General features: G+C 43.0%; 3 protein-coding genes across 5 annotated transcripts; 2 read left to right on the forward strand and 1 right to left on the reverse strand.

Annotated features, from left to right (window-relative positions):
• The first annotated feature begins 36,046 nt into the window (after positions 1-36,046).
• Positions 36,047-39,759, forward strand: LOC124682809 (sulfite exporter TauE/SafE family protein 3-like). 3 transcript variants are annotated; one of them, XM_047217418.1, is made up of 13 exons: positions 36,047-36,270; positions 36,406-36,601; positions 36,820-36,979; positions 37,240-37,440; positions 37,532-37,596; positions 37,684-37,711; positions 37,807-37,922; positions 38,014-38,100; positions 38,470-38,520; positions 38,844-39,143; positions 39,215-39,308; positions 39,384-39,524; positions 39,606-39,759. In XM_047217418.1, exons 2-13 carry the CDS (start codon positions 36,416-36,418, stop codon positions 39,689-39,691), a joined length of 1,515 nt encoding a protein of 504 aa, XP_047073374.1. In that variant the 5' UTR covers positions 36,047-36,270; positions 36,406-36,415; the 3' UTR covers positions 39,692-39,759. The 3 variants fall into 3 exon arrangements, with proteins under 3 accessions (XP_047073374.1, XP_047073376.1, XP_047073375.1); XM_047217420.1 differs by having other exon boundaries at positions 38,844-39,065; XM_047217419.1 differs by having other exon boundaries at positions 36,047-36,601.
• Positions 39,760-40,618: 859 nt separating this feature from the next.
• LOC124682812 (protein unc-13 homolog) lies at positions 40,619-45,284 on the reverse strand. The gene is made up of 5 exons (XM_047217421.1): positions 44,775-45,284; positions 43,372-44,235; positions 42,673-43,116; positions 42,013-42,202; positions 40,619-41,936 (listed from the first exon to the last, which is right to left on the reverse strand). The coding sequence occupies exons 1-5, from the start codon at positions 45,282-45,284 to the stop codon at positions 41,008-41,010; spliced, it is 2,937 nt and encodes a 978-aa protein (XP_047073377.1). The 3' UTR covers positions 40,619-41,007.
• Positions 45,285-66,353: 21,069 nt separating this feature from the next.
• LOC124682813 lies at positions 66,354-69,205 on the forward strand. The gene is made up of 6 exons (XM_047217422.1): positions 66,354-66,455; positions 67,415-67,542; positions 67,629-67,734; positions 67,817-67,896; positions 68,262-68,327; positions 68,885-69,205. Exons 2-6 carry the CDS (start codon positions 67,473-67,475, stop codon positions 68,917-68,919), a joined length of 357 nt encoding a protein of 118 aa, XP_047073378.1. The 5' UTR covers positions 66,354-66,455; positions 67,415-67,472; the 3' UTR covers positions 68,920-69,205.
• The last annotated feature ends 2,884 nt before the right edge of the window (positions 69,206-72,089 follow it).

Raw genomic sequence — 72,089 nt, forward strand, 5'->3', positions numbered from 1 at the left:
CACAGATCTGAATGTGGCAGATCCGTTGACTAAAGCTCTCCCTAGGGCAAAGCATGACCAACACCAGAATACCATGGGTGTTAGGTACCTTACAATGTAATCTAGATTATTGACTCTAGTGCAAGTGGGAGACTCGTTGGAGATATGCCCAAGAGGCAATAATAAAGTGGTTATTATATATCTTTGTGTTTATGATAAATGTTTGCATACCATGCTATAATTGTATTAACCGAAACATTGATACATGTGTGTTATGTAAACAACAAGGAGTCCCTAGTAAGCCTCTTGTATAACTAGCTTGTTGATTAATAGATGATCATGGTTTCGCGATCATGAACATTGGATGTTATTAATAACAAGTAAAATATCGATGATCAAACCACGGACAAGTAAAATATCGCGTGACAAAGGGAATCGGTATCGTATGTAAATGGTTCAATCGATCACTAAGTTATCGTTGAATGTGTGGGAGCCATTCTGGATCTCCAAATCCCGCTATTGGTTATTGGCCGGAGAGAAGTCTCGACCATGTCTACATAGTTCACGAACCGTAGGGTGACACACTTAAGGTTTGATGTTGTTTTAAGTAGATATGGAATATGGAATGGAGTTCGAATTTTGTTCGGAGTCCCGGATGGGATCCAGGATATCACGAGGAGGTCCGGAATGGTCCGGAGAATAAGATTCATATATAGGAAGTCACTTTCCAAGTTTGGAAATGATCCGGTGCATTTATGGAAGGCGCTAGAATGTTCTAGAACCTTCCGGAAGAAATCACCATGGAAGGAACCATCCAACCAAGTGGGAGGGTGGAGTCCATGGTGGAGTCCACCTCCTTGGCCGGCCAACAAAGGGGGAAAGGGAGAGTCCATGTCCCTCTAGGTTTCGTCCATATGGCAGTTTTTGAATTGGGGCCTTATTCGAACACTTTGGGCAAACCCTTGGGGTTCCACCTATATAATGAGGGAGAGAGGGAGTGGGCCAGCCACCACCTTGGCCGCACCAACCAGAGGCACCAAGGCCGGCGCCCCAGCTGCTCCCTCTCCCCAAACCCTTGCCTCCCCTCCTCATACTCCTCCCGTACCGCTTAGGCAAAGCCCTGCCGGAGATCTCCACCACCACCGCCACCACGCCGTCGTGCTGTCGGGATTCCGAGGAGGATCTACTACTTCCGCTGCCCGCTGGAACAGGGAGAAGGACGTCGTCATCAACACCGTACGTGTGACCGAGTACGGAGGTGCTGCCCGACTGTGGCACTGTCAAGATCTTCTACGCGCTTTTGAAAGCGGCGAGTGATCATCTTCTGCAACAACGAGATCTAATCTCGTAGGCTTTGGAAATCTTCGAGGGTTAGTAGCATGATCTTCTCGTTGCTCCCATCTTCTTGATTGGATCTTGGCTTGTTATTTGTTCTTGCGGTAGGAAATTTTTTGTTTTCTATGCTACGAATCCCATCACCCAGATTATAATCATTGGCCTAGTTTAATCAAAAAACAACACATGTAGCAAGTTTCAAATTGAGTACATTACGAGTGGTACTTAGGGTACATTAAAAATTGTACTTAGGCCACATTACAAATTCTCGTACAGTACATCTACATCACATTCATCACCCGTCACAAGTAGCCCTGATCCTCTTGAGCTTGTCCTTGATTGCAAAGTTCATTTGAAGCATATCATATATGTGATACTCTAGCTTTCTCTTCTCAACCTCCAAAGCCTTTGTTTTTCTGCCTCTCATTCCTGTTTCTTAGCCCTCATCACTTGTGCTTGTGTTCTCTGCATATTCTTGAGCATCAAGTCCTCCCACTCCTCTTGCGTCTGAACAAACTAGCGCGACTCAGTTTAATCTTTCGCACAACAATCACAACATGCTAAACCCGAACACAAAAAAACCTTCCCCTCTATGCATGCACAGTACAATCTGCCAGTTTCACCAATCCAAAGCCTGGTCTATGAAGGATCTACCGCAATCCGATATTAGAGCAACAAATCTAAGCAAATTGAGACCGTGAAAAGCAAGAAATGGACCAGAACAACAAGAAATGGGGATGAACACCGGGCAAACATCAATCTGAATGCTATCTTAATGGAAACCCTAGCAGATCTAATGTGCATGTCGTCGCAAATGCCCGAGAATGGCCTGTTCTGCCAGAACGAGTACGAAGGTGAGAAGGAGTGGTCGTTACCGCCATTGTTCCGGTCGAGAAAGAGCTCGAGGTCGCGAGCGAAGTCGAGATGCCGATGAAGACCGCGAAGTAGATTTAGGCCGATGTCGCGGTGCTGCTCACCGAGGTCTCCTTCTCCGTTACCGGTGCTCCTCCGTGCGGCAGTCCGGTGGATTGGTCGGCAGAAGGGGAACCGCCGGGTGATGTGACAGTTTGGGGGAGGTGAGAGTGCTGTCGCGAGTGAGAGGAAGGATAGGGGAGCGGTGAGGCTAATTATGGCGCGTATTCCTGAAGGGACGCGGCGTTTCCGCCTCCCTTCCCCACGCGTGTAGGCTTCTAGCCGCAACGGGCCTGGCCCCGGAGAAACTGCAATTCCGGGCGGTCCTCCAGGGCCTATCCCAGAGGTGCTTTGAGAACCATGCGATGCAACAACGCGGCTCGGTCCAGGCATCCAGACGGGAAAATTGCTGGACCGATGCGAGCCAAGGGGCATGCAGCCTACCAAACGTGCCCATAAAGAACGGTACTCGCCTCTTTGTGATGACTCGACCCTCGGGGACTAGGAATATGCCATACTCTCTCAAGATTCACTTAGCTTATGAAGATCGCCAATCGTGGTGTGCAGCTCCGCGTAAGTAAGACACGGCATCGGGTGTGCCGCGGCCCGACACACCTCCTCCCCCGCAGCGGTAGCATGAACAACCGCCTCAGTCGACGCGTCCCTTCCAGCGCCTCTAGTCTTGCCCAAGTGGGACAGCGCTTTCTCCTTGGAGAGTGCGGGGTCGGCAACCCTCTTCGACCACCTCTCCTTCATTGGCGCTGCTCCGACCGGCGTCGCAGAAGGCCCAGTCGCCGCAGCGGCCTCCTTGCCGTCAGCTCCCACATCTCGCTCGAGAGGGGTGGACTTGCTCCCTGCGTCTTCTCTGGTCGCCACCTCCTTCTCCTTCGTCGCAGCCTTCTTGCTGTCCGCGGCCTTCTCCAGCTCCACCGCCGCTGCCTTTGCCGCCTCCACGGCCTTCTTGGCGTCTGCAGCCTTCGCCGCCTCCGCCTCCGCGACCTTCTTGTCATATGCCGCCCCCGTGCCGGGGCTGACTTCTTCAGCACCTTCGTCTTGCCCCTGCCAAAACGGTTATAAGCTATTACTCGACTCGCCCGATAGCCTAGAGGAGAAGCGAGTGGAAATACTTACTTGATGACTGGGATGCTCTTCACACCGGGCTCGACCCGCTTAGCCACTTTGAGCACGTCGCCCAGAGGCCTCTGGAGACTAAAGTGCATCTCCCGGAGGGTCGATTGGCGGGCTCTCTCGGCCCGCTGCTCGTCTGGAACTTCAAGAGGCCCCTTCCCCTTCGGCGAGGAAGTCGCCTCCTCTTCTTCGTCTCCTTCTTCCTCCACGGCTTCCTCACGCGATGGTTCTGAAAGGACGCCTCTCCCCTCTTCGTCCCGCGGGTGCGACCTGCGGATTCCTGTCCCGTACGTTGCCTCGGAGTCCGACTCCATAACCAGATATGCATGGCTTCTCTAAAAAAAACTAATGTGACTTATTTTTGAACTTGAGAGAAAAAAAATGTGATATGGTTCTTGGCCTGAAAGGATATAAGCGGAAAACATAGGAAGCAAAGAAGAAGTAAGGAAGACACTCACGTTCGTAGCTGTCAAAAACTATACGGGCTTAACTTGCGGGCACCTCAGCAGCTCCCGATCACACTTGAGCAAATTTTTTGAAATTTTCAAAACGGCATTTCCAGGTTTTAAAATAATTCCGAAAATAAATATGCGCATGCATATACATATTTTGAAGACACAGTAGTATTTCGAGAGAATGCATTGTATTTTGGACTACAAAAAATACAAATTTGTGACAGAAATAAGACAATGTACTTTTTACCCAAACTTTGCACAAATACACAGACCATGTATACCTAGTCACACACACAAAAAAATTAATTTTTAATTTTTTTTCCAAACCCCAGCGCTAGTGAGCTCGGGTGCTGCAAGTCCGCTCTCCTTGATTTGAGCATGTTTCCTAGATAGTAGAACAATCGCTACAAGAAAATCTTGGTGTTAAACCTAACTCCCGCTAAGGAAACGAACCTTTTCTTCCCAAAATTACTCCCTAGAATCACGCTGAGATGATTTGATCCTATTTTTCTACATTCCTAGGTGTGTTACATTGGAATGTGAAAACATAAACCCAGCCACCACCGACGAACAAGATAGAATCCCGTCACCGTGAGTAACCTATTGGTTTTCGACCTCCGACGGCAATGGCTGCCACCACCGCCCAGCAACGAGCAAGCGTGTTCACCTTCCTGAAGCACGGGATCCTTCTGCCGGCGTCCAGATGCGGTCTCTTCCTCCAGCTCGTCGCCGTTAGCGCCGTCCTCTCCACGGCGCTCCACCACTTCAAGTCCCACGCCCTGCAGCCCCTCTCCCCCGCCGCTGCAAATCTCTGGGCCAATTTTTGCCGACGCGATGTCGAAGCTGAAGCCTTGGCCACCCTCGCCGAGAACTTCCTCGCCGACCAAGGGTGGCTCCTGCTCGTTGGCGCCGCTTACTTCGTAGCGGATGTCGCTCTTGCATTCGCGATCCAGATTGCCACCGTCTCCGCGGCCGTGGCGACGTTCTCTGGCGAGCGCCACACTTTCCTCCCCTTTCTGCGCAAGGCCAAGGGAAACGCCACGGGACCCTTCGTGACCGTGGCCCTCGGCTGCCTCCTGAAGGCGGCCTTCGTCGGCGCCATCATCCTGTACTACGCCGCCGCCGTGTTCTCGCACCAGCACTCGCCTCGGGTGCTCTCGCGTCACGCGATACTCGGTATCATCGCGGTGCTTTTCTACCTCTTCCTCGACGTCGTCTGCGCGGTGGCCGTCGTCGCCTCGGTGGCGGAGCCCGGGCTCCGTGGCACCGGCGCGATGGGGCGCGCGTGGCGGCTCGTAAGGGACGGGGAAGTGCAGGCCGCGCTTTATGTCACCGGGACATTGTTGGTTGGCAGAGCAGTCTCGGAGGTGTGCATCCTTGCCGTGGCGTTGTTGCCACGGACAGCAGCAACCGTCATCGCGTACTATGTGCTGCTCGGTGCAGCGCAGGTATTCTCCGCGGCCGCCGTCACGGCGTACTACTTCGAGTGCTCAAAGCGCAATGTGGAGGATCCGAAGGCACGCCATACAGAATAATAGCTTCTCTCGTTTTTTTTTTTATCTATTACCTCTATGCATAGAAAGATATTTTAGATTTGTCAAGTTGAGGCTCAGTTTGGCTGTGAAGTATTCAAAAACCAAAGTATACTAAAACTGCAGTATTTCGTCACCTGGGCATTGGATACCGCAGTTTTGACAAATCAAAGTATTTTGAAGTTTTTAGAATACTGTGGGTTGTTTGCCTAGTGTTGTAATTGTCTATGTAAACTGGACCTTGAAAGCAAGCGCCTGAATCTGGCTGCTCCGCTCCATATGCCCGCAAACCGTGCCGCCGTAGTCCGGCTGCTCCGCCTCACTGCGCTTGCGAACGTCGCCGACGTGAAACTGACCAAAGTACGAGACCTAGCCACACGAAGAGATCAAGCTCATCCTCGTTGGACCGGGCAGTTGGCGTCATACTCGCACCAGTAGCTATTCGCCTGCTCCCCAAGTCCATTCATGGGCGGCAGCTTCTTCATAAACCTGCAGTATCCGATTCTTTGGAGATGGTGCAGGCCACTGTTAAAATTTTTTTTGAAACGGAAGGCCACTGTTAAATCATCTTGGCCTCGACGCTGACTGGGACACATATGGGATTGTTGTTGCAGAACGATCTCAAGATATACGACGGCTCACATGAACCAGAAATAAGCAAGAGGATGAAGGATAAAGGCAGACAGGCAGTATTCTTTTAAATACTTAGATGACATCCTTTCCTATGTCCATGGCTGCGGATGATCCAATATCGTGAGAAAACATGGCGGCTGCTGCTCAAGGATGAGGTCGTAGCGAGCCAAGAGTCAGTCGTTTTTCTGGCTTCCTCAGTTTTACAAAAAAGAGGTCTGGGGTTGATTTTTAAATACTTCAAAAATACCACAGTTTATGGGATACTGAAGTATTAATGCTACAGTGTTTGGTCGCATCAAAGTATCTTTCTCAATTGGACCTGCCGGGTTTCGGTGGAAACCCTATGTGTGGGCTGAATTGGGCCGTTTGCCGTGTGCCTAACCTTTGAACACGACAAAGCCACTTTCGATGTATGTATCAAATTTGGAGCACGACAAAGGTACCATTATTGCCATGTGCTCTTGTCAAACCCACACGGACAAAGGGGTGTTCCTCAAAAAAAAAATTGGGTTTTCCTTGTTTCCTTATTGAAATTTTGTTAAGGTTTATATTTTACAAATGTTTATTTTTGTATCATTCTCACTTTCTTTATTTATTCATTTATGTTAATTTCTACTAAACCCATCCGAAACCAGTGCCCAGTGCCCTGGGCTGAAGACCCACAAGAGGGCGACATTCCGCCAGAACTCACGTTGGGGTTCACCGGGTGGGGAACGTGCGAAACCGAAAGAAAATACATATTAAATGACGCATCCCGCTTCTAAAAAAGTTTTATGCAAAAGATCTAGGGCGGTAGAAAGTGGACGCTTAGTTCAAATCCGGCATGTTTCCAGCGGAATTGGCAGGACACCGCGGGGGAGCCGGAGCGATTTCCAGAAAGCTAACTCGCGCTGCACACATGTGAATCATGGTTTTCCGTGGCACATAAAGGGAAACATGTATACCTATCCGAAGGGCAATTTCTACCTCATTTGCCGTAAATGCCATATAACTCCGTACGTGATAGCTCTTTTCGTGAAGGATTTTTCAGAATAACAGCCGTATCGCATATCTGTCTTTTATTCTAGCTACTAGGTCACATAAAACGACGCCTAGTGACGTCTCACATTTATCTAACTTTGTTTCAATATGTTTCTGCCCAATATGGAATCCACATGAAGTGACGTGTCACTAGAACTGGCGCCGGGGTTCACCGGGTGGGAGGCGTGAAAACAGAAGAAAATCACAATTAAATGAAGCATCCTGGTCTTTAAAATGATTTTTGCAAAAAATCTAGGTCGGCAGAAAGTGGACGCTTTTTTCTAGCGAAATCGGCAGGACACCGTAGGGAGCCGTAGCGATTCCCAGAAGGCTAACGTGCGCAGCATGCATGTTAACCACGATGTATGTGTGGTCCTCTATCGATTGGCAGAGGTCCCGCTGAATTGTTGAATGCACCATATGTAGCTGCTTCACAAAAATAATCTGTTTTGGCAAACGGAAAATGGAAAATGGGTTTTACGTGGTCCGACAAGGGAAATACTTTATACGGCGTTGCTTCCCGTCCCAATGCACACGCACATGCCCAATATACTCTCGTTCCGACAAACTATGCATGTCCGAAGGGTAATTCCTAACTCATTTGCCGTAAAATTCATATAATTACAGATGTGATAGCTCTTTTCTTGAAGGGTTTATTCAGAATAATAGCCATACCATAGATTCGTCTTTTGTTCTGGATACTAGATTACATAAAATGACGCCTCGCGATATCTCACATTTTTCTGACTTTGTTTCGATACATTTCTACCCAAAATGGGACCCACATGAGACGACGTGTTGCCAAAACTAGCGCCGGGGTTCACCGGGTGAGGAACGCGAAAGCGGAAGAAAATAACAGATTAAACAACACGTCCTGGTCCTAAAAATGATTTTTGCAAAAAATTTGGAACGGCAAAAAGTATCCGATCCGTTTCGAACGAAAATGTCAGTACACTGCAGGGAGCCGTAGCGATTCCCAAAAAGCTAACGCGCGCAGGACGCATGTGTGATGGGATTCGTAGCATAGAAAACAAAAAATTTCCTACCGCAAGAACGAATAACAAGCCAAGATCTAATCTAGTAGATGGTAACAACGAGATGTATGTGAGACTAACCCTCGAAGATTCTAAAGCCTACGAGATTAGATCTCGTGGTTGATGTAGTCGATCACTTGCCGCTTTTAAAAGCGCGTAGAAGATCTTGACGGTGCCACAGTCGGGCAACACCTCCGCACTCGGTCACACGTTCGGTGTTGATGATAACGTCCTTCTCCCCATTCCAGCGGGCAGCGGATGTAGTAGATCCTCCTCGGAATCCCGCCAGCACGACGGCGTGGTGACGGTGGTGGTGGAGATCTCCGGCAGGGCTTCGCCGTAAGCGCTGCGGGAGAAGAAGGAGGAGGGAGTAGCTAGGGTTTGGGAGAGAGGGGGGCTTGGGGCGCCGGCCAGGGAGCCCCTTGGTGGTGCGTCCAAGTGTAGCCAGCCCTCTCCCTCTCCCTCTCTTTATATAGGTGAAACCCCCAATGGTTTTCCCAAAATCCAAATAAGAGTCCAACTCAAAAACTTCCATATGGGTGAAACCTAGGGGAAGTGAGATTGCTCCCTTTCCTTCCCCTATGGCCGGCCATGGAGGTGGAGTCCACCATGGAATCCACCTTCCCCTTTGGCTGGCCGGCTAGGGTTGGTGGAGTCCACCATGGAGTCCACCTTCCATCGTGATTTCTTCCGGAAGGTTCTAGAACATTCTAGCACCTTCTATAAATGCACCGGATCATTTCCAAACTTGGAAAGTGACTTCCTATATATGAATATTATTCTCCGGACCATTCCGGAACTCCTCGTGATGTCCTGGATCCCATCCGAGACTCCGAACAACATTCGAACCGCAGGGTGACACACTTAAGGTTTGATGTCGTTATAAGTAGATATGGAATATGGACCATATTCCATATCTACTTATAACGACATCAAACCTTAAGTGTGTCACCCTGCGGTTCGAGAACTATGCGGACATGATCGAGACTCCTCTCCGATCAATAACTAATAGCGGGACCTGGAGATCCATAATAGCTCCCACATATTCAACAATGACTTCGTGATCGAAAGAACCATTCACATACGATACCGTTTCTCTTTGTCACGCGATAATTTACTTGTCCGAGGTTCGATCATCGGTATCTCCATACCTAGTTCAACCTCGTTACCGACAAGTACTCTTTACTCGTACCGTGGTATGTCATCTCTTGTGACCTAGTCACTGATGCGTGCAGTCGACACGTCCGTTGGGAACCCCAAGAGGAAGGTGTGATGCGTACAGTAGCAAGTTTTCCCTCAGAAAGAAACCAAGGTTTATCGAACCAGGAGGAGCCAAGAAGCACGTTGAAGGATGATGGCGGAGGAGTGTAGTGTGGCGCAACACCAGGGATTCCGGTGCCAACGTGGAACCTGCACAACACAATCACAGAACTTTGCCCCAACGTAACAGCGAGGTTGTCAATCTCACCGGCTTGCTGTAAACAAAGGATTAGATGTATTGTGTGGATGATGATGGTTGTTTGCGAAGAATAGTAAAGAACAATTGCAGCAGATTGTATTTCAGATGTAAAGAATAGGACCGGGGTCCACAGTTCACTAGCGGTGTCTCTCCCATAAGATAGCAGATGTTGGGTGAACAAATTACAGCTTGGGCAATTGACAAATAAAGAAGGCATAACAATGCACATACATATATCATGATGAGTACTATGAGATTTAATCAGTGGCATTACGACAAAGTACATAGACCGCTATCCAAGCATGCATCTATGCCTAAAAAGTCCACCATCAAGGTTATCATCCGAACCCCTCCAAGCATTAAGTTGTAAACAACGTACAATTGCATTAAGTATGGTGCGTAATGTAATCAACACAAATATCCTTAGACAAAGCATCGATGTTTTATCCCTAGTGGCAACAAGACATCCACAACCTTAGAACTTTCCGTCACTCGTCCTGCATTTAATGGAGGCATGAACCCACTATCGAGCATAAATACTCCCTCTTGGAGTCACAAGTATCAACTTGGCCGCAGCCTCTACTAGCAACGGAGAGCATGCAAGAACATAAATAACATATATGATAGATTGATAATCAACTTGACATAGTATTCAATATTCATCGGATCCCAACAAACACAACATGTAGGATTACAAATAGATGATCTTGATCATGATAGGCAGCTCACAAGATCTAACATGATAGCACAATGAGGAGAAGACGACCATCTAGCTACTGCTATGGACCCATAGTCCAGGGGTGAACTACTCACACATCGATCCGGAGGCGATCATGGCGATGAAGAGACCTCCGGGAGATGGTTCCCCTCTCCGGCAGGGTGCCGGAGGCGATCTCCTGAATCCCCCGATATGGGATTGGCGGCGGCGTCTCTGGAAGGTTTTCCGTATCGTGGCTCTCGGTACTGGGGGGTTCGCGACGGAGGCTTTAAGTAGGCGGAAGGGCGGAGTCGGGAGAGTCACGGGGGCCCCACACGCTAGGGCCGCGCCGCCCTAGTGTGGCGGCGCCCCGTGGCCCTACTTCGTCTCCCCCTCGGACTTCTGGAAGCTTCGTGCAAAAATAGGACCCTGGGCGTTGATTTCGTCCAATTCCGAGAATATTTCCTTACTAGGATTTCTGAAACCAAAAACAGCAGAAAACAACAATCGGCTCTTCGGCATCTCGTCAATAGGTTAGTGCCGGAAAATGCATAATAATGACATATAATGTGTATAAAACATGTGAGTATCATCATAAAAGTAGCATGGAACATAAGAAATTATAGATACGTTTGAGACGTATCAAGCATCCCCAAGCTTAGTTCCTACTCGCCCTCGAGTAGGTAAACGATAACAAAGATAATTTCTGAAGTGACATGCTATCATAATCTTGATCATACTATTGTAAAGCATATGAGATGAATGCAGCGATTCGAAGCAATGATGAAGATAATGAGTAAACTAATGAATCATATAACAAAGACTTTTCATGAATAATACTCTCAAGACAAGCATCAATAAGACTTGCATAAGAGTTACTCATAAAGCAATAAATTCGAAGTAAAAGCATTGAAGCAACACAAAGGAAGATAAAGTTTCAGCGGTTGCTTTCAACTTCAACATATATATCTCATGGATAATTGTCAACACAAAGTAATATAACAAGTGCAATAAGTAAACATGTAAGAATCAATGCACACAGTTGATACAAGTGTTTGCTTCTAAGATAGAAAGAATGGGTAAACTGACTCAACAATAAAGTAGAAGATAGGCCCTTCGCAGAGGGAAGCATTGATTACTATATTTGTGCTAGAGCTTTTCATTTTGAAAACAAGAAACAATTTTGTCAACGGTAGTAATAAAGCATATGAGTTATGTATAAGACATCTTATAAGTTGCAAGCCTCATGCATAGTATACTAATAGTGCTCGCACCTTGTCCTAATTAGCTTGGGTTAACACGGATTATTATTGCATAGCATATGTTTCAACCAAGTGTCACAAAGGGGTACCTCTATGCCGCCTGTACAAAGGTCTAAGGAGAAAGCTCGCATTGCATTTCTCGCTTTTGATTATTCTCAACTTAGACATCCATACCGGGACAACATAGACAACGAGATAATGGACTCCTCTTTAATGCATAAGCATTCAACAATAGTTAAAATTCTCATAAGAGATTGAGGATTAATTGTCCAAACCGAAACTTCCACCATGAATCATGGCTTTAGTTAGCGGCCCAATGTTCTTCTCTAACAAGTATGCATACTCAAACCATTTGATTGTGAAAACCGCCCTTACTTCGTACAAGAGGAACATGCATAGCAAATCACATGATATTCGACAAAGGTAAAAGAGTTGATGGCGTCCCCAGAAAACATGGTTATCGCTCAACAAGCAATTTACTAAGAAATAAGACACATAAGTACATATTCTTCACCACAATAGTTTTTAAGCTATTTGTCCCATGAGCTATATATTGCAAAGGTAAAGAATAGAAATTTTAAAGGTAGCACTCAAGTAATGTACCTTGGAATGGCGGAGAAATACCATGTGGTAGGTAGGTATGGTGGACACAAATGGCATAGTAATTGGCTCAAGGATTTGGATGCACGAGAAGAATTCCTCTCAATACAAGGCTAGGCTAGCAAGGTTGTTTGAAGCAAACTCAAGTATAAAAGGTGCAGCAAAGCTCACATATGAACATATTGTAACTATTATAAGACTTTACATTGTCTCCTTGTTGTTCAAACACCTCAACCGTAAAATATCTAGACTCTAGAGATCAATCATGCAAACCAAATTTTAACAAGCTCTATGTAGTTATTCATTAATGAGTACAAGGTACATGATGCAAGAGCTTAAACATGATCTATATGAGCACAACAATTGCCAAGTATCACATTATTCAAGACATTAAACCATTTACCACATGCGGATTTTCCGTTTCCAACCATATAACAATGAATGAAATAGTTCAAATTTCGCAATGAACATTAAAGATAAAGCTAAGAACATATGTGTTCATACGAAACAGCGGAGTGTGTCTCTCTCCCAAACAAAGAATGCTAGGATCCGATTTATTCAAACAAAAACAAAAATAAAAACAAACAGACGCTCCAAGTAAACCACATAAGATGTGACGGAATAAAAATATAGTTTCACTAGAGGAACCTGATAAGTTGTCGATGAAGAAGGGATGCCTTGGGCATCCCCAAGCTTAGACGCTTGAGTCTTCTTAAAATATGCAGGGATGAACCACGGGGGCATCCCCAAGCTTTGACTTTTCACTCTTCTTGATCATATTGTATCATCCTCCTCTCTTGACCCTTGAAAAGTTCCTCCACACCAAACTCGAAACAAACTCATTAGAGGGTCAGTGCATAATTCATATATTCAGAGGTGACATAATCATTCTTAACACTTCTGGACATTGCACAAAGCTACTAAAAGTTAATGGAACAAAGAAATCCATCTAACATAGCAAAACAGGCAATGCGAAATAAAAGGCAGAATCTGTCAAAACAGAACAGTTCGTAAAGACGAATTTTAAAGTGGCACCAGACTTGCTCAGATGAAAATGCCCAAATTGAATGAAAGTTGCGTACATATCTGAGGATCACGCACGTAAATTGTCAGATTTTTTTGATTTTTCTACAGGGACTACTGCTCAAATTCGTGACAGCAAGAAATCTGTTCCTGCGCAGTAATCCAAATCTAGTATTGGCTTTACTATCAAAGACTTTACTTGGCACAACTATGAAATAAAATAAAGATAAGGAGAGGTTGATACAGTAGTAAACAACTTCCAAGACTCAAATATAAAATAAAGTGCAGAAGTAAAATAATGGGTTGTCTCCCATAAGCGCTTTTCTTTAACGCCTTTCAGCTAGGCGCAGAAAGTGTGTATCAAGTGTTATCGAGAGATGAAGCATCGACATAGGTGTTGGGAGTTTTCTCAACTATGCATTTTATATTATCTATGTGAGTTTCAGAGGCTCCCTTTTCATTATTCTTAGGTTTGGTATCCTCGTCAAACAAATTTTCAGGGACAAGCCAACCATAGTTATTCTCTAGGGCGTCATTCATTCCCAGGAGCTTACAAGGTATTGTTGTCTTAATTTCCCCACCATCATTAATATTATTAGTGTACTTTACTCTCTCCATGTCCATCTTTTCAAGGATACTAACAAAATTGGTATAAGAGCCAAGCATCTTATATTTAATAAAGACCTTTCGGCCTCTCTTGCTACTCCACCAAATTCTTTAAGAAGGGTTTCTAAAACAAAATCTTTCTTTTCCCCTTCCTCCATATCACCAAGTGTGAGAAACATGTGTTGGATTATAGGATTGAGATTAACAAATTTAGTTTCCAACATGCAAACTAAACAAGCAGCAGCAATTTCATAAGTAGGAGCAAGTTCTACCAAGTGTCTATCTTCAAAATCTTCAGCGGTACTAACATGAGTGAAAAATTCTTATATATTATCTCTCCCAATTATAGACCCACGTCCTACCGGTATGTCTTTCAGAGTGAACTTAGGAGGAAACATGATGAAATAAACTAAAGGTAAATGAAGTAAATGCAAGTAACTAAATTTTTTTTTGTGTTTTAAATATGGAGAACAAGACAGTAAATAAAGTAAAGCTAGCAACTAATTTTTTTGTGTTTTGTTTAAGTGCAGCAAACAAAGTAGTAAATAAAGTAAAGCAAGACAAAAACAAAGTAAAGAGACTGGAAGTGGAGACTCCCCTTGCAGCGTGTCTTGATCTCCCCGGCAACGGCGCCAGAAAAATAGCTTGATGCGTGCAGTCGACACGTCCGTTGGGAACCCCAAGAGGAAGGTGTGATGCGTACAGTAGCAAGTTTTCCCTCAAAGAAACCAAGGTTTATCGAACCAGGAGGAGCCAAGAAGCACGTTGAAGGTTGATGGCGGAGGAGTGTAGTGCGGCGCAACACCAGGGTTTTCGGCGCCAACGTGGAACCTGCACAACACAATCACGTAACTTTGCCCCAACGTAACAGACGAGGTTGTCAATCTCACCGGCTTGTCTGTAAACAAAGGATTAGATGTATTGTGTGGATGATGATGGTTGTTTGCGAAGAACGAGTAAAGAACAATTGCAGCAGATTGTATTTCGGATGTAAAGAATAGGACCGGGGTCCACAGTTCACTAGCGGTGTCTCTCCCATAAGATAGCAGATGTTGGGTGAACAAATTACAGTTGGGCAATTGACAAATAAAGAAGGCATAACAATGCACATACATATATCATGATGAGTACTATGAGATTTAATCAGGGCATTACGACAAAGTACATAGACCGCTATCCAAGCATGCATCTATGCCTAAAAAGTCCACCTTCGGGTTATCATACGAACCCCTCCAGATATTAAGTTGTAAACAACAGACAATTGCATTAAGTATGGTGCGTAATGTAATCAACACAAATATCTTTAGACAAAGCATCGATGTTTTATCCCTAGTGGCAACAAGCACATCCACAACCTTAGAACTTTCTCATCATCGTCCCAGCATTTAATGGAGGCATGAACCCACTATCGAGCATAAATACTCCCTCTTGGAGTCACAAGTATCAACTTGGCCAGAGCCTCTACTAGCAACGGAGAGCATGCAAGAACATAAATAACATATATGATAGATTGATAATCAACTTGACATAGTATTCAATATTCATCGGATCCCAACAAACACAACATGTAGGATTACAAATAGATGATCTTGATCATGATAGGCAGCTCACAAGATCTAACATGATAGCACAATGAGGAGAAGACGACCATCTAGCTACTGCTATGGACCCATAGTCCATGGGTGAACTACTCACACATCGATCCGGAGGCGATCATGGCGATGAAGAGACCTCCGGGAGATGGTTCCCCTCTCCGGCAGGGTGCCGGAGGCAATCTCCTGAATCCCCCGAGATGGGATTGGCGGCGGCGTCTCTGGAAGGTTTTCCGTATCGTGGCTCTCGGTACTGGGGGTTTCGCGACGGAGGCTTTAAGTAGGCGGAAGGGCGGAGTCGGGAGAGTCATGGGGGCCCCACATGCTAGGGCCGCGTGGGCCCCCTCTAGGCCGCGCCGCCCTAGTGTGGCGGCGCCCCGTGGCCCCACTTCGTCTCCCCCTCGGACTTCTGGAAGCTTCGTGCAAAAATAGGACCCTGGGCGTTGATTTCGTCCAATTCCGAGAATATTTCCTTACTAGGATTTCTGAAAGCAAAAACAGCAAAAAACAGCAACTGGCTCTTCGGCATCTCGTCAATAGGTTAGTGCTGGAAAATGCATAATAATGACATATAATGTGTATAAAACATGTGAGTATCATCATAAAAGTAGCATGGAACATAAGAAATTATAGATACGTTTGAGACGTATCGGTCACATGCTTGCAAGCTAATTAGACGACATTCCACCGAGAGGGCCCAGAGTATATCTATCCGTCATCGGGATGGACAAATCCCACTCTTGATCCATATGCCTCAACTCACACTTTCCGAATACTTAATCCCATCTTTAGAACCACCCATTTACGCAATGGTGTTTGATGTAATCAAAGCATCCTTCCGGTGTAAGTGATTTACATGATCTCATGGTCGAAGGACTGGTAACTATGTATCGAAAGCTTATATCAAGTTTGAAATTAATGACTTGATCTCATGCTATGCTTACTATGGGTGTGTGATGTCTACGGGTGCTTCTATTCTTGTAGACAGTGTTGGGCCTCCAAGAGCAGAGGTTTGTAGAACAGCAGCAAGTTTCCCTTAAGTGGATCACCCAAGGTTTATCGAACTCAGGGAGGAAGAGGTCAAAGATATCCCTCTCATGCAACCCTGCAACCACAAAGCAAGAAGTCTCTTGTGTCCCCAACACACCTAATAGGTGCACTAGTTCGGCGAAGAGATAGTGAAATACAGGTGGTATGAATGAATATGAGCAGTAGTAACGGTGCCAGAAAAGTGCTTGCTGGCGTGCAGTTGATGGTAGTAATATTGCAGGAAGTAAAGATGCAGTAAAACAGTAAACAAACAGCGATAGCAGTATTTAGGAACAAGGCCTAGGGATCATACTTTCACTAGTGGACACTCTCAACTTTGATCACATAACAGAATAAATAGATAGATGCTAGACTCTACACCCTCTTGTTGGATGATGAACACCACTAACTGTGTAGGATTACACGAACCCTCGATGCCGGAGTTAACAAAGCTCCACAATATTCGATGTTCATGTTTAAATAACCTTAGAGTGCATGACATATCAACATAACCAAACCAAGTACTAACATAGCATGCACACTGTCACCTTCACGCTACGAAAGGAGGCATAGATCACATCAATACCATCATAGCAATAGTTAACTTCATAATCTACAAGAGATCACAATCATAGCCTACGCCAAGTACTACACGATGCACACACTGTCACCATTACACCGTGCAGGAGGAATAAACTACTTTAATAACATCACTAGAGTAGCACACAGATAAATTGTGATACAAAACACATTGCAATCATAAAGAGATATAAATAAGCACTTCACTATGCCATTCATAACGGTGAATAAGTATTCTGTGAAATATAGCCTAAGAGACCCACACGGTGCACACACTGTCACCTTTACACACGTGGGACAAGGAGTCTCCGGAGATCACATAAGTAAAACCCACTTGACTAGCATAATGACATCTAGATTACAAGCATCATCATATGAATCTCAATCATGTAAGGCAGCTCATGAGATTATTGTATTGAAGTACATAGGAGAGAGATGAACCACATAGCTACCGGTACAGCCCCGAGCCTCGATGGAGAACTACTCCCTCCTCATGGGAGACAGCAGCGTTGATGAAGATGGTGGTGGTGTCGATGGAGGAGCCTTCCGGGGCACTTCCCCGTCCCGGCGGCGTGCCGGAACGGAGACTCCTGTCCCCCGGATCTTGGCTTCGCGATGGCGGCGGCTCGGAAGGTTTTCTCCGGTTTCGTCGAACGTGTCGGGGTTTTCGCGACGGAGGCTTTAAATAGGCGGAAGGGCAAGGTCGAGGGGGTCCGGGGCCACCGGACACTAGGGCGGCGCGCCCTCCCTGGGCCGCGCCGCCACCATGTGTGGGCCCCCGTGGCCCCTCTCTCGACGGTTCTCGGGTGTTCTGGAAGCTCCCGGGGATTCTAAGATCTTCGGTGTTGATTTCGTCCGATTCCGAGAATATTTCCTTACTAGGATTTCGAAACCAAAAACAGCAGAAAACGAGAACCGGCCCTTCGGCATCTCGTCAATAGGTTAGTTCCGGAAAACGCATAATAATGACATAAAGTATGCATAAAACATGTAGATATCATCAATAATGTGGCATGGAACATAAGAAATTATAGATACGTTGGAGACGTATCAGTGTGTCCATCACATCATTCACCTAATGATATGATCTTGTTATTAATAACATCCGATGTTCATGATCAGGAAACCATGATCATCTATTAATCAACAAGCTAGTTAAATGAGAGGCTTACTAGGGACTCTGGTTGTTTACACAACACACATGTATTAATGTTTCCGGTTAATACAAAGTGTAAACATTTATCATGAACACTAAGATATAACAATAAATATTTTATTATTGCCTCTCGGGTATATCGCCAACAGTCTCCCACTTGCACTAGAGTCAATAATCTAGTTTACATTTGTAAAGATATAACACCTTGGCCTTCTGGTGCTTATCATGTTTTGCTCATGGGAGAGGCTTCAGTCAACGGATCTGACACGCTCAGAAACGTATGTATTTTGCAATTCATTTGCGTCTCAACGCATCACTCATTTTCCAAATGAGTCGGCATAAAACATATATGTTCAGTCTTCTGGTGGAACCTTAATTCCGCGGTCTGAAATATATCACTAATATTGTCACACACAATATAGCTTCAAAGTTCTAACACTATCGGAACTACACCAAGTTCTCAAAGAACTCCTCGACTTAAAACTCCTCAGTCATTTGTCAAAACAATGACATACTCTGCCTTCGTTTGTAGAATCCTTCACAATATTTAGAACTCATCTAAATCTAGCATAGACTTCTTCTAGCTCATTGTGCTACTTTTAAACAACACTTAGCCTAATTGAGATTGAAATTTTATTTTTTATATGTGACCAAACTAATATCGGTGTAACACCTTACAGCAATTTGTTTGTCATTACCCATACAAAACTATATATATATCCTTGGTTCTTCTAAAGCACTCATAGATATTCTTACTGTTGTCCAATGATCATTACATGAATCATTCTGCTATATGCTCTTAACACTTTAGAGCACATGACATCTGATTTTGTACATATTATTCGTGATCTAAAATCACTCATGTGTTTTTACTCATCGAGTGTCAAATACACTCAAGTCTTGTTAAACTTTCACATGGAAAAGAACACCTTCTTACTGTTTTATATTGAAGTACTTCAATATTCACTCTATGTACTTTGTCTTAAACTTATTTTGCGTTTCAATCTATCTTCATAGATCTTCACGCTAAATATGTTTCAGTCCAAATCTTTCATTGAAGTTTATTCTCAATGAAAACTTTTAATCACATCAAGTATATAATTACATCATTTATAATCAATGATATGCCATCCACATATAATATTATAACTATGTCTCAGCGCTCCCACTTAATTTCTTGCAAATGCAAGCATCTTCATCGTTTCTGATGAAATCATAACTCTTTGATCATTTCATCCGGTGAAGATTCCAACTCCGTGATACTCACTTCATCCAGTGAAGTTTGTATACCTTTTTAGTATTCCACGGACCAGCAAAACTCTCAGTTGTATCTTGTATACACCTTTAATACACACTTCTGTTAAGTAATGTATTTTGCCATCCTACTAGCATATCTCATAAAAGAAATATGTAGCGATTACTAGAACAATCCGCATAGACTATAAGCATCGCTGCTGAAGATCTAATCTTATCGCAGTCAACTCTTTGAACTATGTCATAAACAATCTTTTGACAAGTTGAGCTTATTCAAGGATATAATATCCAAGTCTATAAATTTTATAGATCTATTTAATTTCAAAAAGTATTTATTCCTTCAAAAAGGTTTGTCAAGCTCCAAGCTTGATTTTAGATACTATCTTGGATTTCATGGATCTTAGCCATTTTAACGGAGTCAGGGCCCATCATAGCTTCTTTGTATGTAATTAGTTTATCATTGTTCAAAATCAATCCTTTGTTCACAAATTATTTATTTGATCACAAACTAAACCATACCTACAAGGTTCAATAGGTACTTCGATCTTCATGACTATAACACTTTGTAGACATGGGAGCCATGCTCATCGTGGCCGCTTCCAGAACCATTTCCGATGCTGCGCTACTCTGATCATCATGCTCAGGTTCATCAACCTTATCAAGTTCTATTGTCCTCCCACTCAAATACTTCGCTAGAAACAATTTCTTGGAAATAAGAAACATCGACAAACACTTTTGTCTTTGACTTCATAGTGGAAAGAATTCCCAATTTGTTCTCTGGGATAACCAACAAAGACATTCATCAGATTTTGGTTGTAAACTCATTTACTTATGCTATTGATACGTCTCCAACGTATCTATAATTTCCGATGTTCCATGCTTGTTTTATGACAATACCAACATGTTTTGTTCACACTTTATATCATTTTATGCGTTTTCCGGAACTAACCTATTGACGAGATGCCGAAAGGCCAGTTGCTGTTTTCTGCTGTTTTTGGTTTCAGAAATCCTAGTAAGGAAATATTTTCGGAATCGGACGAAATCAATTCCGGGATCTTATAATTTCGCGAAGCTTCCGGAGCACCGGAGAAGGGCCGGAGAGGTGCCGGGGGGCCCACACCACACCCGGCGCGGCCGGGGGGCGCCCCCCTATAGTCTGGGCAGCCCGTGGCCCCTCCGACTCCGATTCTTCGCCTATATAAGCCGTCGTGACCTAAAAACATCGATAGAAAGAACCACGATACGGAAAACCTTCCAGAGCCGCAGCCATCGCGAAGCCAAGATCTGGGGGACAGGAGTCTCTGTTCCGGCACCCTGCCGGAGTGGGGAAGTGCCCCCGGAAGGCTTCTCCATCGACACCGCTGCCATCTCCACCGCCATCTTCATCACCGCTGCTGGCTCCCATGAGGAGGGAGTAGTTCTCCATCGAGGCTCGGGGCTGTACCGGTAGCTATGTGGTTCATCTCTCTTCCATGTACTTCAATACAATGATCTCATGAGCTGCTTTACATGATTGAGATTCATATGAGTTTTGTATCACAATTCATCTATGTGCTACTCTAGTGATGTTATTAAAGTAGTTCTATTCCTCCTGCACGTGTGTAAAGGTGACTAGTGTGTGCACCGTGTGGTTCTTGTCGTAGGCTATGATCATGATCTCTTGTAGATTGTGGAGTTAATTATCATTATGATGGTATTGATGTGATCTATTCCTCCTACATATGCATGAAGGCTACGGTGTGCATGCTATGCTAGTACTTGGTTTAGTCTCGTTGATCTATCTTACACTAAAGGTTACTAAAACATGAGCATTATTGTGGAGCTTGTTAACTCCGGCATTGAGGGTTCGTGTAATCCTACGCAATGTGTTCATCATCCAACAAAAGTGTAGAGTATGCATTTATCTATTCTGTTATGTGATCAATGTTGAGAGTGTCCACTAGTGAAAGTGTAATCCCTAGGCCTTGTTCCTAAATACTGCTATCGCTGCTTGTTTACTGTTTTACTGCGTTACTATTGCTACCATATTACCACCATCAACTACACGTCGTTACTACTGCTCATATTTATTCATACCACTTGTATTTCACTATCTCTTCGCCGAACTAGTGCACCTATTAGGTGTGTTGGGGACACAAGATACTTCTTGCTTTGTGGTTGCAGGGTTGCATGAGAGGGATATCTTTGACCTCTTCCTCCACGAGTTCGATAAACCTTGGGTGATCCACTTAAGGGAAAACTTGCTGCTGTTCTACAAACCTCTGCTCTTGGGGGCCCAACACCGTCTACAGGAAAGGAGGGGGAACGTAGACATCAAGCTATTTTACGGCGCCGTTGTCGGGAGGAAAGGTAAAAAGGCACTCATACTCCGGTTCCGAGTAACGAGTACTTTTACGGCGCCATTGTGTTTGTGCTCGAAGCTATTTCCTTTAGATCCTGCAATTGCATCTTTTTGTTTCTTGTTTACACTAGTTAGGCATAATGGAAAACAACAAAAAAATTAGTGAGCTTTTTAATCTTTTTCCTGATTTAGAATTGTTTGGTGCAAACATTAAAAAACCAATGGAACCTTATTCGCATGCTAGTAGCGATGTTATTAGTATGAATGCAATTACTGCTAATGCTATGGAGAAGTCTAAGCTTGGGGAAGCTAGTTTTTGTGAACTTTTTAGCTTCCCATCTTTAGGGGAGAAAATTTGCTCTGATAATACTTTATCTCCCATATGCGATAACTCTAATGATGCTTGTGATATTTTAAATGCACCTACTGAAAGTACTCCATATAAAATACCTATGAAAATTATTGAACGTGTTATGGATAACCGCTATGAAGGGGATGGAACTGTGCATCCTGGAGATCATTTACTCGTTTTTGCATGAATTATGCGGGTTATTCAAGTGTGCAGGTATCTCTATGGATGAAGTGAAGAAGAAATTATTCTCTATGTCGTTGATCGGTAAAGCGGCGCATTGGCATAAACTGCTAAAAGATGAGCATTCTCTTGATTGGAAGGATATTGTGCCTCTATTTTATTCTAAATTCTATCCTCCAAGTGAAATTCACAAAGACCGAAACCGAATATATAATTTCTGGCCTCATGATGGAGAGAGTATTGCCCAAGCATGGGAGAGATTGAAGTCTTTAATGCTCAAATGCCCCAATCATGAGCTTCCAGGTAATATCATTATTGATAATTTCTATGCGAGACTTTCTCTTCAAGATAAGACTTTGCTGGATGCTACTTGTTCTGGATCATTCACGCGCAACAAAGAAGAGTTTAAAAGGGACCTTCTTGATCGGATTAAGGAGAACGCTGAAGATTGGGAGAACGACAAAGGTAAAGAGTCAGGTATAAATTATGATTATGAATGCATTGAAACTTTTATGGATACCGATAAATTTCGAAATATGAGTGCTACTTATGGTCTTGACTCTCAAGTTTCTGCAAATCTTTATAAAGCCTTTGCTTCTCATTTTGAATTGCCCAAAAAGAATTTTGATAAGTATCATGAACCTTTTAAAGAGGCTTGCATGAAGAATGAAATTGTTGTTAATTATTGTAATGAGCATGCTCAAACTCCTAAGAATGTTATTTCCTATAAGCATGTTAATTTTTGTGGAATACATAGACCTTGTGGAGTTAATCAAATCAAAGATGAATATTGTATCCACCATGCTAATGAAAAAACTAGAAAGTGGTTTAGGGCTCTAGATGATCTTGGTAAAAAAGTTTGTGCCCTCTATCCTTTTATTTGTGAAGTTTGCCATGAAGTGGGTCATTTTAATTTTCAATGCCCCTCCAATGATAATTTGAACCCAATGAGTGCTGCAAATTTGTATTGTGATGATAAAATTACTCCTAATCAGCATGATGAACTTACTCTATTCTTGGGGTGTGAAGAACTGTCGAGAAAAATCTCCTTGTTACATATGAGTGATCTTGATATTGATGATGTCCTGCATGGGTGTTTTTCTTATTGCATTGATAATAGTCATACAAATACTTACATACAAAATATTTTAGAAGATGACACCTTACCAAAATATAATAGGACCGCTGTGTGTTTTCAACTAATTAATGAAAAGGAGGGATCCTCCCAAGTTTCTTCCATTGTTTCTGAAAGTAAATCAGGTAATGCGGACAAGCCACCCAAGCCTATTCCTCCTAAAGGAGGGAACGAGGAAAAGGAGGAGGAGAAGAAGAAGAAGGGAACGAAGAAGAAGAAGAAGAATAAGGGGAATAAAAAGAAAGAGGTAACAGCATATCCCCGCGTGAATGAGATAACGCTAGGTAACCGTAAGTATGTTGCTCCTAATGATTATTGTGACAATGAATCTGAATACGATGATCTTCCTATGCCCTTTACATACATTAGCGATCATGATTTGAATGAGCACACTACTTTTGATATTACAAATCTCCGGGAAACTAATTCTGAAAATGATGATAATAATTGCCATAGCGTCAGTACTATCCATGCTTCCTCCCATAATGATATAGAAAGCTCTAAGCTTGGGGAAGAGGTGTTTGAAAATCCTTTAGCTACTGGTCATTATGTTCTTGATACATCTCCTTCTAATAACAATAATGGTGTGGACACAGATAAACCGATTGTGAAAGATAACTATTCTATTTCTTATGATGACACTGTGCCTCCGATCTCGATGATCATTACAAAGAATGCTATGATATAGGTTCTAACTATCCTTATGAAACTTGTCATAGTCATGATTGGGTTACCAAAAACAATTCCCTTAATATGCAACTTGTTTACCATGTTCTAATTCTTGATAATAACCCTGCTCCAATTACTATTAATGAGAATAACTCTTCTTATGCCAAATTTAATGATACTTCTATGCATATGAACCATGATAAGAATGTTTTAAGTGATGGGTATATTGTGGATTTCATCAATGATGCTACTGAAAGTTATTATGAGAGAGGGAAATATGGTTATATGCATTTCAATAATATTAAGTTTCCCCTCTTTATGTTGAGAATCTTGAAGTTACTCGTGTTTTATCCTCTTATGCTTGTCACTTTGTTCTTCATGAATTCATTTGTGTACAAGATGCCTCTTCATAGGAAGCATGTTAGACTTAAATGTTTTTGAATTTGCCTCTTGAAGCTCTCTTTTGCTTCAAATACTATCTCTTGCAAATGCATCATTAAAACTCGCTGAGCCCATCTTAATGGCTATAAAGAAAGAACTTCTTGGGAGATAACCCATGTGTTTATTTTGCTACAGTACTTTGTTTTATATTTGTGTCCTGGAAGTTGTTTACTACTGTAGCAACCTCTCCTTATCATGTTTTTGTGCCAAGTAAAGTCTCTATGGTAAAGATGATGCTAGATTTGGATTGCTGCGCAGAAACAGCATTGCTGTCTGTCACGAATCTGGGTCTAATTCTCTGTAGGTAACTCAGAAAATTATGCCAATTTACGTGAGTGATCCTCAGATATGTACGCAACTTTCATTAGTTTTGAGTTTTTCCATTTGAGCAAGTCTGGTGCCATTTTAAAATTCGTCTTTACGGACTGTTCTGTTTTTGACAGACTCTGCCTTTTATTTCGCATTGCTTCTTTCGCTGTGTTGGGTGGATTTCTTTGTTCCATTACCTTCCAGTAGCTTTAAGCAATGTCCGAAGTGTTAAGAATGATTGTGTCACCTCTCGAACATGTGAGTTTTTGATTATGCACTAACCCTCTAATGAGTTTGCTTAAAGTTTGGTGTGGAGGAAGTTTTCAAGGGTCAAGAGAGGAGGATGATATACTATGATCAAGAAGAGTGAAAACTCTAAGCTTGGGGATGCCCCGGTGGTTCACCCTCGCATATTTCAAGAAGACTCAAGCGTCTAAGCTTGGGGATGCCCAAGGCATCCCCTTCTTCATCGACAAATTATCGAGTTCCTTCTCTTGAAACTATATTTTTATTCGGCCACATCTTATGTACTTTACTTGGAGCGTCTGTGTGCTTTTGTTTTTGTTTTTGTTTGAATAAATGCTTGTGTGGGAGAGAGAGACACGCTCCGCTGGTTCATATGAACACATGTGTTCTTAGCTCATAATGTTCATGGCGAAGGTTAAAACTGCTTCGTTCATTTTTATATGGTTGGAATTGGAAAATGCTACATGTAGTAATTGGTATGATGTCTTGAATAACTTGATACTTGGCAATTGTTGTGCTCTTATTTAAGCTCTTGCATCATATACCTTGCACCTATTAGTGAAGAAATACATAGAGCTTGTTAAAATTCGGTTTGCATGAGTGGTTTCTCTAGAGTCTATATATTTTCTAGTAAGATGTTTGAACAACAAGGAAGACGATGTATAGTTTTATGATGCTTGTAATATGTCTTTTATGTGAGTTTTGCTGTACTAGTTCGTGCTTGTGTTTGCTTCAAACAACCTTGCTGGCCTAAACCTTGTATCGAGAGGGAATACTTCTCATGCATCCAAATCTTGAGCCAATCACTATGCCATTTGTGTCCACCATACCTACCTACTACATGGTATTTATCCGCCATTCCAAAGTAAATTGCTTGAGTGCTACCTTTAAAATTCCATCATTCACCTTTGCAATATATAGCTCATGGGACAAATAGCTTAAAAACTATTGTGGTATTGAATATGTACTTATGCACTTTATCTCTTATTAAGTTGCTTGTTGAGCGATAACCATGTTTCGGGGACGCCATCAACTATTCCTTGTTGAATATCATGTGAGTTGCTATGCATGTCCGTCTTGTCTCGAAGTAAGAGAGATCTACCACCTTTATGGTTGGAGCATGCATATTGTTAGAGAAGAACTTTGGGCCGCTAACTAAAGCCATGATTCATGGTGGAAGTTTCAGTTTTGGACACATATCCTCAATCTCATATGAGAATAATAATTGTTGCCACATGCTTATGCATTAAAGAGGAGTCCATTATCTGTTGTCCATGTTGTCCCGGTATGGATGTCTAAGTTGAGAATAATCAAAAGCGAGAAATCCAAAATGCGAGTTTTCTCCTTAGACCTTTGTACAGGCGGCATGGAGGTACACCATTGTGACACTTGGTTAAAACATGTGCATTGCAAAGATCCGGTAGTCCAAGCTAATTAGGACAAGGTGCGGGCACTATTAGTATACTATGCATGAGGCTTGCAACTTGTAAGATATAATTTACATGATGCATATGCTTTATTACTACCGTTGACAAAATTGTTTCATGTTTTCAAAATAAAAGCTCTAGCACAAATATAGCAATCGATGCTTTCCTCTTTGAAGGACCATTCTTTTACTTTTATTGTTGAGTCAGTTCACCTATTTCTCTTTACCTCAAGAAGCAAACGCTTGTGTTAACTATGCATTGATTCTTACATACTTGCTTATTGCATTTGTTATATTGCTTTGCATTGACAACTATACATGAGATATACATGTTACAAGTTGAAAGCAACCGCTGAAACTTAATCTTCCATAGTGTTGCTTCAATGTCTCTACTAAGAATTTATTGCTTTATGAGTAACTCTTATGCAAGACTTATTGATGTTTGTCTTGAAAGTACTATTCATGAAAAGTCTTTGCTATATGATTCAATTGTTTACTCATTGCATTAACATTGTTTTGAATCGCTGCATTCATCTCATATGCTTTACAATACTATGATTAAGATTATGTTGGTAGCATGTCACCTCATAAATTATCTTTTATCGTTTACCTACTCGAGGACGAGTAGGAACTAAGCTTGGGGATGCTGATACGTCTCCAACGTATCTATAATTTCCGATGTTCCATGCTTGTTTTATGACAATACCAACATGTTTTGTTCACACTTTATATCATTTTTATGCGTTTTCCGGAACTAACCTATTGACGAGATGCCGAAAGGCCGCTTGCTGTTTTCTCGCTGTTTTTGGTTTCAGAAATCCTAGTAAGGAAATATTTTCGGAATCGGACGAAATCAATTCCCGGGATCTTATAATTTCGCGAAGCTTCCAGAGCACCGGAGAAGGGCCAGAGAGGTGCCAGGGGGGGCCCACACCACACCCCGGCGCGGCCAGGGGGGGGGCGCGCCCCCCTATAGTCTGGGCAGCCCGTGGCCCCTCCGACTCCGATTCTTCGCCTATATAAGCCGTCGTGACCTAAAAACATCGACAGAAAGAACCACGATACGGAAAACCTTCCAGAGCCGCCGCCATCGCGAAGCCAAGATCTGGGGGACAGGAGTCTCTGTTCCGGCACCCTGCCGGAGTGGGGAAGTGCCCCCGGAAGGCTTCTCCATCGACACCGCTGCCATCTCTACCGCCATCTTCATCACCGCTGCTGCTCCCATGAGGAGGGAGTAGTTCTCCATCGAGGCTCGGGGCTGTACCGGTAGCTATGTGGTTCATCTCTCTTCCATGTACTTCAATACAATGATCTCATGAGCTGCTTTACATGATTGAGATTCATATGAGTTTTGTATCACAATTCATCTATGTGCTACTCTAGTGATGTTATTAAAGTAGTTCTATTCCTCCCGCACGTGTGTAAAGGTGACTAGTGTGTGCACCGTGTGGTTCTTGTCGTAGGCTATGATCATGATCTCTTGTAGATTGTGGAGTTAATTATCATTATGATGGTATTGATGTGATCTATTCCTCCTACATATGCATGAAGGTTACGGTGTGCATGCTATGCTAGTACTTGGTTTAGTCCGTTGATCTATCTTACACTAAAGGTTACTAAAACATGAGCATTATTGTGGAGCTTGTTAACTCCGGCATTGAGGGTTCGTGTAATCCTACGCAATGTGTTCATCATCCAACAAAAGTGTAGAGTATGCATTTATCTATTCTGTTATGTGATCAATGTTGAGAGTGTCCACTAGTGAAAGTGTAATCCCTAGGCCTTGTTCCTAAATATCGCTATCGCTGCTTGTTTATTGTTTTATCGCGTTACTATTGCTAGCGTTACTCGCTACCATATTACCACCATCAACTACACGCCGTTACTACTGCTCATATTTATTCATACCACTTGTATTTCACTATCTCTTCGCCGAACTAGTGCACCTATTAGGTGTGTTGGGGACACAAGAGACTTCTTGCTTTGTGGTTGCGGGGTTGCATGAGAGGGATATCTTTGACCTCTTCCTCCCTGAGTTCGATAAACCTTGGGTGATCCACTTAAGGGAAAACTTGCTGCTGTTCTACAAACCTCTGCTCTTGGGGGCCCAACACTGTCTACAGGAAAGGAGGGGGAACGTAGACATCAGCTATGCATACCAAAATTTTAAGAAAGGACTATTAGGGTTTATACCCATGCCATAACTCATATGGTGTCATTTCAACAGATTTATGATGACGCTCTATTTAGTGTAAAAGCGGTAGTCTCTAAAGCATAATCCACAAAATATAATGGCATCATTTTATTTTATCTCATCATTAATCCAACAAGGTTTGGATACGTCTTTCGAATGCTCCATCATAAATATGGTGTTCCGAGAAACGTGAGTTGTGGAACAATTTCATAACTCTCTTAGATGTTCGCTAAAAATTGCAATTCAAATATTTCCACCATGATCCAATCATAGATATTTGACTTTTCTATTACGATGATTTCCACTTCATGCTGAAATTTATTTGAATCTCTTCAAATGTTTCAAACTTCTTCCTCAACGAATAAATATATCCATATATATACACCCAATTCATTGTTGGAAGTTTTCATGATGTAGAAGAATCTTCCGCTCATAACTATGCCCAATGAACCACATATATCATCATGTATGTTTCCACTAAGTTAGTTGCCCGTTCAACTCTTGGCCCATGACGGTATTTATTTTCTTTAGAAAAGATTTTCAAGTGCCCAAACGATTCAAAAATCAAATGACTCCAAAAATCCATTTGCATGGAGTTTCTTCATGCGTTCCTTTCTAACATGATCTAAATAGCGGTTCTACAAATAAGTGGAATTCAAATCATTTGCCTTATGGCATTTTAGCGTCAGAGTTATGCATGTGTGTTTCACCATTAAGATTTATAATAATTTATCCTTCGTACACGGAGTACGGTCATAACTTTGAACAACTCATTGTTTTTATTTGACCAGAGCTAAATAACAATTATTAAGTTCTTTATTATATATCTGAAGGGCTAGGTAGAATGCCAACGACGAACATAATAACACTTTATTTTGTCCAGACGTGCATTATTACCACATTCCTTATCAGTCACTTAGGCCATTGTATTTTTGTATTGTGTTGTGTTGTATGACATCTCATACCAACCAATATGGTACTTATACCCAAGAATTCCATTGTGTGACCAATCAAAGAATACATTCATAACATGTATATCATCTATATACACATGAGCTAGACTTCTAGTCTTTTCTGTCTTGATGCCAAAAATCTTTTTGTAGTTTCTCTTTCGACTTTCCTCATATTTCTGAAAACACTTCAACATCAATAACTTCTAGGCTTGTTGGTCAAATACCAATAACCTTGAGGTTCACACTTTGAAGTTGATCATCACATGACAAGTGTTCCGGATTTCACTATTAGTAACTTTTTAATGTGATGAACAATTTCACTCATAATTTTACCCATCAAATCATGAAAACTTCATGATGAAGCTACTATGGCTTACATTGATATGCGAATAATGTTAGTGCCCAACTAGTTGGAGGATCGGGATGCCTAGCGTCTTCAACCTTCGTCATGCCCATAAAACTTATGAGTTTATGTAGTCTCACTAAATTATATTCTATTATCTTGTAATAAGGTCTTAGATATCACATATATCTCATACCTTTCTTATTTCTGAAACAAACTTTTCAGCTCCTTACTTTTCAAACGGATTTGAACATCAAGCTTTACGGAGACAAGATAATTTTAGATAACAATTGAAACCATTGCTTTTTGAATCAGCAATTTGAGGATTACCAAAAGTTTTCTATAGGACTTAATCATTTCTTGATTCTTTAACAATACGGTAACAGTCCGTAAAGTTACTTGTCAGACTTAACAATATTTGTATCTCAATTACAAGCCTAGCACAAAGTAGAAAACGGATGCCAATTCTACAAAATTTAATTCAAATACAATTTAGACTTTGTTCATGATAAAATTGGGTTTACTATTAATTCTTAAATTAACTAGGTGAACTCCCACTCAAAACAACATCCCTTGCATTGTATTAGTGATCACACGAACCAAATCCACTACACCAAGTCCGATCTTCACGAGAAAAGATGTAGCTTCAAAGGCAAACACTCAAAGTGTTCATCATATCATTCATATGACTCATGCTCTACCTTCCGGTATCCCGTGTTCCGAGACCATGTATGTACATGCTAGGCTCGTCAAGGCAACCTTAGTATCCGCGTGTGCAAAACTGGCTTGCACCCGTTGTATGCACACGTAGAATCTATCACACCCGATCATCACGTGATGCTTTGAAACGACAAGTCTTAGCAACGGTGCATACTAAGAATGAACACTTTATTATCTTGATATTTAGTAAGAAGGATCATCTTATAATGCTACCGTCGCGATCTAAGCAATACAAGATGCATAAAAAGATTAACATCACATGCAATTCATATGTGATATGATATGACCCTTTAGTCTTTGCGCCTTTGATCTTCATCTCCAAAGCACGGACATGATCTCCATCATAAACGGGCATGATCTCCATCATCGTCGGCGTAGCGTCAAGGTCCATGGCGCCGTCTTCATGGTTGTTCACCACATGTAGCAACTATTACAACTACTTTGAAATAATACTACTACACGAAATATAAAGACAACCATAAGGCTCCTGCCGGTTGTCACAATACAATAATGATCATCTCATACATATTCATCATCACATCATGGCCATCACATCACCAAACCCTGCAAAAACAAGTTAAACGCCTCTAATTTGGTTTGCATATTTTACGTGGTTTAGGGTTTTTCGAGTGAGATCCAATCTACCTACGAACATGAACCACAACGGTGATACTAGTGTTGTCAATAAAAAGATTAGATTGAATCTTCACTATGGTGGGAGAGATAAACACCCGCAAAGCCACTTATGCAATACAAGTTGCATGTCAAGCGTGGAGCAAGTCTCATGAAACACGGTCATGTAAAGTTAGCCCGGGCCGCTTCATCCCACCACCCCGCAAGATGCAAAGTATACTAACTAAAAACAACAAAAGCATCAACGCCCACAAAAACCATTGTGTTCTACTCGTGCAACCAATCTATGCATAGACACGACTCTGATACCACTGATGGGATTCGTAGCATAGAAAACAAAAAATTTCCTACCGCAAGAACGAATAACAAGACAAGATCTAATCTAGTAGATGGTAACAACGAGATGTATGTGAGACTAACCCTCGAAGATTCCAAAGCCTACGAGATTAGATCTTGTGGTTGATATAGTCGATCACTTGCCGCTTTCAAAAGCGCGTAGAAGATCTTGACGGTGCCACAGTCGGGCAGCACCTCCGTACTCGGTCACACGTTCGGTGTTGATGACGATGTCCTTCTCCCCGTTCCAGCGGACAGCGGATGTAGTAGATCCTCCTCGGAATCCCACCAGCACGACGGTGTGGTGACGGTGGTGGTGGAGATCTCGCCGTAAGCGCTGCGGGAGAAGAAGGAGGAGGGAGTAGCTAGGGTTTGGGAGAGAGGGGGCTTGGGGCGTCGGCCAGGGAGCCCCTTGGTGGTACGGCCAAGTGTAGCCAGCCCTATCCCTCTCCCTCTCTTTATATAGGTGGAACCCCCAAGGGTTTGCCCAAAATCCGAATAAGAGTCCAACTCAAAAACTTCCATATGAGTGAAACCTAGGGGAAGTGGGATTGCTCCCTTTCCTTCCCCTATGGCCGGCCATGGAGGTGGAGTCCACCATGGACTCCACCTTCCCCTTTGGCTGGCCGGCAAGGGTTGGTGGAGTCCATCCGGGACTCTACCTTCCATGGTGATTTCTTCCGGAAGGTTCTAGAACATTCTAGCGCCTTCCATAAATGCATCGGATCATTTCCAAACTTGGAAAGTGACTTCCTATATATGAATCTTATTCTCCGGACCATTCTGGAACTCCTCGTAATGTCCTGGATCCTATCTGAGACTCCAAACAACATTCGAACTCCATTCCATATTCCATATCTACTTATAACGACATCAAACCTTAAGTGTGTCACCCTACGGTTCGAGAACTATGCGTACATGATCGAGACTCCTCTCCGATCAATAACTAATAGCGGGACCTGGAGATCCATAATAGCTCCCACATATTCAACGATGACTTCGTGATCGAAAGAACCATTCACATACGATACAGATTCCCTTTGTCACGCGATACTTTACTTGTCCGAGGTTCGATCATCGGTATCTCCATACCTAGTTCAACCTCGTTACCGACAAGTACTCTTTACTCGTACCGTGGTATGTTATCTCTTGTGATCTAGTCACATGCTTGCAAGCTAATTAGACGACATTCCACCGAGAGGGCCCAGAGTATATCTATCCGTCATCGGGATGGACACATCCCACTCTTGATCCATATGCCACAACTCACACTTTCCGAATACTTAATCCCATCTTTATAACCACCCATTTACGCAATGACGTTTGATGTAATCAAAGCATCCTTCCGGTGTTAGTGATTTACATGATCTCATGGTCGAAGGACTAGGTAACTATGTATCGAAAGCTTATATCAAGTTTGAACTTAATGACTTGATCTCATGCTATGCTTACTATGTGTGTGTTCATCACATCATTCACCTAATGATATGATCTTGTTATTAATAACATCCGATGTTCATGATCAGGAAACCATGATCATCTATTAATCAACAAGCTAGTTAAATGAGAGGCTTACTAGGGACTTTGGTTGTTTACACAACACACATGTATTAATGTTTCCGGTTAATACAATTATAGCATGGAGTGTAAACATTTATCATGAACACTAAGATATAACAATATCTATTTTATTATTGCCTCTCGGGCATATCTCCAACAATGTGAACCGTGGTTCGCAAAGGAGAAAGAGGCGGCTTGTAAGGATGTAGATCGGGCATTTGGTGTGCTACAATAACATGGGGAATTGTTCGGCACCCTGCCAGAACATGGAGCGCTGAGAGGATGTGGGAGGGAATGACAGCATGTGTCATCATGCACAACATGATCGTTGAGGATAAGTGGGATGACAACATCTATGACGGTGAGTGGAAATTCTAGGGTGAGTTGGTTGAGCCACAGAAAGGGTAGCTTCTTGGAAATACTTTTTGCATAAACATAATTTGTTTCGGAATTGAACCCCTTCAAGCCGATTTGGTTGAGCACATATCATATAGACTCGCGCGGGAAACCAACCAAGCTAGTATGTTTCCATATACAATTTAAGTTACCTTATTTGTAAAACTATGTGATGTGTGATTGTGAACTATTCTTGTTTGAACAATATTTATTTTTCTACAATTTAAATTTCCTTGTTATTATTTGGAAGGCAATAGCCAATTGGTTAGGCCTGATCAAAGCCAGCGCAGACCGAATGGGTCTCACCACTGCGGGCGCTGTTCAGGCGCCTTATCGCGCGATACATCCTGTTCGCCTGCCGATCCAAACAGATAGAAACGAACCGTTAGGGTCGTCAATTTGGGTCGGGCGGCTAGAGATGCCTTTCCACATGCAAATAAAATTCCATAACCTCATAATTGCGATCTGACCTTTCACAAACAAAATCAGATAGGTAGGTGAGATACCTTTCACGAACAAAATCAGATAGGTAGGTGAGATACTTCATAATTAAAATTAATGAAGGACAGTTTTGCTCGGGATGAGTAAAAAGTCTCAAGATGGTATCCAGTTTCCGTTGAATGAAATATCAGCTTTGCGGAGACAAAGAGCACCATAGATAAACAACAAATACTCGTTGAGTATATAACAACTAGGATACGTAATACTTCTGAGCGATAATACCAAATGGAACCCAAGATTAGGAGAGGATGAAAATGCATCCAATCAGAGAGCATCAAGTGATTGTATATGTTCTGTATTTGTAACGTATCAAACATTGTCCAGCAAGTAATCAATGTATTCACTGGTGGCATTAACTTCTAGATTAAGCCTCAGATTTTGATATGTCCTTATTTCGTCAATGGAGAGACGTCAATGGAGAGAGTGCGAGCCTGACAGCCTACCAGATTTTAATCAATGCAGCAGGTCAGGAAATGTTGGTGTCCTTTCTGTACGCATGTGTGTTCATGCCTGTGGTTTTGGTATGTAACGAGCCTGAGGCCAACGTTAGGCACTTAATCACCTAACGATGTTTTTCACAATTAAAGTTAAACTTGCTGCCTCCCACTTGGCGGACTAACTTTTCCATGACACTGTACCAGTGGAAACATTGGAATTTAACACCCTGGGCAGTTATCCAGACTGTTGATTTAAGTCGACGATCTCCTCTAATTTAGTATAAAATCTTCATCTCAGTTTAGTACAAACACATATTTTTTACCGCCTGCAAAAAATGTTTGATTTATGTTTTTTTCTATCTGCACCAATGATTAAAAAGGTGTGTTTCAAGCCAATCATTTTGACTATCTCCACTAATTGCCATAGCCACCGACAAATCTTTTCATATAGTAAAAAAATATTGCTTCAAAATTATTGCTATAACAGGAAAAGAATAGAACAAGTGTTTAATTTCGATTAGTACAAAATCATTTTTTATATTCAATGTTTCATACTTGTGTTTTTATATTTTACGAGGTAAAACTAAATCGTACGAATCCATTGCTGCTAGAAACTATCGACAAATAATTTTTTTATTTGAGAATTCCTTGAGGCAAAAAGATCTAGACAATCTCGTCTTATACTTTTTAGTTATCTATATTTGCTAATGCTAAGTAGTAAGTTATGATAATCAAACTTAATTTATCAGCGTTCACTTGTTATGGTAATCAAACTTAGTTATCTATACTACCTCCGTTTCAAGGAATAAAGTGTACACGTATTCCAAGACGAACTTTGACTATACAAATTGAATAAAAAAATGATTATATTATATGGAATTAGTATCGTCCAATTCGTATTGAAGAGAACAGTTTAATGATATTAATCTCATACAAACAGTTTTTTTATTTATTTGATGTAATTTTTGGTAAAAAAATCTGGTAAAACGAGGGCGTCTTATTCATTGAAATGAAGGTAGTATTTGCTAAACCCTAAGGCTAGTCATAGTGGGGAGTAACTTAGACTAGTAACATGGCATATGTTACTAGTCTAAGTTACTACCTCCATAGTGGGTAGTAACTTACTACCTCCATTGAAGGAATAAGGCGCTCTCGTTTTACGAGCTTTTTGTTTGACCAAAAATTACTTTAAATAGATAAATATTGTTTGTGTGAAATTAGTATTTAAAAAGTGTTTTTCAATACGAATCCAACGATACTATATACATATAATATAATCAAGATTTTGTTACACAATTTTTATGGTCAAAGTTCGTATTGAAATACGCATGCGCCTTATTTCTTGAAACGGAAGTTTTCACTATCATCTCTTCCGTCATTAATAGATGGAAGAGATGATATTTCATTCAACGGAAACTGTAATACGCGTGCGCCTTATTCCTTAAAACTATGATACCACTATCATCTGTTTCATCATTAATAGATGTGACACATCAGTTTTTACATGCATGTAGTGCATGATACTAGCTATGATACTCCGTAGTCTTAACACACACGATGTGAGCCTCTCGCGTAGACGGGTCCCAAAAGTCCTCGTCTTACTTCTGAGTGGCTAATTCCCCTCGTTTTGCCTCGGCGTTTTCCCATGATCCTGGAACCGCTCCCAGTCAGCGATCATCTCCAACCGGCGTCTCCTGCCAAGCTTTGTCTCCTGCTTCTTTGCAACTCTCTCTCTCTCTCAAATCACCTTTGTTTTTTTGAACTGACTCTCAAATCACCTTGAAAGCCCCTTCTCGGTCCTGCTCCTGCACAGGTTCGTAAAGTTTTTTGTGAAAATCGTCAAGTCTTCCTGCTCAAAAAACATCTCCGGCGTGCTGAATTTTCTCCGTTTATGTGGTTGTTGCGCCCAACGAGATCTCGAAGATTCCACCTTCCATTGAGTTTGCAGGGGCTAGAAAATGGGAACGAAATTGCAGATCGTTGCAGTGCTGGGTGTGGCCTGCGCTGTCGCTGCCACTGCCGCCGACAGGGGGCTGTCGTTCACCGGCACCGTGCCTCTGCAGAAGGAAGCGAGCTACCTGCTGCGCGAGGTGGCCAACTCCGTGCGGCAGAGTGGCGGAACCACTTACCACCACGTGTGGCCGGTAATAACAGAAAGCTTTCTTCTGTGTTAATTTCGATATGTGTTTGCCAAGTTTGTAAGTTCAATCAACCACCAAATTAACTTGCTTAGCGTTAGCTAGTTAAAATTGAGTTGACTTTCATGGTTGCCACCCATTGTACACTTCTTTCTGGACGCAAGAATCGCTGTCAATTTGGGTGCCATGTAATTTGGCAAGTTTCATCGTGTCTTTGTATGTAGCCCATGAAATTTGGATGGGAAATTGTGTTGGGGTCATTCATCGGATTCTTTGGAGCAGCGCTCGGTAGCATTGGGGGACTAGGTGGGGGTGGGATCTTCGTGCCGATGCTCATCTTGATCATTGGCTTTGATCCCAAGTCTTCCGCGGCCATGTCAAAATGTAAGGATTTAGTTCATTCTCGTTACCAAAATTTTCTCTTCTGAACTATGTAATGTAAAAATAGGCAGTCTTGAAGTACAACATGCAATTCAAATGTATTCCCTTGATTGAACATGGATTTTCTCTGAACATGTACCATAATACAAAAGGTTAGAATAGAAGAAGAGAAAAAAAAGCACCACAAAAGAATGTATAGTTTCAAGATTTGCTAGGTACATAATAGTTTCTCAGAAAAATTGAGATAGTGTACTCTGCCACAGGTATGATCATGGGGACTGCTGTGTCAACTGTGTACTGTAACCTCAAGGTGAAACACCCAACTTTTGACATGCCAGTCATAGACTATGATCTGGCACTTCTCATACAGCCCATGCTCATGTTGGGGGTCAGCATTGGGGTTATTTGCAACGTGGTATTCCCTGACTGGCTTGTCACGGTCCTCTTGATCATTCTCTGCATAGGTGCTCAGACTTTATCCTCAAACTCCGGCAACCATTTATCCTAGCTTTGCCTGCAGCTGACTTCAGAATGCTTTTCCGAATCAAATTCCAGTTACTTCAACTAAAGCTTTTCTGAAGGGTGTTGAAACATGGAAGAAAGAAACAATAATCAAAAGGGTAATTTTGTTTTTCGAGGTACCTTTATTCTTTGCAACTTTATGCGAGACACGACATTAGGGATTCAGATAAGCCTTTCAATTTCAGGAGGAAGCAAAACAATCAGAGCAAACCTGTAAGTGACTAATGAACTCAACTGTTCATCATTTATAAATGGGGAAAACTGTTGCTTACATTGCCTGGAGGATCTGATGCCGCATCCATCTGCAGGTGAAGAAGAACAAGAGTACATGGCACTGTCTGCAGGACCTGATGCCGCATCGCAGACGGAAACACTCCCAGTGCAAGATCATTATCGAAACAATGAAACGCCGTCAGCTGAAGCGGTGAAATAATAACAGATGAACATTATATTTCCAGGCCTTGGAATAAATCATCTGAAGTACTCATAAGAATGGTGCTCGTTTTATGCTGCAGGTATCCATTTGGAAGAACGTTTACTGGAAGGAGGTTGGCCTTCTTGCCTTTGTATGGGTAGCATTCCTTGCGCTTCAGGTCACAAAGGTGCGAGACACAACTGCGTTTTGAAACTGTAAATGAACTCCAGAATAATTATCTAGTAGTTTTAGTTTGCAATTGCCAGTAGTTATATTAATATGGCCAATTTCCATTCACCTTGCCATTATTTCAAAAAACTAATCAACCCGTTTACAAAATCAAGGTCGCACTTGTCTATTCAGCTTCCCCATGTCCTATGTTATCCATTATTATAGTATTGGATAAGTTAACTCATGTTCCATAGGAAAATACTGCAAAGGGAAAACTACTACAGGCAACTCATTTTCCAAAGAAAGATATTGTATAGAAATTACATCCCAATAAATAGTAATATTGACATTAGCATATTGCTTATGAATTATTTCATGTTTGCAGAACTACATGGCAACTTGCTCTATGTGGTACTGGGTTTTGAACTTACTTCAGGTACCTTTCGGGCTTTCTTCATGTCGATATTCATCCATAGTGCATACAAAATGGATCTTTGTTTGAGAATTTAAGATGGTTGCAAGACTTAAGGAAATATAGATTCCATTGACTATCTGGATTGACTACATATTATTTCTATAGTTTAACTACTCCCCAAGACTCCAAGGTTTTAAATATTGTTCTTCTTTTTCTTCAGTTTCTTCCTATTAAGATTTTGGTGGCAACGAAAAAAATGTTACCATATATTATCATCCAAATCGATATAGCACTTATTGGTATCATAGTAACACAGTTTTCTTACGTGTTGAATATATGCGAAGATCCCGGTGTCAGTCGGGGTGGCCATGTATGAAGCGGTATGTTTGGTACAGGGGAAGAGGATGATATCATCGAATACGAATGAGCAAACCAGCCTGAAAGCTCGTCAGCTACTGGTATACTGCTTCCTGGGTGTCACTGCTGGTGTTGTAGCTGGTATGCTTGGAGTCGGCGGGGGCGCCATCATGGGGCCACTCTTCTTGGAGCTTGGTGTCCCTCCGCAAGTAAAATCTTTTTTTGTTCATGTCAAGAACCTCATGTTTCCATCATGGTTTTATCGTCAGTTCAGCAATCATTTGATGGTATTCTAATTTACTTGTCATACATTCATTGGATTTTTTTTGCCTGTTTGCATTACTTTAAACCACCGCAGGTCTCAAGTGCTACGGCCACCTTTGCAATGATGTTCTCATCTTCCATGTCCGTCGTCGAATACTTCCTCCTGAACCGGTTCCCTGTACCATATGGTGCCGTCTCTTTTTTGCTCTGGTCCTCCCAAGTTTATCTTGGTACTTATTATGTATTCTCTGAAATTTGGGCAGCTCTCTTCTTCACTACACTGGCATTTTTTGCTGCGATTGTCGGCCAACGCGTTGCAAGGAAGCTGATCGGTCTGTTAGGACGGGCGTCACTTATCATCTTCATATTGTCCTTCACGATCTTCATCAGCGCGCTTTCTCTAGGTACAGGTTTCCCTCCCCTCGGTCAACGACCATCTGCTCATATGGTTTCAAACCCAACACAAGAAGCTCTGAAATCTGCAGGCGGAGTCGGCATCTCCAACGCGATTCACAAAATCGTGCAGCACGAGTACATGGGATTCGACAACATCTGCAAATATGATGCGTAGGACGTTGTACCCTGAAGGCATGTAAGAGCAGCGTGATGCCTTGCAGATGTCAAAGTTGAACCGGATGGCTACGAGAGTTTCAGCCAGTAGCAGCGAAAGTAATCGATGATTAAATGTCATGCACTTGCACGTGGATATTCAAGTAATATCTTTCTTGAGAGGTTTATGCTACTTCCGAATTCTCATAAATTTATATATTGCTTTTCTCTTGATTACTCATGTTACTTTGTGCCTATTTTGTATGGAAATAGTCAAGCTTAGGGTTGCAAGCGGCGCGCCCACGAAGTCCCTCGCAAAGAGCACGATTAGAGCAAATCAGGTTACACACATAGTCAGATTTAAAGGAGAGCAAGTGCAATTTTCTGTCCCGCAACCCGCCCAGCTTGCAGCCCTATGCACTAGCCAACGTAACTAAAAGTTCGAAAGAGGGCTAATATAATCCACTCGCAAAGTATATTTGCTACACACATGAGTAGCTAGTATGTGTCCATCGCCGTTCTATTCGGACCTAGATTCACGCTACTGTGGTTGGATGTTTGACCGTTACCCACGCCCAATTCACGTGGGCCTGAATTGTCATAGGGCAAATCATGAAGCTCCCAAGTAAACAGGGGCAAAAGATCGATTGCAAACTAAATAGCTGAAACTCAAAACTGATCTCGGGTGCATATGCACCCGGTATGTACAAAACATATTTTAAGAAGTTACAAAATTTAGGAAAAAAAATCGCATATAGAGGGACATGTTTGTGCATGTAAAGTTTTTCTGGTCCCAAGTGGGGCGAAAAAATCGCAGAAACACCCTGTCCACTAAATAGGGGCAAATCATAAAGGTCCCAAGTGGGGCAAAAAGAAATCCCGCCCATGCGCAGCGGGTTTCTTCTGGTCCATTTATACACTTTAACAGAAATAACATAGGAACTAAGAGTAACAATGATTTCAAACATCACAGCAAATACAAATCAGATATTACAGGTGCCCAAACCTATCATCCTTTCCTTGGTACAGTTATTGCCAAGTACTTGTGTAATCATATAGTGCCTATTCAAACATAAATATATACATTGTCCAAAGATATCCGCAAGCAAGCTGACACTACTACAAAAACACCAATATAGGCGAAAATAACTCACCTTATGAAGCCACACACACTCAAAGATAACTACATCTTATCAGCATGGACATGCCACATTCCGATTGCGGTAGTTATTTCTTATCAGCTTGGACCTGCCACATTCCGACTGAGGTAGTTAGTTTTCTTCAGATGCAAGCACCATAGAATTAAACGCACTTCTTTATGATCTCAATTTACAGAAATCAGAGCTTCTTTGGGAGATTATATGTTTTCTTGAGGAATTTTGAGGCAGCCTCATCATTCCGGTAGCACAAAACTCTCAGGATAGTGTTGGGGTTGTTTGCACTCCACTGGGTGGGCACGGGAGGTATCGGAAACCTAGATTTGGTTGGAGATCCAGAGCATTCGGAAATTGTTTGCTTGAAACGCTGAATGAGGGATTCCGTGTCTGTTCGGAGGAGTGGCAGAATGTTCTTCGCCTCCAATGAAGCCTTGTCAACCAATTCATAGGGCAGGCCATCACCATTTGCTAAATACAATCCTCTGAGGGCTCTGAAATCATTCTCTATGGTTAGAGAGTCTTGGAGGGTGAAAGCGCGTGTTGGTCCACCAGCAAGAAGCACCAACAAGAATCCATCAAAGGAAGCTTTCATCAACACAGTCATGAGACGGTCCCGTACCCCATTATACATTATGCCAGATATCACCCCAAGGATAGAGTGAAGCTCTCTCAACAAAGGCTCAACCCTGTTTGATGCAGTACCACCAACATACAGCGTGTCCAAAAGAACATGGCTCAAATAACTGAACACCACATTATATGCCGTTGTGTCACACAACTGACGGATGCCGTCTTGGCAACTTGTCTGGGATAGCTCAAAGTTGATGTTCATTCCATCAGTGATACCATCCTGAGCTAATTCACTGTTTCGCAAGTATTTTGTCGCCTTCTTCTTCAGGTTCTCCACCTCAGTTCGGATATAGTGGAGCGTATTTATTTGTACACAGAGTTTAGGAAGATCTAATGAACACGCACCGTTTCCATTGGACGATCCAACTTGTGAGCCACGCTTCATAATAACATGGGGCTTTTCCTTTTTCTTGAACAATTTGGGTCCAACATCGCATCTCGTTAAATGAGGTAGTTGTGGAATAGGAGTACTCCGGGTCTCTGTGAACCAAAATTAAATGAATTCAGCATGGCTAAGTATTGTATGAAAGTAAAATATCTTAATGTTCATACGTACCACAGTAAGATTTTGCTTTTGATACATAATGCTGTATAATTCTATCGAGCCCAGCTGCTAGATCAGGAAACAGAGTAGAGTGCGTTGGTATGGGCAACTGAAAAAATGATTCTAAAACTTCATTAATTATCTTTAACATCTCCACAGAAGAAGGAGCAAAACTCGGTCTGTTAGCTTGTGGATTCCAAGTCTGCATACAGATTGACAAAATTAGTGGAATGCTCGATTAGTTGCTCTACATTGATATCAGAAAACACAACATATCACAAAATACTGTGATAGAGTGCTTGGCATTCAATGATATCCACTTTAAACATATGGTTGAGAATGGCTGAATGCATAAATAGTTAATCACTCAAGTCAGATATTAGCAGTTCCCCAAGGAAAATGCACCTTCGACTGTCCATACAACAATAGTAGTTTCTAAGGTGCACCAGCCAGCTAAAGAAATAGAGTAACCTTATTTTGCGCGGGTAGAAATAGAGTAATCTGATGTCAGGCTAACCACAAATTAAGTTATAGAAGCCTACAAAGATTATTATTAACAGTTGATGAAAGGATATATCACTTAAAATCCATGGAGAACACAATGAAAATCTAAAGTAACTCAACTCGCAAGATTACTGTTATAGATATGGTATGCGAAATGAGTAGGATCACCTCCTGCTGCAAACTTTGGTCAACCCATCCTTTAAGTCTGTCCACTCGTTCTTTCACCCAAGCTTTTACCAGATTAGCAATTGCATTTTCAGCTTCATACGGCGGCATCTGTCTAATCAATGACTTGCCTCCGTCATCACTATTCACAGAATCTTCAACAACAATATTAACCAGATTCTTCTCTAACTTATCAGCGGCGTTAAGCACTTCAGCAGTGTCTGGTGTGAGCTTTGTAATCCCAACTATAAATTGCTTCAGCTCATTACCAAAGCAAGAATGAAGGGTTGCAACTGCAACACCTGAAGCAAACGGGTGCCATTCTGTCAGTATTTGACTATACATATTTCTATCCTTGGTAGCAAGGTCATTAATATCCTTTGCGAGGATCGAAAGAACTGGCACATGATTCCTTGATGATCGCTTTGAGACTGCCTCCTCCATTCTCTGAACAAACCAAGAGAACGTCAGAATCAAAATACATCACTGACATTGTCAAATGTTATTATTAAGATCTAGCACTTTGCAACATTTCCTAAAACAAGAAATAACCAAAATCACTTGTAATGACAGTGATCCGCAATGTTTAATGTCCAATTTTGTAGCACAGTTAAAAAACATTATCTGACACTCTTGGTGAGATAAAAAAAAAAGATGACAGTAAAAGGGCCCAAGCAGAACGAGTTCACAATATAAACTTACTTGAGCAAAAGCAGCACAGACTGATGACCGTATATAGGCTTCTATCCTGCCGCGCACTACATCAGTCTCTTCTTTCCTTGTAATGTGGTATTCTTGAGATATATCTTCAACCAGAATCTTCGCAGCTGAGACTCCTATTGAGACAATGCCTGGCATGGAATCAATATTGCTACTATTGAAATATTCATGGTAAGCTAGCAACCTTTTGTCTGTCCAGCCCATTATCGAACTTAAAGTGGAGCTCAATAGTTCACAGTAATCTGGATCTTGTGTGTTTTTTGCATCTTTTGCAACTTCACTTAACTGATTCTCTGCAGCAGAAAGTAACTCGATATCTACTTGGTCTGACATGGCAAAATGGTTGAACAACGCCCAGGTAAAGTAGAGGTTGTGAAGCATCTGATTAATCCCAAGAATGACCCAAGTCTTCTTCAACAACCCCATCACTCCATCAATCTCAGCAACCAAAGTACCATTCTCACTATCAAAGCAAGCTTCTACCAACATTTGATAGATATGGAGATTAAGTGGAAAGCCATCTGCCCAGTGGCATTCATCAGAACCTCCACCGAGGGACCTAGCAGCAAGGGACTTGACAGCACTGCATAGTTCCTGCACCGATTCAGAGTCCTTCCCAGTTTCAAGTGACCCATCATAGGCTTTATGTATTATCCGCCGCAATCTCTGTGCATAAATGTCTGATTTGCTTAACGGGACAAGCGGGTGAACCAACAAACCAGCCTCAAGAAGCTTCAAGTTCCTAAGCTGCCAGGCCACATACTCATGTGGATGAGGGAAATCTGATACTTTAAACTGCTGCAGGAACTCTAGCGGCAAAATCATTGATTCTGCACGTCTGCCTAGCTGTTCGAAGAAGAAAAAAGTGCAATTGATCTTGAAGTTAAAACTCTTTTTGTACATGATTATTTTTTTCTAAAGTAGTGCATGAATAAGTTCGGAGCATAACTGATGCCTCATGGTGACTCAACTATACAAGTTATGCTAGTATTAGAGCTTGACAAGTTCAGAACAAACAAAACAAAAAGAAAGATGGCGCACCAAACAATTCAGCACATTATTTCCCACTTTACTCATAAAAGGCTGGTGGTCACCACATTTCAGTTGAGATATTAACCATAGAATAACTCAAGGAAACTAAATACTACCATATATGGTGTCCCAACTCTCAAGATCACCAAACTGAGACACGCCACTGGCCACCCAATGTTTGCCGACACTAGTCTACGAATCACACACCAGTAAGGCAGTAAGTGGAATGTGGAACCCAGACCGAGATCTCGTACAAGTGTGCAGCCCACCGACAGTGCAGCAACCACCGAAAAAATAATCGAAAACAAATAAAGTGAAGCTACATTTCAAAAGAAGCGAGATGAGAATGGGACCTGTCCAGCGGCGATGCGGAGAAGCCCACGGCGAATTCTCGCGTCGTCCTGCTCCGTGACCCGCAACTTAACGCGCACCAGCTCAACCACCGTCGCTGGTCTCCGCGACGCCTCCCTCGTGACTTTGGACGCCGTCGAGGACCTGGGCCCCAGCGCCTTGTTCACCTTGGTGGCCGCCGTCGACGTTAGCGAGCGCTGCAGTGAGGAGGAGGAGGAGGAGGAGGAGGAGGTCGAGGTGGAACGGGTGGCGGCGGAAGCAGACTGAGGGATGTAAGTGAGGGGCTTGCCGCCGGTGGCGCGGGAGGCGGCGGCGAGGACCTCGTAGGCGGTGGTGCGGAGGTCGGAGGCGGAAAGCGGCACGCCGAGGTCGGAGAACGGGGCCGCGAGTGGCATCGCGGAGGAGGAGGCTGTGGTGGCAGCGTCGGCGGTTTGGAGGTCGCTGGAGAGGTAGGAGGTTGGGGAGGCGGAGTTGCAGCGGGAGTCGGGGAGGAGGCGCGCAATGCAGCCCATGCTTCTGGGTCTGGCTTTGTTTTTTTGTTTATATATCAGAGGCTCAGAGCTGTGTTAATCGGGGTAGGTTGTTTGCGTGAAGCGCCTCGTCTGCCAACAGACCAGCATATAACCCACAACCATAATGGTACGTGATAAGTGACGGGGCACCATTTTCTCCAAATAAAAGAAAATTAATTATTCCAATTCCTCAGGTTTGTTTGGAAGAAGGTAAGGATCCTAGTTCTTCGAGAGGCTATGTAGCGGGCGACCATGAGCATGATCACTTTTCCATGAATCCATATGCAAATGGATTTGTTGGTTGAATCATCTCCGGTTTAGGATATCAACCCCTGATGTGTTCGAAGGTCATCCTGTATTCAAGAACATGAGGTGGGTGCCATGAGGGACAAGCTTAACGAGATAATCAAAACGAGGAAGGAGATGACCGAGAAGGTTCTTCAAGCTAGGCTAAATCTTGCTAAAAGTAATAGTAAGATAAGAAGACGACATGCACGAAAGATTGTGGCAATGAAGATGAGGTTAAACTGGAGATGCGCCAGACTCGTATGGAATCAATTGAGGCGCGCAAGATTGCCTTCAAAGAGCATAAGCTTTCCTCAAGAAGACATTGTTGAAGCAAGATGTCAACAAGATGAAGCAACATGCTCACAAGAATGTACTGGAGACTCGAGAAAAGTAGGTGTATAATGAGGGTGTGGGTGAGATAGATGAGAAGGAAGCCCCTTTTGGGGCTTAAAGGAGTGCACCACCCTCTAGTGGTTATGTGTGTCCATCACGGGACCAATATGATGAATTTTATGCATGATTTTGGATGGTTTCTTTTTCTTGTGTGTACTTATAGATGATGGTAATTGCTCTGATGAACATTTGTGATAATCGGACTTTCTTATAAGATAGATGACAGAAATATTACATTTTGATGTTTAGATGTCAATTGAATTTATATGGAAGTAATGGAAAAATGTTTATGTTTGTCCATAGAAAAATGTTTATGCACCACCCTCTAATTTTTATGTTTTTCCATCACAAGGTCAATTTAATCAATTTTATTCATGATTTTTGATGGTTTCTTTTTTCTTGTGTGTGCTTATAGATGATGGTAATTGATTTGATGAACATTTGTGATAATCGGACTTTCTTATAAGATAGATGACTGAAATATTTCATTTTGATGTTTAGATGTCAATTGAACTTATATGGCCAAAGTAATGGAAAATGTCAACGAAAACATTTTGAGGCCCAAACACTAGCAGATGATAGCTTATCTCTAACCCAGTAACCCCTCACCGGTCTTTTGAAACATTCAATGATGTAATGACTTGGTGTTATTTTGATAAAAAAAGACATCATTAATTGGTGGGGACAACATTGTCATCAGTAAGAACCATGCAAAGCTCGCAAGTGGCACTCCTCACAACTAAAAAGGACTTAAAGTTCTCTAGTTGTGTTCTCTCATCTCTCTTAGGCTATGGCCTCTAATGGATGGCACATACAGGACCATTATAAGGACTTCTTAGTTTTATTACCCATACCGACACGCATGTTATCTAATGGGTCATACGCCAACGAAGGGACGAGGAGGCCCGGAGTAACCCTGGTGACTGCATGTTATCTAACAAGTCACGTTCCAAATTTTCTAATGCTTATACCAATCTTTATTTGTATGGTTATTTTAAGATTGTCCCTGGTCACACTTCATGTGCCGGCACACCTAAAAATTATACTAGCACATGTATTGGTTGTTGACTATGTTTCTGAAAGTTCAATGTCAGTAATCTAGAGAGGGGTGAATAGGTTCTACAAAAAAATTCTTGACTTGTTTGCAATTTTAGGCTATGCGAACAAATAAAGTGGCCTCATGCAAACTAAGTGGCGCACTCTATATGACAAAATGCATATATAAGAACTTCAAGCTCGATCGCTATCACAAATTAAATAAGTGGAAAAGAAATAACGAAGCACGCGGAGACGATGATGTATCCCGATACACACCAAATACCACGAAGCACACCAAACACCACGAAGGCTCGCCTTCTTTTCCGTGAGCTCCTTCCACGAAGTAGGAGCCCTTTCCACTATGTGAAGACCTTCGGGAGGCCTCCGATCCCGTACAAACTTTTCGGCTCGATCACAACTTGATCGCTCCCGGTGACCGCTACCGCCTAGAAGTCCTCAACCTCCAAGAGTAACAGGATCGGAGAGGGAAACTAGGTACGATGGCTCAAACCAAAATATGTGTGGTTGAAAGAGAGAGGATGCTCAGATCTTGAATATGCACGGATCAACTCTCAAAATCGATGGTTAAATCTCAAGGAATCAAGGATTTGAGGTGGGGAAGAAGGATGAAGTTCTTGAGACCTTTTCAAATCAGATCTGGATCAATAGGAATGAAAAAGATAATTATCCATGAATTTAGAGTTGCCTTATATAGCGGAACTAGCCGTTGGGGAGGCAAATTTTTAGGATTAAATTATGTGGTCGATATATTCGGCTCTGGGCCCGGTTATACCGGCCAAGATGGTTGGCTGGCGAATGTAAAGAAAAGTGGAACTGATGCAGCCCAACCTTCGGTCTTCACCGCATCATGTGCTTCATTGCCAAGACGGCACACAAAGGTGAATCTTCTCCTTTATGCGTGCCTACAATCGCCCATTTGGAACAGCATACTACTTCATACAAATTCCATGTGTTCAATCAAGTACATCGACCAAGATACAAGCCATGGAGACCAAGCCAATGGAGAGGGAGCTGAAAATAAAGAAGATGGAGCTACAGCTCCCCAGCCGGAACTTCCACCCCCCCAGGACCGGAACTTCCGCCCAGATTCCCTGTGAAGAGAATCCAGCCGGAACTTTCGCCCCGAGGGACCAGAACTTCCGCCCTAGTTCCGAAAATGCGCCAAAACGCCCCGGGATGTTACTGCAAGGAAATCGGTCGTTTTCGGAATTAGACCGGAAGTTGGCCAGAACTTCCGCCCCGACCGGAACTTTCGCCCAGATGCCTCCAAGATGATGTCTAGCCCCCAGTGAAGGGAATCCAGCTGGAACTTCCGCCCAGGATGACCGGAACTTCCGCCTGCTCGACTTTCAGCACAAACAGCACTTTTCAGCATGTAAGTTACCCCTTTTTCCCACCAACTATAAATAGCCTTGTTGGCTTAGATCTGAGATTAGACTTGATGTGAAATTAAACCTGAGCTTTGCTCTTGCCCCATGTGGGAAACCCTACCATAGATCCTAGATCTTGTATCACTCGATCTCCTTGTCGAACCTTTGTGATCGCTTTGGTGACTTCTATCAATCGTTGGTCTTTTGCTTGCACTTCTGCCGTTTGGTCTTTTGCTTGCACTTCTGCCTTTTGGTCTTTTGCTTGCACTTCTATCAACCTTGGTCTTTTCACCCTTCTAGATCTCTCAGGTTCGATTCGTCGATCTCTTTGCGGGACTTCAACCGAAAGGTCTTTTCCTGCAACCTCTATCGAGTTGGTGGTTCGGGCCAACGAGGACAAACCGATTTGTGTGTGTGAGTTTGTATCCCACGATTCCCCTCCGCGTTCTTCGTGTTCATCGCGTTCTTCCCCCTCCCCCACGAATTCCACCCAAATCCGTGAAGATCGGGCACATCCTTGGGTTTAGCTCTTATCATATGGTATCAGAGCAAAGGTTGCCACGGATTTGACCCTTCAATTTCACCAATTTCGCCCAAAAATTTTGCCCCAAAAAATAGCTCGAATTTGGATCTCAGGATTTATTGCGTTTTTTGTGGTTTTAGTCCATAGATTTTGTGTTATTGGTGTTGATCTATCATTTCTCCAATTTTCAGCCGTCAATTCCACCGTTTCCCCACGAAATCCATCGATTTTTCCCCATTTTTCCGCCCGAGTTTGTGCAGTTCATCGGTCCAGATCCAGATCTAAAATTTTCGTGTATTTCCGATACTTCCGATCAGTACGGCCGGAGCCCAAAATTTTCCCCATCTGATCAACTACTACCTTCTTCTTCGCTGAATTGACTCGCGCCCGCCAGGCCCACCCACGCTCCCGTCGCTCAATCAACAGCACCACCTCCTGCTCGCGCAAACCACGCTCGCCCGCATCGGCGCACAGCCGCGAGCCGATCCCCCGACCGCCTGGCCCACCATCGCTTCCGCACGCCAACCACCACCACGCGCTGCCGCCCGGCCCACCTAGCGCGCGCCCGCACCAAGCGCTCACGCCCACGCCGCTCATCTCTGGCTCGCTCGGCCGCAGCTCCACGCACGCGCTACGCCACCACGCGAACGATCGCCCGCAACTGCCGCTCGCCCCGCTGGCCAATCGCGCGCACCTTCATCCAGGCCCAGCCTCGGCCGCCCGCTGCTCCCCATCTCGCGACTCGCGCGCGTCCGCATCCAACCTGCACCATGCGTGCAGCACGACACGCCCCAGCTTGCTCCCCAATTTCCATCTCCACAGCAGAAACGCTCAGCCAAAATCGATTCAGCGCAGAAATTTTTTCAGACCGGAACATCCGGTTACTTTCAGCGGAACTTCCGGTGAACTTCAGCTCTACTTCCGCCTAACTTCCGAAAACAGCAGATTTCCTCACAGCAGCCCCTGGACCTAATTCGCGTACCGGAACAAGGCCGGAACTTCCGCATGGAGCAATTTTTGACCCAATTTTCATCAAATTTTGACACCCCACTTTGACCCAACTTTTGACAACTTTCCGGAGCCTGTTTGACCTCAAATTTTGACCACTTTGACCATCCATCTTGACTCCAATTTTGACAACTTCGATCGCTCGTTTTGACCCAACTTTTCAGACATTGACTTAATTTTCCCGTTTTTCGATTTGCAGTGCATTGGTTGTCTATTCCACTTCCGCGGCTACACCAACACTGCGACGGCACCTTTGGCACCCCGGATTCCGGCGCAACTTCGACACCATCAACGACATCACTTCGACCATCGTAAGTTCGTGTGCTTGACACCGCCTAACATCAATAGGTATAACTTGCCTCCCCCCTTGTAGCCCCTTTCTTTCTTTGCGTACCTATCCTATTGAGAGTGGCTTTCCGAGTGTTGCGAAGCATTGGACAAGTGTCACGACCGTGAGAGAGTGTGTGTGCGTTGTCTTGAGAAAAGCTCCGAAGCAAACTCGGTGAGAAAGATACACAAAAGAAGAAAAAGTGTGACATAGAGAAAAATAAAGCTTCTAAGCATAGGAAAAAAAAAGAGAAAAAGAAAAACAAATAGAAAAAGAGTGTGTGTCCACCGATACAAAGGAGTGCAAAGCTTGTACGCACTAAGATAGGAAAGAGAAGAGTGGCATTCGTGCAAATCTAGTTGCTTCTCTCATATGCAACCGATCTACGGTCTCTCTTGTGTTGGCGCGACACCGAGCTAATAGTCTTCGTTAGGACCATCCTTGTTACTTGCTCACTTTCTTGGTCGCGCTAACCCCATTGTTCTTCCTTGTGTGTGTTTCCGTGTTTCCTTGACATAGATCACCGCCTTTGATATTTGACTTTCGATCTTACCCACATTTGACAATAGACATTTTCTTTGGTCCTTTTCGCTTGCTATCCACATCCATACCTACCACCATATAGAGTTCTTAACCTTTTGTGTGTGCTTTGAGTGTGTGTGTGTGTGTGTGTGTGTGTGTGTGTGTGTGTGTGTGTGTGTGTGATGTCTACGCACGCTTCTATTCCTGTAGACAGTGTTGGGCCTCCAAGAGCAGAGGTTTGTAGAACAGCAGCAAGTTTCCCTTAATTGAATCACCCAAGGTTTATCGAACTCAGGGAGGTAGAGGTCAAAGATATCCCTCTCAAGCAACCCTGCAATCACGATACAAGAAATCTCTTGTGTCCCCAACACACCTAATACACCTGTCAGATGTATAGGTGCACTAGTTCGGCGAAGAGATAGTGAAATACAAGTAGTATGGATGTATATGAGTGGTAATAGCAATCTGAATAAAATATGGCAGCGAGTAAATATGCAACAGAACAGTAAATAAACGGAGATTCGATGTTTGGAAACAAGGCCTAGGGATCATACTTTCACTAGTGGACACTCTCAACATTGATCACATAATAAAACCACTCTACACTCTCTTGTTGGATGACAAACACCATTAATTGTGTAGGGCTACAAGAGCACCTCAATGCCGGAGTTAACAAGCTCCACAACATTCGATGTTCATATTTAAATAACCTTAGAGTGCAAGATAGACTAACGCAATTATACCGAGTACTAACATAGCATGCATACTATCAACATCAGCTATGAAAGGGGGAATTGATCACATCAATACTATCATAGTAATAGTTAACTTCATAATCTACAAGAGATCACAATCATAACCTATACCAAGTACTTCATGATGCACACACTGTCAACATTACATCATGGAGGAGGAATAGACTACTTTAATAACATCACCAGAGTAACACATAGATGATATTCAACTAGATCACAAAGAGAGAGATGAACCACATAGCTACGGTAGAGCCCTCAGCCTCGGGGGAGAATTACTCTCCTCATCATGGAGACAGCGATGGCGATGAAGATGGTGGTGGTGTCGATGGAGATGCCTTCCGGGGGCAATTTCCCGTTCCGGCAGGGTGCCAGAATAGAGACTTCTGTCCCCCGAATTGGAGTTTCGCGATGGCGGCGGCTCTGGAAGGTTTTTCTGGTGTTTCGTCAATCTGTGTCGAAGATTTAGGTCACGAGGCATCTTATAGGCGAAGAGGCGGAGTCGGAGAGGCCACGGGGGGCCCACACAGTAGGGGGCGCCCCCCCTGGGCCGCGCCGCCATGGCGTGTGGGGGCCCTGGGCCTCCCCTCTGGTCCCTCTCCGGTGTTCCGGAAGCTTCCGGGAAAAATAAGATATTGGGCGTTGATTTTGTCCGATTCCGAGAATATTTCCTTTCTAGGATTTCTGAAACCAAAAACAGCAGAAAACATCAACTGGCACTTCGGCATCTCGTTAATAGGTTAGTTCCGAAAAATGCATCAAAACGATATAAAGTGTGAACAAAACATGTAGGTATTGTCATAAAACTAGCATGGAACATCAGAAATTATAGATACGTTTGAGACGTATCAGTGTGTATGAGTACATATCGGTTATTCTCTGATTTGAACCATTTTCTCGATTTTGTTGCTAGTTTTGACCTTTTGGTAGCTCTCTTTCCACCATATATACACCAATCCTAGAGACTAACATGTATAGTGAGGATGAGCCTACGGAGGACGACATGGAGTACCATGAGGGTGATAGCTCCGCAAGCACCGCGGATATGGAGGACCATGTGGAGCACGACACCGACTATAGCTCCGCAAGCATCATCGACATGACCGACATCGAGCATCTCTACACCGACCATGGCTCGCCAAGCACGTACGACAACATGGAGGACCACCACTCCGAGCTCGACTACAACATCGACGACATGGTGGAGCACAACCTCGACTACGAATACGACCACGACGACATGGTGGAGCACTACCTCGACTACGACTACGACACCATGATGGAGCACCGCACCGAGCACGACATCGACACCATGGTGGAACCTAGCTTCGACACCACCTTGCACAAGACCGGTGCCTACAAGTTCCTCATCTTGGCCAATGGAACTACATATGAAGATAGAGGACCTTCAAGACGGCGCAACCATGAGAGTGCTTATGCACATGATCATCTACATCGAGCTCATCATATGAAACACCAAGAGCTCCCACACCATGATCGCCATCGACACTCTCCTCCGAGCTCAAGAAGGCGCCACAATCAAAGTGCCAAGCTACATGAACCATCATCTAGGCATGCCAAGGATCGTCATCGACACACGTCACCTCATGATCGTCGTCGACCATCACCACCTCATGAACACCATCGACATGTGTCACCACATGACCGTCGCCGACACAAGTCACCTCATGTTCGCCATCGACCAACACCTCCCAAGGATCTTCGACGACATCCCTCAAGACATGGTGATGATGCAAGAAGACGAGAGCCTCGACATGAATCGGCCAAGGCTACAAAGGTCAACAACACCAACCATATGGTGTCTACAAAGCCTAGCGCCACCACCACAATGGCATCTCCAAGACCGCCTACACATGAGAAGATCTCCAATGGTGCGAGACAAGACACTACACCAACAAGCAAGATGGTGCCAAGTACAAATAAAGAGGAACCACATCTCATGGTGTTTCCCTCTCCTACCGCCACCACCACAAGGGCGCCTACAAGAATCTCAAACCCCAAGATGAAGACCATGGAGTCTACACTTCAAGATGAAGGACGGTCTACCCAACTTTATGCCAACATGACAATGATTCGTCCTCCAAGACCACGTAGCTCCCAATGCTTTCGTTGCACACAAGACGGTAGTCATCTTTGGGAATGCCCCAATCTCCATTGTGATGTGTGCACAACCAACAAGCACATGACATGGGAGTGCAACACACCACAAGCCCACAAGCTCTACTTCGCCCAATTAGATGCCGAATTCGCCAACATGACTCTTCAAGATACCATCGTGTTCAAAGAATGGTGCAAGGAAATGGACAAGATGACGACTATGAAGACCACACTTCAAGATGGAGCACGAGAAGGCCAAGTCAAGAGTGACGTTGATTCGAGCCTAGTTCTCAACAACACCATAGCGCCATCAAATGGTGTCAACATGGGAGGCGATGGAGTTGAGAAGGTTGAGCATGGGATTTTCCCTTCAACCAAGGAGGCGAATGGTGTTGAGAATGGTGAGCATGGGATGATCCCTTCACCAATGGAGGCACATGGAGATGAGAAAATCGAGCCTACTCCTATATGCTTGAACAATGAGATGGTACCAATCCCATGTGAGAATGAGAGCCACCTAGCCCACTTGAGTGAGAGTGCTAGTGAGTTGAGTGACTCCCACCCCATATGTGAGTTTGAGTGCTTCCATTTGGAGGACATGAGTGATACACCGAGTGAGTTGCGAGAGGTAGTTGATAGGTCCATGAAGGCCATTTCACATTCTAACAACTTAACCTCTACCTCTAGTGTGTTTTCTCATGTTGCAATAGGTTCCATGGATGACGAGTTCCCGGTCATGGAGAAGATGTACATGGTGCATGAAGATGATGATATAACACCATGCTTACAAGAAGTCAAAGATGTCGACCACATGGATCCTACCACTTCCACAACACCTACTTCAAATGAGTCGGACTACAAAGGTAACAACATAGGTGTTGATGATGCCATGATCCTACTAGTGGACATGATGCTTGATGAGTGCTTGCATGAGTTGGATGATCCTATTGCTATGTCATATGCTTCTTTCACATTCCCTTGTGATACTTGTGATACCACTATTGTTGATCATGTGGAATTAGTTGCTTATGATAATATTTCCATTCCATGCTATGAGTGTTTCGAGTTACTTCCTCTTGCGTGCAATATGTCGAACAATTGCTCTTTTACATGTGTTTCTTGCAATGATGATGATAATGCTTGTGTTGTGACAACCTTGCCGAACAATTGCTCTTTCCATAGGTTTGTCGACAACAATGCTAAAATCTTGAACATGTTTTGTGCAAAATGCTTGCATTACTCTCCCACTAGTGCAACCAAAATGTTGAATACTTGCTCTTTCCAATGCTTGGTTTCCAATGATGCTAATATGCTTGTAAATGAGATTGCCCCCATAGCTCTCTCAAATTTTGGAGACTTTGCCTATATCCATGATGAGCATGTTCATGTGTTTACCCCGCATATTCACCATATCTATTATGATGCTTTGCTTAATGCTAATGGTGATGTGCAAAAGAAATGGACCATCATGATGGATGATGTGTTCATATACCATGCACACACGTTCTTTGCATTGCCTATTGTGTGTGTAGGTACAAGAATGCCAATGTCAACATCGATTGAGCACGAGTTGACAAAGAGAGCTCTTGAGAGCATAATACAAGTAAGTACAAGATTGAACCCGGCTCTAATACCTTTCTCATGCTATGCATTGAACATGCCGAACAATTTCTCTTTCTCTTGGTTCTTTTGCAAGCATGATGATGAGATTCTTACCGTTGGTGTTGCCTCAAACAAGTTAACCAATTTCTCTTTCATTTGGTTTGTTGGCACGCACGGTTGTGTAAATGTTGTTTTGGTGAACTTTTTGGAAGATATGTTGTGTGTTGCACCAAATATGAGGGCAAATTTCTCTTTCCAATGGTTTGTGTGCACACATGTTGATGATATTTTGGACACTTCCACTTATGTATTTTGGCAAAATTCTCCTCTTATTGCTTCAAGGATGTTGAACAATTTCTCTTTCTGATGCCTTGAGTGCAATAATGCACATGAGTTTATACATGAGATGGATATCATAGTCGTCTCACAATTTGGAGTTTTTGTGTTTCCACATTTGGAAGATGTTCATATGGAGTTCTTACACATTGACCTTGAACATGCATTATTCTTGATAAATTTGTGTTGTGCTAACGGTGTTGTGAACATGAAAGGACATGTCATCGATGATGTGATCCAATATCACACACAAACATACTTTGCTTGGTCTTTGTTGTGTGAAGGTACAAGTGACTTGTGGATGAGCGTCAACGAATGGGTTCAACCCCACACTTCGACTACACAAGATCTCTCCATGAGAGCATGATGTCTACGCACGCTTCTATTCCTGTAGACAGTGTTGGGCCTCCAAGAGCAGAGGTTTGTAGAACAACAGCAAGTTTCCCTTAAGTGAATCACCCAAGGTTTATCGAACTCAGGGAGGTAGAGGTCAAAGATATCCCTCTCAAACAACCCTGCAATTAAGATACAAGAAGTCTCTTGTGTCCCCAACACACCTAATACACTTGTCAGATGTATAGGTGCACTAGTTCGGCGAAGAGATAGTGAAATACAAGTAATATGGATGATTGTAAGTAGTAATTGCAATCTTAAATAAAGATGGTAGCAAGCAAACATGTAACAGAACTTGTTGGAAACGGTGTTTCAATGCTTAGAAACAAGGCCTAGGGATCATACTTTCACTAGTGGACACTCTCAACAATGATCACATAACTGAATAAATAAATGCTAATCTCAAACACTCTCTTGTCGGATAACAAACACCATTCATTGTGTAGGGCTACAAGAGCACCCTCAAGCCGGAGTAAACAAGCTCCACAACTTCATAAAGGAATGACACACGATGCGCACATTGTCGCCGTCACACCGTGGAGAGTGAATCCGGAGTTCATATTAAAGTAACCTATAGAGTGCATAATAGACAAGAGTAACATCTACATATTCAACTATATTACAAAGCTCATGATCACATAAAGATCACATGGGAGAGAGAGATGAACCACATAGCTACCGGTAGAGCCCTTAGCCTCGGGGGAGAACTACTCCCTCCTCATCATAGGAGACAGCAATGGTGATGAAGATGGCGGTGGTGTCGATGGAGATGACTTCCGGGGCAATTCCCGTCCCGGCGGCGTGCCGGAACGGAGACTCTCGTCCCCGAAACGGAGTTTCGCGATGGCGGCGGCGCCCACGGAGTCTTTCTCGGAGTATGATTGATTGATCTCGGGTTTCGCGTCGCGAGGGATTATATAGGCGAAAGGGGAGCGTCGGTGGAGTCCCGAGGGGCCCACACCATAGGGTGGGGCGGCCCCCTCCTGGCCGCGCCGGCTGATGGGGAGGAGGCCCTGGGCCTCCTCTGGCCTGGCCCTTCTGGCTCCATGAGTCTTCTGGCGAAATAGAATTTCTGTGATTTTTCTGAATTTTTCCGAGCACTTTGGTTTTTGGGCCTTTTCTGCAATAAACATACATAATAAACAGAAACTGGCACTGTGGCATCTTGTTAATAGGTTAGTCCAATAAATGCCTTAATATGATGTAAAGTGCATATAAAACATGTAGATATTGTCATAAAACTAGCATGGAACATAAGAAATTATAGATACGTTGGAGACGTATCAAGCATCCCCAAGCTTAGTTCCTACTCGCCCTCGAGTAGGTAAACGATAACAAGGATAATTTCTGAAGTGACATGCTACTATCATAATCTTTATCAATACCATTGTAAAGCATATGAGATGAATGAAGTGATTCAAAGCAATGGCAAAGATAATGACTAAACAACTGATCATATAGCAAAGACTTTTCATGAATAGTACATTCAAGACAAGCATCAATAAGTCTTACACAAGAGTTAACTCATAAAGCAATAGATTCTTAATAGAAGGTTTTGAAGCAACACAAAGGAAGATTTAAGTTTCAGTAGTTGCTTTCAACTTCAACATGTTTATCTCATGGATAATTGTCAACACAAAGTAATATGATGAATGCAAATAAGCAAGTATGTAGTAATCAATGCACTCAGTTGACGCAAGTGTTTGCTTCTAAGACAGAAAGAAGTAGGTAAACTGACTCAACATAAAGTAAAAGAAAGGCCCTTTGCAGAGGGAAACAGAGATTACTCTTGTGCTAGAGCTTTTTATTTTGGAATCATAGAAACAATTTTGTCAACGGTAGTAATAATTCATATGTGTTATGCATAAGACATCCTATAAGTTGCAAGCCTCATGCATCGAATACCAATAGTGCTCGCACCTTGTCCTAATTAGCTCGGATTTCCATGGATTATCATTGCATTACATATGTTTCAACCAATTGTCACAAAGGGGTACCTGTATGTCACCTGTACAAAGGTCCAAGGAGATAGATCGCATTTGATTTCTCGTTTTTGATAGATCTCAACTTAAGGACATCCGTACCGGGAAAACATAGAAAACAAATAATGGACTCCTCTTTAATGCTTAAGCATTCAACAACAGATAATATTCTCATAAGAGATTGAGGATTAATGTCCAAACTGAAACTTCCACCATGATACATGGCTTTGGTTGGCGGCCCAATGTTCTTCTCTAAAAATATGCATACTCAAACCATTGAGTCATGATAAATCACCCTTACTTCAGACAAGACGAACATGCATAGCATCTCACATGATATTCAATAAAGGTGAAATAGTTGATGGCGTCCCCAGAAACATGGTTACCGCTCAACAAGCAACTTATAAGAAATAAGATACATAAGCGACATATTCAATACCACAATAGTTTTTAAGCTATTTTCCCATGAGCTATGTATTGCAAAGACAAGGAATGAAATTTTTAAAAGTAGCACGCAAGCAATTTACTTTGGAATGGCAGAGAAATACCACATAGTAGGTAGTTATGGTGGACACAAATGGCATAGGTTTTGGCTCAAGGTTTTGGATGCACGAGAAGCATTCCCTCTCGGTACAAGGCTTTGGCTAGCAAGGTTGTTTGAAGCAAACACAAGTATGAACCGGTACAACAAAACTTACATAAGAACATATTGCAAGCATTATAAGACTCTACACCGTCTCCTTGTTGTTCAAACACTTTTACCAGAAAATATCTAGACTTTTAGAGAGACCAATCATGCAAACCAAATTTCAACAAGCTCTACAGTAATTCTCCACTAATAGGTTTAAACTACATGATGCAAGAGCTTAAACATGATCTACTTGAGAACTCAAAACAGTTGCCAAGTATCAAATTATTCAAGACAATATACCAATTACCACATGGAGCATTTTCTGTTTCCAACCAAATAGCAATGAACGAAGCAGATTTCAACCTTCGCCATGAACATTAAAAGTAAAGCTAAGAACACCAGTGTTCATATGAAACAGCGGAGCATGTCTTTCTCCCACACAAAGAATGCTAGGATCCGAGTTTATTCAAACAAAAATAAAAACATACAGATGCTCCAAGTAAAGCACATAAGATGTGACGGAATAAAAATATAGTTTCACTAGAGGTGACCTGATAAGTTGTTGATGAAGAAGGGGATGCCTTGGGCATCCCCAAGCTTAGATGCTTGAGTCTTCTTTAAATATGCAGGGATGAACCACGGGGGCATCCCCAAGCTTAGACTTTTCACTCTTCTTGATCATATTATATCATCCTCCTCTCTTGACCCTTGAAAACTTCCTCCACACCAAACTCAAAACAAACTCATTAGAGGGTTAGTGCATAATCAAAAATTCACATGTTCAGAGAGGACACAATCATTCCTAACACTTCTGGACATTACCCAACGCTACTGAAATTTAATGGAACAAAGAAATCCATCCAACACAGTAAAAGAGACAATGTGAAATAAAAGACAGAATCTGTCAAAACAGAACAGTCCGTAAAGACGAATTTTTTAGAGGCACTTAACGTGCTCAGATGAAGAAGCTCAAATTGAATGAAAGTTGCGTACATATCTGAGGATCACTCATGAATTTTCGCAGATTTTTCTGAATTTCCTACAGAGAGATCTACTCAAATTCGTGACAGCTAGAAATCTGTTTCTGCGCAGAAATCCAAATCTAGTATCAACCTTACTATCAACGACTTTACTTGGCACAACAATGCAATAAAGTAAAGATAAGGAGAGGTTGCTACAGTAGTAACAACTTCCAAGACACAACAAAGCAGTAGCAAAATAAAACATGGGTTATCTCCCAAGAAGTGCTTTCTTTATAGCCATTAAGATGGGCTCAGTAATTTTAATGATGCTCACATAAGGATGAAAGTTGAAGCAAAGAGAGCATCAAAAAGAAAGTATGAGACACTTTTAAGTCTAACCCACTTCCTATGAAAAGGAGTCTTGTAAATAAACAAGTCATGTAAGCATAATGCAACAAGCATAGAAAGGAAACACAAGCGCAACTTCAAGATTCTCAACATAAAGAGGGGAAACTTAATATTATTAAGATGCATATAACCATGTTTCCCTCTCTCATAATAACTTTCAGTAGCATCATGAACAAACTCAACAATATAACTATCACATAAATCATTCTTATTCACATGCATAAAAGTATCATTACTCTCCACATAAGCATAATCAATTTTATTAGTAATAGTGGGAGTAAAACTATCACAACCATTATTGTAATCATCATAAATTGCAGGCATGGTATAATCATAATAAACTTTATCCTCCATAGTAGGTGGCACCAAAATACCACTATCATTATAATCATCATAAATAGGAGGCAAAGTATCATCAAAGAAAATTTTCTCCTCAAAACTTGGGGGACTAAAAATATCACAACCAGCTTCCCCAAGCTTAAATTCTTCCATAGCATTAGCAATAATAGTGTTCATACTAATAACATTGCTACTAGCATGCAAATAAGGTTCCATAGGTTTTTTAATTTTCGCATCAAACAATTCATGTCTTAACTCAGGAAATAGATTAAAAAGCTCACTGTTGTTTTCCATTATGCCTAACTAGTGAAAATAAAAACAAGAAACAAAAAGATGCAATTGCAGGATCTAAAGGAAATAACTTCGAGCACTCACACACCGGCAACAATGCTAGGAAATAGCTTAGTAGTCGGAGGATGTGAATACCTTTTACCTTACCTCCCCGGCAACGGCGCCGTAGAAAATAGCTTGATGTCTACACACGCTTCTATTCCCGTAGACGGTGTTGGGCCTCCAAGAGCAGAGGTTTGTAGAACAAGCAGCAAGTTTCCCTTAAGTGAATCACCCAAGGTTTATCGAACTCGGGGAGGTAGAGGTCAAAGATATCCCTCTCAAGCAACCCTTCAATTAAGATACAAGAAGTCTCTTGTGTCCCCAACACACCTAATACACTTGTCAGATGTATAGGTGCACTAGTTCGGCGAAGAGATAGTGAAATACAAGTAATATGGATGATTGTAAGTAATAATTGCAATCTGAAATAAAGATGGTAGCAAGCAAACATGTAACAGAACTTGTTGGAAACGGTGTTTCAATGCTTAGAAACAAGGCCTAGGGATCATACTTTCACTAGTGGACACTCTCAACAATGATCACATAACTGAATAAATAAATGCTAATCTCAAACACTCTCTTGTCGGATAACAAACACCATTCATTGTGTAGGCCTACAAGAGCACCCTCAAGCCGAAGTAAACAAGCTCCACAACTTCATAAAGGAATCACACACGATGCGCACACTGTCACCGTCACACCGTGGAGAGTGAATCCGGAGTTCATATTAAAGTAACCTCTAGAGTGCATAATATACAAGAGTAACATCTACATATTCAACTATATTACAAAGCTCATGATCACATAAAGATCACATGGGAGAGAGAGATGAACCACATAGCTACCGGTAGAGCCCTTAGCCTCGGGGGAGAACTACTCCCTCCTCATCATAGGAGACAACAATGGCGATGAAGATGGCGGTGGTGTCGATGGAGATGACTTCCGGGGGCAATTCCCCGTCCCGGCGGCGTGCCGGAACAGAGACTTCCGTCCCCCGAAACGGAGTTTCGCGATGGCGGCGGCGCCCCTGGAGTCTTTCTGGAGTATGATTGATTGATCTTGGGTTTTCGCGTCGCGAGGGATTATATAGGCGAAAGGGGAGCGTCTGTGGAGTCCCGAGGGGCCCACACCATAGGGTGGGGCGACCCCCCTCCTGGCCGCGCCGGCTGATGGGGAGGAGGCCCTGGGCCTCCTCTTGCCTGGCCCTTCTGGCTCCGTGAGTCTCCTGGCGAAATAGAATTTCTATGATTTTTCTGGATTTTTCCGAGCACTTTGGTTTTTGGGCCTTTTCTGCAATAAACAGACATAATAAACAGAAACTGGCACTGTGGCATCTTGTTAATAGGTTATTCCAATAAATGCCTTAATATGATGTAAAATGCATATAGAACATGTAGGTATCTAAAGGTATAATTGCTTCACCCCCATGGGCTTCTCACAGCGTTTTCAGCTTCTCAACCGTCGGATTTTTTTGTCTGGCCAATCTGGTTCGTTGGATGTTGGTTAAGAGAGAGGCTGCTGGTTGGCTGGGCTGCTAGCGAAAACCATGGAACGGCCATATGATACCCGCATTAGGCTGCGTCTGGGCCCGACCATCGCGCGGACCCGCCTGTCGGTCGCTGCGGGCGCAACCATCATGGGTCGATCACGCATTTCGTCAAAAGGAGCGACCTGGTTGGCTGCACCGTGCACATGTGGGTTTGCCAGCGCTAGGTTTAGGCATGCAATGGCTGGGTCGTACCCGCCTTACTCTGGTCGTGGACCAGACCGTCGCCCGGGCCCAGCTGTCGGTTCTGCGAGTGGGATTTGTTCTCGTCGAGTTTGCTGTCGGTCCCTTCCAAATATCTCCACTACCGGGGGTAGTTTGGACATTGTCTCGCGCGTCGTTTCGGCCGGAGAGTGCGCTCGGCCCGTTGTCGTCACGGCATTTGTCCACGGCGAATTCTGCCTAGGAGAAAGCTCCCGGCCGGTGAGTGCGCTTCCTCTTTTTAGTGCGCCGGTGCCGGTCCTCCCTGCCGACCCACCTCACTCCCCCCCCGCGCCATTCTCGCTTCGCCCACGCTGCCCTCTCCTCCTCGTCTCGTCCGCCGGATCTCCACGCCGTACCTCGACCGCCCGCCGTCGTCCGTGCCTGCCGCTTGTTCCGCGTCGCCGACGGCCGCCGGCGTTGCTCCATGGCGGCGTTCTACCGTGAGTTCGGTTGAGGTGAGCTACGTCTCTTCCCCTCTTCTCCGACGCGGCCGATTGATCTGCGATTTGTTCCCGATTTCTTCTTCCCCGCCCGTCTCTTCTCTGTGGGTGTGGAGATTTCTCCTTCTTCTTTGCGTTTCTGATCCGAGATTTGTTCCCGATTTCTTCTTCCCAAACCGTCTCTTCTCTGTGGGTGTGGAGATTTCTCCTTCTTCTTTGCGTTTCTGTGTCCGCATCTTACGGCTGACGTGTTTCCGTTCGCACTTTGGTTCATCGTTCTGCAGGCCGTCGTCTTCGTGCGTGGGGTTGCGGCGGCTGCTTCTGCTGGGCTGCTGCTCGATTCTGCTGCTCCTGCTGTCAGTGAGTGGTCTTCCTTCCATCCTCCTCTCCTCTGTAGCAGTTGTTCCAGCTTCTGGTTCGTAGAGGTTCGTAGAGGTAATCATCAATCCAAAAAGGTGGTTACCTTTTCTGTACTCTTCTGCCTGGTAGAGGAGGACTACAGAAAGAGATTGGTGTGAAGTGTACTTCTGTTCTTTACTATTTGTTGTTCTCATCTACTTTTTCATTTCTTTTGGTATGATTGGATAAAGGTTCAGAGTTCATGTTACTTCCAGTACATACGGATTTTCAATAGCCAATACAAAAAAGTTCAACGACATAATAATATGAAGCTTGGTGTAGAATGTATGCTTTGAAACATTGGTCAGCTAGACCAAAAAACAAGTGTTGCAGCACCAAAATAGTCTGAACTTTTTGTAGCCTTGTCCTTTTGAAGCCTGAACTAGCTTGTGTAAAATAAAAAGTGAGAATGGAATATAGAAGAGTGGCCTTCAACTAAAACGAAAACAACCTGCACGAGACTTCAAAATCATATATCACTGCCAAAAGCTTCAGGTACAAAATCTGAGATGGGGGTTTTAGTTCTGGATTAATTTCTGTAATACGAGGCTATAAAACCAAAAGTGTGAAGGAATTATTCAGAATAAACGAAGGTAAAGATTCAGAAAAGGAGAGGGTACCAAGTAAAGCAGAACTGTAGCATTTCATGTTTGATACTTGTTTTAGACTGTACGTACAGATCAAATATATGATACAATTCAACTTTCATCTTTCATTTTCTCCGTCATGGTGCTCTCGTACCTCTCTTTTCAGAAACAAAGTTCACATCAGTGTTTGATACTGACAATCACATTGAGCTGTTCCACGTTCCTTTGTTTGATGTTCTGAGTGCATTCTCTGAATTGTAAGAATTACAAATACGGCCCATGGTGCACTTTCTTGTCTGCCAATAGTAATTTATACAAAAAGAAACCAAATAGAAGAGCTGATAAAAATAGGACCAAAAGAAATAGACTCTACTTTCCCTGGTTTTTTTGGTTACTTCACTTCTAAAAACTGCAACAAACTTCAGATATGTATCACCAAAATTTGTGATGTCCAGTAGGAAAGTCACCTAAATTAAAGGCGGTAATAGAGACTTTGCTAGAACCAACATATATTTACCTCACTTTACTTTCGAAGATGCATGTTGCTCGCATCCCTATTTTCCTTACTGTTTGCTGTTGGTGTGTGCTTCAGGTGATTTGCTGCTGTGAGCTGTTGTTGGAACTGCATGTGACTTGTTCTTCCTCAGGTACTGATCTCTGCCTGTTTTTTATTAGCGTGTGCTTATCTCTTTTATGTACAATGCATCTCAGTTTTTTTACTGAATTCTACTGCAATGTTCCTGATAAAAGTGTGCCCTCCGGGTTTTTCCTTTGCTTTCGTGTGCGTCTCCTTGCATTCATTTACTTTGTAGCACAGGATGTTCGTCGTCTCGTATTCCCCTCTGCATTTGATGTTCTGAGTGCATTCTCTGAATTGTAAGAATTACAAATACGGCCCATGGTCCACTTTCTTGTCTGCCAATAGTAATTTATACAAAAAGAAACCAAATAGAAGAGCTGATAAAAATAGGACCAGAAGAAATAGACTCTACTTTCCCTGGTTTTTTTGGTTACTTCACTTCAAAAAACTGCAACAAACTTCAGATATGTATCACCAAAAATTGTGATGTCCAGTAGGAAAGTCACCTAACTTAAAGGCGATAATAGAGACTTTGCTAGAACCAACATATATTTACCTCACTTTACTTTCGAAGATGCATGTTGCTCGCATCCCTATTTTCCTTACTGTTTGCTGTTGGTATGTGCTTCAGGTGATTTGCTGCTGTGAGCTGTTGTTGGAACTGCATGTGACTTGTTCTTCCTCAGGTACTGATCTCTGCCTGTCTTTTATTAGCGTGTGCTTATCTCTTCTTCTTTACGTTTCTATGTTAATATCTTACGCCTGACGTGCTTTCTTTTGGATTTTGCTTCTTTCTTTGCAGGTTGTCGCCTTGCTGGGATTGCCGCGTGGGGTTGCAGCGGATTGTTCCGTTGACCTGCTGGTCGGTTGTATTGTTGGTGAGTGCCCTTTGTTCTATCCTCCTCTGTATCCATTGTTCCAGATCAGTGAGCGTTTATGGGCGTATTAGTAGAGTGTGTGTGTTTCATCAGATGAACAAGAAACCTCCATAGTAAATTGTAGCCAGAGAGCAGCCGATATCTTATCTTAGTTTCCATCATGGTGCGTATTCTGGTTTCTGCTTCGGTTGGTGGCTTGCACCTCTGTTGTTGTCTAGCAGTTGTTCCGTGCATACTCGGCGAGTAGATGCTGTATGAATTTCTGAAAAGTCAAGCTATCAACAAAAATTAGCAACAGTGAGGCAATTATTAGTTTGTAGATAAACTGTGCAACTACGACAGATGTATATGTGATTTTTTCGATAAAGTAGATGTATATGTGATACTAGCGAGAAACTAAACTTTGATACGGTATCTGACCTGTGAAATTTCAAGTGCTTTGTGTGGTCTTACCCATGTTTGTCTCACCTTCTCAAAAGTTAGGTTGTCTGTACAAATTAGCAAAAGTGAGGCAATTGGGTTGTAAACTGTACAGTTATGCTATAAAAAAATTTATCGTGCTTTCATGATTACAGTGGTTTGAGTGGTCTTAGCAGAATTTGAATTGTCTGGACGATCAGCCCCAACTCCAGTTAGTTATGTCAAAGTATAGCTGGACAACCATGAGAAAATTAATAGTTCATAGGATTAAAGAGATTTCTCCATAAATAAATAAGCAGAGCTCTATTAGACAGTAGCAATGCTGGGAAATGGTTCAGCCACAACGCAAACTCGCTCCGCAATGGCCATGTCTTGGATGAGTATTTTTGGGAGAAATATACACATATCCCCTGTTAAATTTTGCAGTTTTTTAGCAGAGACAATTTAGAAAATTATTGTTAAAACTTGCAGTCTTTTAGTCCACTTGCTCCTCTCTACCTTTTTCTGTTGTGCAAGTACATGGGCTTGGTTTCCTTGTGTCTTGTTTTTATTCCTGCTTACATGTGGTGGTTCATTTACCCTCTGTACTTTTGCTTCTAGATAGGTGCCATCTTCCCTTTCGTGCTTGCTTTGCCCTGATTGCGCCTAACCCGTGTATGTTTCTCGGTTGTCACATGGGTTTGGTAATGTCGTGTTCTTCAGGTTACTTGCTGTTGTGAGCTGCTGCTAGGACTGTCTGTGACGTGTTCCTGGAACTCCTTGTTTCTCAGGTAGTGATCTCTGACCGTCTTTTTTCAAGATGTGTTACGGTTTATTGTCTTTGTATGATGTTGTTGATGCACGGGCTAGCATAGATGAGTGTCGCTTATGGTTCATAATAATAATAAAAACTTAGGTCCGAGCATGTACAGGGTATTCCCGATGCTGTTGGTCAGGGTTTTGTGGATGGTTGCGATGTTGGTGACTCGCCGATTTTACCTTCTAGCCATACTGGTGGCCAACGTTACTTTCAGGAAAATTTTCAAGATGCTATTGCCATTTCGCGTGTTTATGGCACTCCTGGTCTTTTTTCTACCATTACATGCAATCCCAAATGGTCTGAGATCACTCAGGATCTTTTGCTTGAGCTTGGGTAGAGGCCTTCAGATCAGGCCGATATTGTTGTTAGAGTGTATAACATGAAACTTAATCAGTACCTTGATGATATCAGATCAGGGCGTGCATATGGCCCTGTAGAGGCTGGTAGTGTTCTTGTGTGCTTGTTTAGGATTTATGTGCTTCCTTTGTTTGTTGTATTTTCTCGTTGTGTACCTGATCCTTGTATTTTTTATAGTTCTTCAGAGAGTTTCAAAAGCGAGGTATCCCGCACGCACACATCCTCGTTTGGCTGAACAGGAGGGACTCCGAGGTCAGTATGGCGTTCATTGATTAATTTATTTCCGTTGAGATTCCAGACCCCGGTGAGGATCCTCTTGGTTTCATTTTGGTTTCTGAGTTCATGATGCATGATCCATGTGGGGATCTTAATAAACAACAAGTGTGTTTGAATGAAAGACGGGAAATGTTATAACCATTTCCCAAAAGATCTTTAGCAGGAGACTGTTATTGATAAGGATGGTTATGCACTTTACATGCATCGTGATAATGGTCACCGTGTGTTAAAAATGGAAAATAGCTTAATAGCCAGTGGGTCGTTCCTTACAATTTGGCTATGTTAAAAAAATACCAGGGCCAGATGAATGTTGAGTGGTCCAACAAAGCCGTGGTGATGAAATACTTGTTCAAGTATGTTACAAAAGGCTCTGAAATGGTGCTCCTGCAGGCACCACAATCGGTCACGAAACCTCCTGGACCTAGGTGTGTGCACCAGCTTCGTGTGTTACTTCTGTTATGTACATGGTTACTTCAGTTCAGTGATTAATATCTTTCTGTATGGCGTGCAGCGATGGCAAGGGCGAGATTGGCTCACAAGTCGAGAGGGCCATGTTCACGGAAACGTCGCCTGAACAGCCCGAGGAAGTGCTGGATCCTCAAGTTCAGTCTAAAGAGGTGGAGTTCTGTATGCTTCAGCGATGCGTGTTCCTGTTTTTCTATTAGCTATCTTTTTCTTACAGTCCTCCCCCTATGCTAGCTTGGTTTGCCTGCATCTGATGCTCCAGATTCTCCACCTGCCCGTCCGCTGCTCCTTTAGTGGACAGGTCATCAAACAAAGTTTGTCTTTCATTCACCATTATTTGATGTTGACCTTCTAATTATGCATAGGGCGTGGCCTAAAATTGTGTGTTTGTTTTGTGCGACTCTTGGTTTTGATTTTGTCTAGATTGCCTATGCCACATTGGATGTTCCTGTCCTCAATTATATTTTCTGCATTAGTCTTCCTGGTTTGTTTCTGTGACCACTTAGGTATGAGATGAATCTGCATGACTTTTAACTTGCTGCTTGCACGGGTCCTTGTTTTTGCAAAGTTATGCGTTTTGAGTTCTTTGTGCTGCTGACTTGATCTTTGTTGTGGTAGGTTTGTGCAATATATTTTCCTGAGCTATGATGATTAAGATTTATTGTTGACTGCCCGTTAGGCGCAAGCAGCCGCGGACTCGGGCGGATGGAGCGGGCAAGAAAAAGAAGGCCTGAGCTAGAGGCAGGTATAATCCTTTTGAATTGCTCTACATGTGCTCCTTTGGCTGGTTTGTTCGGTGCACTCACATTTCTAGATTGTTTGGGTGATTCGTCGGTAATTATATTCTTGCGTTTCTGCCTAATTATCTACATGCTGTGCACGTGCTGGTAAAGACAGTAATATTTAGGAGAATAAAAAGAAGCTACATTGAGATAATATTGACGTGGAGTTTATGACTTGAGAGATTAACGACAACTTAGTTACTTGTGTCCAAAGAAGACAAAAATCTGCCTTATGTACTTGTACACATGTTTTAGGTCTTGCTGAACGCACCACTTCATAAGAAGTGAACACTTGTAGTAAATTAGAGCACGAGCAAACACTTTGGTCTGCCTGGAATATTACTGTTTCCTGAAAATTATCTTGCTTCATTGTATACAAAACATCTCAGTGTACACATGACTGGCCATCAGGACAGTGAGAGGTAGATCAGTAGTTTGTTGTATGTTAATTTGTGATACTTACCATCTGGCTGTTGTAACCTGCTGTTCACCATTTATTTCATCATGGATCCATTTTCAGGAGTGCTGCCACTAGACGACGACGGCCTTTGGTAGTTGTTTGGTACCCTTTGTCTATCTACCAGTGGATTTGAGGGTTATGTCCCTCCCTTTTGTAGTGGTCATGTACATATGAACCAGTTCCCTTGGTACAACAGTCCTCTTGTGCATCTTGTTTGGATGATACCCTTCAGTGACACTAGCTCTATGCAACTGCTTTTGATTCGCTCTAATGCCAGCTACTTAGCTATGTAGTTTGCTTCACCTTGTGGTATGTTAATTAGACTGCATAATTAAACTTCTTCGGATGTTCTGCTAAATATCATTTCCCTGCTTTACACAACTATTGCTTCACTATGCCCCTATGCATTTAACCATTTCATTGCCTGTAACTAGGTTAGCTGCCTTCTCTTGATTTCCTACTTCTGACAGCATCAATTCAAACTGAGATAAACTTTACATCTCTAGCATTGGATAATTCTGTTTTAATGGTGTTTCTTGACAGTTTACTTTCATGTTGTCTCTTCGTGCTCCAAAAGACTAGGAAATATTTGTGTATTTCTTTTCTGTTTATGTTGTGCATCTTTCCCAAATAGGCTACTAATATATTGAACCAGATAGAAACTTTGTTTTAAAATTTGTGCTATTATAATGCTCCTCTTGTTTGGTGGTTATTGGATATAGCCTAGAAGGGCGTCATATTGAACAATCATGCACTAACGAACATCCATTTGTCTTTGATGTGTATATTTTGCGACGGTGATTGTGTGAAACTTTCGGGTCTATGTGAACCAGATAGAAACTTCATGTTAAATTTATATTAGGGGATATTCGGGTATGGCCTAGACTGAAAGAGCTATCAGTATTTGATTCTGCCGGCATCTTCTGAACATACACATGCTTCGAAAATGTAGCCATTACCACCGATATCTTCTCCTTAATTGTTGATTCCTGTTTTCCTTTACAAGAACATTCGCTTTTGGTGATGCAAGTTTCAAGTAGGCGTTTGTTTCCTGATGGCTGTGTGTCGTGGCCTCTTAAGACCGTGTTCCTTTTGTAGTTGGCCTGTAGATATGAACTAAGTGTTTGTTGTGTTCATGCTCGTGTGTAGCTTTGGTGTGTGCATTATTCAGAAAATACACATTCGTAAATTCCTGGTTAAGGCCCGATGTGGTTGTATCTATACTAATTGTTATGCACTTTTGTAATAGACTTGTTGTTGTTTATTACCTTTTCAGTTCACAGTTATGTTATTTTTCTGTTACCTTCACCGCTCAAATAAATTGGATTGATCTGTGTGTATTTCATATTGGTTGCCATTCACTTGCTGCTTGCTTATATTCGTTCTTTTATAAATGCTTAATGTAGAGTTTTATAAAGTATTTTTTAAACCTGAGTAACAGCTACTTAGTGCCTGTTAGATCCATGTATTTATCTCTGACCATGAGATTGCTCACCTATTTGGCACACTTGCTGCTCTGTTTGTACTTTCGTGTGTTTTCCTAATTCCGTCCTACCGATGTCGTTCCGCGAAATCTATTGTATTATTTTGTTGGAAGTTAACTTTTATTGATGTTATATAAAATGTACATTGGCACGAGCTCTACGGGATCGTGCGCCAAGGCGCACATCTAAATCTAGTTGTCATAAAACTAGCATGGAACATAAGAAATTATAGATACGTTGGAGACGTATCAGAGCACACCGACACTTTGCTAAGGTGACCTCCTTATACTTGGGACATGTTGCTAATCCCGTGGAACTTTGTCTACGCTTTGAGTGTTCTCTTGCTTCTCTTGTGCTATTGATAGGGTACATGACTTTCAAGTGGACATTCAAGCGTGGTTGGCATCTACCTCCTATACAAGTTCCTGAAGATCTATCGTCGAGGACGACTCTTTTTCAAGTGGGGGAGATGATGCAGCCCAACCTTCGGTCTTCACCGCATCATGTGCTTCATTGCCAAGACGGCACACAAAGGTGAATCTTCTCCTTTATGCGTGCCTACAATCGCCCATTTGGAACGACATACTACTTCATACAAATACCATGTGTTCAATCAGGTACATCGACCAAGATACAAGCCATGGAGACCAAGCCAATGGAGAGGGAGCTGCAAATGAAGAAGATGGTGCTACAACGCCCCAGCCGGAACTTTCGCCCCCCGGGACCGGAACTTCCGCCCAGATTCCCTGTGAAGAAAATCCAGCCGGAACTTCCGCCCACCGGAACTTCCGCCCAAGTTCCGCCCTAGTTCCGAAAATGCGCCAAAACGCTCCGGGATGTTACTGCAAGGAAATCGGCCGTTTTCGGAACTAGACCGGAAGTTGGCCGGAACTTCCGCCCTGACCGGAACTTCCGGCCTCCAGGACCGGAACTTCTGCCCAGATGCCTCCAAGATGTTGTCTAGCCCCAAGTGAAGGGAATCCAGCCGGAACTTCCGCCCAGGATGACCAGAAATTCCGCCTGCTCGACTTTCAGCACAAACAACACTTTTCAGCATGTAACTTACCCCTTCGCCCCACCAACTATAAATAGCCTTGTTGGCTCAGATCTGAGATTAGACTTGATGTGAAATTAAACCTGAGCTTTGCTCTTGCCCCATGTGGAAAACCCTACCATAGATCCTAGATCTTGCATCACTCGATCTCCTTGTCGAACCTTTGTGATCTCTTTGGTGACTTCTATCAATCGTTGGTCTTTTGCTTGCACTTCTGCCTTTTGGTCTTTTGCTTGCACTTCTATCAACCTTGGTCTTTTCACCCTTCTAGATCTCTCGGGTTCGATTCGTCGATCTCTTTGCGGGACTTCTACCGTAAGGTCTTTTCCTGCAACCTCTATCAAGTTGGTGGTTCGGGCCAATGAGGACAAACCGATTTGTGTGTGTGTGAGTTTGTATCCCACGATTCCCCTCCGCGTTCTTCGTGTTCATCGTGTTCTTCCCCCTCCCCCACGAATTCCACCCAAATCCGTGAAGATCGGGCACACCCTTGGGCTTAGCCCTTATCAGGAACAGTGAAAACACCCAGTATGACCGGCCTGGGCCCGGTCATACCGGCCCAGGAACGCACGCGAGCTTCTGTCGAGCGGGGCGTGGGCATGGGCAGTGCGGGAGAAAGGAGCGGCTTGGCACGCGGTGCGTTGCTATGCGGGAGTCAACGGGGCAGGGCCAGGCGCGCGGCGCATGCGGAGCGAGCGCAGGAGGGCATCGAGCACCGCGAAATGCG

Source organism: Lolium rigidum, chromosome 1, assembly GCF_022539505.1.
Source record: "Lolium rigidum isolate FL_2022 chromosome 1, APGP_CSIRO_Lrig_0.1, whole genome shotgun sequence".
Taxonomy (NCBI): domain Eukaryota; kingdom Viridiplantae; phylum Streptophyta; class Magnoliopsida; order Poales; family Poaceae; genus Lolium; species Lolium rigidum.

Bases quoted from the DNA above. Each gene is read 5' to 3' on its own strand.
- LOC124682812 (XM_047217421.1), bottom strand. From the start codon at position 45,284: ATGGGCTGCATTGCGCGCCTCCTCCCCGACTCCCGCTGCAACTCCGCC. The intron at 44,236-44,774 runs GTCCCATTCTCA...TTCTTCGAACAG, and splicing joins TCCGCATCGCCGCTGGACAG to CTAGGCAGACGTGCAGAATC. The intron at 43,117-43,371 runs GTAAGTTTATAT...TGGTTTGTTCAG, and splicing joins TCTGTGCTGCTTTTGCTCAA to AGAATGGAGGAGGCAGTCTC.
- LOC124682809 (XM_047217419.1), top strand. From the start codon at position 36,416: ATGGGAACGAAATTGCAGATCGTTGCAGTGCTGGGTGTGGCCTGCGCT. The intron at 36,602-36,819 runs GTAATAACAGAA...CTTTGTATGTAG, and splicing joins CTTACCACCACGTGTGGCCG to CCCATGAAATTTGGATGGGA. The intron at 37,597-37,683 runs GTAATTTTGTTT...TTTCAATTTCAG, and splicing joins AAGAAACAATAATCAAAAGG to GAGGAAGCAAAACAATCAGA.
- LOC124682813 (XM_047217422.1), top strand. From the start codon at position 67,473: ATGTTACAAAAGGCTCTGAAATGGTGCTCCTGCAGGCACCACAATCGG. The intron at 67,897-68,261 runs GTTTGTCTTTCA...ACTGCCCGTTAG, and splicing joins TGGACAGGTCATCAAACAAA to GCGCAAGCAGCCGCGGACTC. The intron at 68,328-68,884 runs GTATAATCCTTT...ATCCATTTTCAG, and splicing joins AAGGCCTGAGCTAGAGGCAG to GAGTGCTGCCACTAGACGAC.